The 60283-nt window shown below is 42.1% G+C and overlaps 1 protein-coding gene, 1 long non-coding RNA gene and 2 other non-coding genes across 6 annotated transcripts; 1 reads left to right on the top strand and 3 right to left on the bottom strand.

Annotated features, from left to right (window-relative positions):
* Nucleotides 1-29883: 29883 nt before the first annotated feature.
* Nucleotides 29884-42407, bottom strand: PABIR2 (PABIR family member 2). Of its 3 annotated transcripts, none has more exons than XM_048513931.1 (10): nt 41908-42405; nt 40241-40319; nt 38216-38272; nt 37515-37558; nt 37381-37435; nt 37076-37177; nt 36451-36539; nt 34722-34783; nt 32313-32409; nt 29884-31941 (listed from the first exon to the last, which is right to left on the bottom strand). In XM_048513931.1, the coding sequence occupies exons 1-10, from the start codon at nt 42012-42014 to the stop codon at nt 31791-31793; spliced, it is 843 nt and encodes a 280-aa protein (XP_048369888.1). In that variant the 5' UTR covers nt 42015-42405; the 3' UTR covers nt 29884-31790. The 3 variants fall into 3 exon arrangements, with proteins under 3 accessions (XP_048369888.1, XP_048369887.1, XP_048369889.1); XM_048513930.1 differs by having other exon boundaries at nt 34722-34786; nt 41908-42403; XM_048513932.1 differs by having other exon boundaries at nt 31801-31941; nt 32307-32409; nt 34722-34786; nt 41908-42407.
* On the bottom strand, nt 32688-32821 carry LOC125443199. Its single transcript, XR_007246098.1, has one exon. It is a non-coding gene; the product is annotated as a small nucleolar RNA U109 (small nucleolar RNA).
* LOC125443200 lies at nt 38558-38687 on the bottom strand. Its single transcript, XR_007246099.1, has one exon. It is a non-coding gene; the product is annotated as a small nucleolar RNA U109 (small nucleolar RNA).
* A 265-nt stretch (nt 42408-42672) lies between the features above and the next one.
* LOC125442541 lies at nt 42673-48088 on the top strand. Its single transcript, XR_007246011.1, has 3 exons — nt 42673-42852; nt 46154-46209; nt 47833-48088. It is a non-coding gene; the product is annotated as an uncharacterized LOC125442541 (long non-coding RNA).
* The last annotated feature ends 12195 nt before the right edge of the window (nt 48089-60283 follow it).

Genomic DNA, 60283 nt, shown 5'->3' with positions numbered 1-60283 from the left:
CTTGCGCTAAAATATAACATTTTTAATTGTATTTTGATATTTTCACCTAAAAATAAGTTTGAACAAAACACATAATTGAAGCAATTTTAAAACATGAACATAAAGACATGGCAACTTTAAATAGCATTCTATTTTTAAAATATAGATAAATATATGTTTTAAAATTAATTATAATCACAAATGGTATTTTAAATTAAAATAACTTTAAAAAATAATTATAAATTGGGTTTCATAGTATAAGCCACTTTTTTAAAATCAGTCTAATTATCCTTTGCAAAAAATCATGCTGTGTTTTCAGTCAAAATACCAAAAATAACTTTCATCCGTGACTGATTTTCAAAAGCACTTTCACAGCACCTGTAAAATAATTTTTATATAAATTTTGGGAAAAAATTTTTTACTCTATTTATATATATATATATTGATATATGTGTGTGTATTTATAAAACTGTACATACACAGTGTAGTAAGCTTTCACAATTTTCACAGGACTTCTTCCTACCTTCCTCAAAATTACATAAAAACTCAATTTCACTTTTTAAAATGGTCTTTTGGTGCGTTGATGAAATACCTTTAAAATGTAGCCATACAAATAAAATGTAATATTAGTGTTATATATATATATATATATTGTTTTAAAGTTCACTGCCAAATTAATCCCCCCCCCCACACACACACACACATACACTAGTCATGACTGCAAAGTAGTTACTTCGCCTTCTCGGTTTCACTCCAATATGACCCTGCAATTGAAGTGACAACCGTCCAGACTAGGATCAAACTTTTTAAGTTTCCAGCAGAGGGGTTTTGAGGGGGGGGGGATGAGAAAACATTCTGGTGCAATTCCATTTCTCTCGCGAACGAATTTAATTGTGCATCTTTTTAACTCTTTCTCAGTCTCTCCGCTGGCCAATGTTGTAACGGTTTGTAACCTCGGCAGTCCCCTCCTTTTTTGGGGTGGGGGGGGGAAGGCAATGGAAAACAGGCGGGGTGGCTTTGGATTTCTCCGCTTGTTGCAAAGTGTCCCCCTTCTCGCTTCGCAAACGCATCATTCATTCGCAACCCCACACCCTACCAAGGGCAGAGTTGTGCGTGCGTGCGTGTGTGTGTGAAGGGGGGAAAAATGGGAATGGGAAAAAAATGCGGGACTGAAGGGAGAGGCTGCAAAGAAGAAGTCAGAGGTATAACCGGACTTAAAATGGGCTTTAAAAAGAGAGAAAATGTAAAACCAAAAAAAAGTAAGAGGGGCAAAAACTAAAGTTGGAAGCGTAAAGAATTTTTATTTCCCCATCCAACTTAAAACCGTAAAGGAAGCGACTAGTATAAGCTGAAACGTAAGCAAGACACTGTTGGCCCCCCTCAACCCTTCTGGCACTCCTCGCAGATATTCCCGAATCGATATATTTGAACTGCCATTCACTCTATCCATATTTAGTTAAAATGTAACAGGAAGAAAAAAGAAGGGGCGGAGGAGCAAAGGCAGTTTTTTTGTTACATTTCAGACCCTTTTTTCCTCACCCCCCTTCCACCTTCCAGGGACCCCAAAATTGCTGCCTCAACTCCAACCTCCACCAACTTCTCAGACTGGGGGAGCTGGTCCAGCCCCCTCCCCAACTGCCAGGGCTATTTTCCACTCTGGCCTCCCCCACGCCCCGTAGCGCGACTCTCCCTGCTTTAAAAAGAAAAAAAAACTTCGACATTTGGGAGGGAAGATGCGGCCCGACCCACCACCCTGTTTTCTACTTTTTCTTTTTTAATATCTTTTTTTCAAAAGTTTCCCCCACCCTTTCCCTTCCCCCGCCTTTGATGTATCCTCATATCCCCCAAAGTCCCAATGGGTGTTGCAAAAAAAAAGTTGCACCGGGGGGTGCCCGAAGCCCCCCCCCCGCACCGCCTCCTCCGCCCGCCTCGGCGCTCCCCCCTCCTGCCCAGGCGGCTCCCCACTCTGCCAGGCCTTCCCCCGGTCACCCCAGCACCGCCCCGGCTCGGGGGGATTTTTAGGGATTTTTTGGTGATTTTTGGGGCGCCCCCCGTGGCCCCCCCGGCGGCGGGTGCCCTTTTTTTCCCCGCCCTCCCTCCTCACCTCCGAGTCCACTCGAAAATGGCGCCGAAACCGAAAAAACTTTGCAAATTTCATTGTAGCGAGTGCAAAGGCTGCTGGGAGGGGGGGGCCGGAGGGAGGGGGGGCAGGCACCGCCCAGAGCCCGGGGAGGGCTGGGCTGGGCTGGGCTGGGTCGGCGCGCGCGCGCTCCCTGTCCCTCCTCTCTGGCGCTACGAGGGACTCCCGGGGACGGGGCTTTGCGGGGGGGGGGGGGCAGTTATGGGGATGTTGCAAAAGGGCCGGGGGGTGCATCGCGCGATGTGCTGCTTTGGAAGTGCCTGGGGCGGGTGGGGAGGAGAGCGCTTTGCATGGTGTGGTGCGGGGAAAGTTGGCCTGGCGCGGCAGCCTGGGACGCTGACATCGGGGCTTGGGGAGGAAGTGCTTGTCTCCGGGAGCGCCCCGTGTTCTGTTTCGGAAGGCGTCTGCTGTCCATGGCCCCTTCCGCACATGCAGGATAATGCACTTTCAATCCACTTTCACAAGTGTTTGCAAGTGGATTTTGCTATTCCGTACAGTAAAATCCAGCTGCAAAGTGGATTGACAGAGCATTATTCTGTATGTGCGGGCCCGTGGGACAGGCCTTCGCTTTTTATTTTTAAGGGGAGGATAGAATATTCATTAAGAGGGGGTTAAAAGCTGTGTTTCGGGTACACTGCAGTAGAAGAAGGAGTTGATGGCTCTTCTTTTTCAGTCGCAGGGAAAAGAGCTGTCCGTGGGACAGGGCTTCATTTTTTATTTTTAAGGGGAGGATAGAATATTCACTAAGTGGCAGTAAAAAGCGCTTTCTGAGGTACGCTGCATTAGAAGGAGGAGTTGATGCTTTTTAAAAGTCTATTAAGAGGATGTTGTGGGTGGGCAAAAAATGTGACAAGGAATTTCTGTGTTGTGTTTAATTTGCATTGTAAAGGGGGGCCGGAAAGCAGGGCAGGGATCAGGCTGTGCATTACTTCGGTTTTGTTAAAAAGGAGAAGTGCTTTTAATAAGGTGTCCTTAATTCCTGGCATGGTGTGAAGCATGATTCTCACAGACAGGTTCAGTCACTCATTTATAGGAGCATCAGTGATGAGGTGAGTGAGTGAAAGGCTGGTGGCATCGATTGTATATTGCGAAAACAACATAATGTTTGACCAGCACAGTTCAGATGTTGCGCTGAGTCATCAAAAAGCTCACATCAGAACAGGTGGGTGGAGGCATTTTTCAGATGGGTAAGGGCCAACAGACTGAAAAGCCCAACAAAATGGAGGAGGTGGGTGGGGGGAGGAGAAGGTCTGACCCAGGAAATAAGATGTCTCCTGCTCTGAATGGGTTGCATTTACCATAAACTAACTGCTTCATAATCTGGAGCTGCTGCTAGACCTGGGTCTCCTGTTGGATAAACAGGTGGCAGCAGTGATCAGGTGTGCCTTTCAAAAGGCACCAGAGACCCTTCCTGGGTGGAAAGATCTTGCCATTGTTGTGTATGCTCAGGTAACATCTACCTTAAATTGCTGCAGTGTGCTCTGCGTGGGGCTGCCTTTGAAGACCTGGTCAAATCTTTGACATTTCCTCCCCATGGAGTCATCAGTTTTCCTCCATTATTATCTTCTCCATCCAAGACTTTTTGGTTTTGCTTGGCATTCTCCCATTAACTGTTGTTATGTTATGTGTGCGTTTATATGTTTTATTGAATTGTTTACATATTTTATCTATACGATCTCAAATGTTTTAGTGATGTTTTAATACCTCAGGGACAGACTGAGCCCTGTGGCGCAGAGCGGGAAGCTGTAGTCCTGCAGTCAAAAGCCATGTTGACAACCTGAGTTCGATCCCAAGAGAAGTTGGTTTCAGGTAGCCAGCTCAAGCTTGCCGGGAGTAAAGTATAGATGACTGGGGAAGGCAATGGCAAACCACTCCATAAATATAGTTTCATCATCCAGTCAGCTTCTGGACCCTTATCTGTCCACTGACGTCAGGATTGACCTTTCTGAATAGTTGCTGACTTGCACATTTGTATTTGACAGTTCCTGATCACCTCACTCTTAGATCAGAATATGTCATTTACTGTACTGTTTAGCTCAGGGGTAGGGAACCTGCGGCTCTCCAGATGTTCAGGAACTACAATTCCCATCAGCCCCTACCAGCATGGCCAATTGGCCATGCTGATAGAGGCTGATGGGAATTGTAGTTCCTGAACATCTGGAGAGCCGCAGGTTCCCTACCCCTGGTTTAGCTCAACAAAATATAGTCTGCCTAGTAAATGTTGCAATGTGGCATCACCCCGTGGGTTAGTACTGGCCTACCTTTACTTATTTTAGGGACCCATTTGGATGAAAAGGTAGAATACTGTGAGTGTGTGTGAGAGAGAGAGGACCGTGGAAAGAATGCTGTTAACCTGGAGGTGTGGATAGACTCATTCATGGGACCTACTCTAACATGCAATCAGATATTCACTGGAGGGTAGAGTCGTCTGTGGACAAACAGCAAGATTGTATGTTGAACTTTCATTATTGCTGCTGTTTTGTCCTTTATACCATACTTCAATCCTTGGCTGAGTTAGGAGTGCCAAAACAAAAAAGCTTAAATATGCTAATTCTGTGAAGGATTGTGCCCTTAATCTGCATTTCAAGGCATAAGCCTGTCTTTTTGTAATGTTCTGAAGAAATAGCAATAACAAAACTACTCAGATTGAAAAAAGTCTAAAATGGCCTTTAATAAATGCTGGAGGGATGTTGCATACATTTGAAAATATTTCAGATTCCACAAATTGATAAGAATATTTGGGAGAATGGGTGTTTTTTAAGTGTGAGATTTTAAACTCTAAATCAGCGATTCCCAACCAGGGTTTCGTGGCACCCTGGGGTGCCGTGAGCATGTCCCAGTGTTACCGCGGCAATGCTACCGGCCCCCCTCACCTTTTTCGGTGCCTCCCATCGGCACCAGCAAGGATATGGAGCTGGCCCAGGGGGCAGGGCCTGCCGCAAGGTCTGCAGCCACTTCCCACCCCCTGTGCTTCCTTTCACCCTGGGAGGGGAAGGTGGGGAGTGGCAAGCAGGGGAAGGTGGGGGGAGGATAGCAGGGGTACCGTGAGATATGAAGAGTGAGGTCAAGGGTACCGTGACGTCAAAAAGGTTGGAAAACACTGCTCTAAACCATGAAGAACAGCAGAAAATGTTGGATGGCACCATGCCAGCATATTGGGTGACCTTAAGCCAGTCATACACTCTCGGCTTAACCTACCTCACAGGGTAGTTGTGTGGATAAAATGGAGAACATTGTGAGCCACTTTGGAACACTGTTGGGGACTAAGGTGGGTATAAATGCAGTAAATAAATAAATAGCAGAATTGAATTTCCCACCTTCTTTCTCATTCAGAAGTCCATAGAACAACTCAAAACTCTTCCTTAAGTGACAGAAGTCTCTCAGCAACAATGTGGAGAGCAAATTAGAAGTTTGCAGTAAGAGGAGAGAATTGGTCAAAGTGTTCCCCTCTTCTTCTGCTGGTTGCAAATGACTTTTGGGTTCAACTGTCTGTTTCTCCCAAGAGGCAACCAGATGTCTGTAGAATGCTGGCAGGTCTAGAACAATGTCCCCGCTCTGCCCAGTACCAGCAACTGGAACTGAGGTATAGTACTTTTGCACAATGAGGTTCTGTTGTTACCTGTCATGGTTAATAGTTGTTCCTAGTCATGTGCATCATGAATATATTTAATCCTTTGAAGGAACATAAGAAGAGAGATGCTGAACCTAGCATGTTTCCCTCCAGGTATCTCTTGAACAATCACAAGTCTCATGATGACCATTCCTCTTGCCTGATAGTTTATATCCAGCTTTTGATACCCAGAGATGCACTTCCTCTGAACATGGAGGTTCTATGGAGCAATCTAATGAACCTACATCAGAGCCACCACCTTGAACTTGTATGGGAGGAGGTCAGGCAAAAAAGCCCTGCTTGGTCCGTGTCACAGCCTAACCTACCTTGCAGGACTGTTGTAAAGGTGATTGGAGGAACAACAAAATATGCCACACTGAGGTTCTTGGCAGAAGAACAGGGTACACATATAATACATTAATTCAGGCAGAAATTTGATAGATAAATTTGTAGAATTGTCTGATCCAAGTTCACCATCCTGAACTCTGTGGTAATAAGAACTAGACACTGGTCTCTGACATGCAAGATCACAACATGTATAATATTTATATTTTAGAAATTATTTTAGAATTGTTCAAGAAAAATTGGATATATGTATTAGTATGTATTTGTTAGGGTTTTTATTGTCAATACTATCGTAAACCACCCTGAGCCCTTCAAGGGGAGGGCAGCCTACAAGTCAAATTATAAAATAAAAATAAAGGGTTTATTTATAGTTATCTTTGTGATGGCTATTCTGTTGTTTATGCTATCATGTGTTTCATAAAAGTATACTGTGTCTGAATATAGAAGTTCCTTTTAATTGTCAGCTTATTGGTGGACTTCTACGAATTTTTGGATCTGCTTTAAAAACCTGCAAAGATACCAGCTGTGTACTCTGATACCTTTGTACTGAGTACTCTGATATCTGTATACTCTGAAGACTTCATGAGGCTCCAATTGTGGCAATTGTGTGGCCCCTTTCCCCAAACTTTCCCCAAATTCATTCAGATCACAAGGCATCACTGTCTTTCTCAAAAGACAAAAAGTAATGTGTTTTTTCTCTCCTCAAGTTTGTGAACAATTCAGTACACTTATAGTTGACCAGCAGGAGCATGCAAATACTCTCCAAATCACAGAAGGGTAGAGCAGGCTGTAGTTGCGATGGATCAACATTTGTGGACAGGCTTGTCTGTGCCCACTTTTGTGTCTGAGTGCCTTCAGATCGTGTGCAGCGTATGGGTTGGAGGGCCTCACTGGAATGTCCAATATAAATGCCAATGTTGCAGTTGTAACGGTGCCTTGGGAGGCAGCTGAGCGTTCAGTCGGCTGGTTGCACCATCTATATCATGACTACAAAGCTGTTTGGAGAACCACGAAAGAAGCTGGCTGAAGCCCAGCCCAAGTGTTTGCCAAGGTTGGATTATGTCACCGTTTTATGACCATGCTCTGTAACAGAAGAAGGCTCCCGGGGAAGCCTGAACGCAGCAATGAAGTGCCTGTTGCTGGAACCGCGCAGGGGTGGGGGTGGGGTTTAACTGGGAATAAGAGGACAGTCCGCAAATGGATGTGTTGGGAGTGATGACCAGAATGGAGAAGTGTGGCAGCGTGTGCTAGAAAAACCAGCAGTTGTAAAAGATCAATCATCCCACTCCCACCACCCTTGCGGTGCCGACGTCTGCACTTTCCAACCTGTTCTGGCCTCTGGCTTTGGGACAGATTTGACTCTTCCAAAGACAATAAAAAGTTTGAGCTGCTTTTCCCGGCCTGTAGGCTGTTAGAGGAGGTCTTTGGCTGATAGCACAAAGTTATAAGTGCTCCCATTAAGCATTTATATAGTGTTTCCAATGCTCCAAACTTCATAGACGTTATCTTCCAATAGTTACAACAGCTGCATAAGGTGGGGCAGAATATGAGAAACTGACTTGCCTGAGGCAAACAGCAGATATGACATTTGAGTCCAGCACCTCCCACCGCACAGTTCCATTATGCTGCACTTGCACTAATAGTAATAATACTTTAGATTTATACATTTTCTGCAAGTGTTCAGAATTCATTATATAATATACATGCTTTCTGAGTGTCTCTCCTTCCACTCTAAAAAAAAAAAATTAAAATATGTAACTAAGCCAACAGTTGCAATGAAATACAAAATATTTTAAATGCACATTACAAAGCAATTTAAACAAAAGAAATGAGAACAAGAAAATGTAGCAATAAACTACTGGAAGAAGCATTCTAATGCAGTCTGCAGCGGAGTTATACTCTTCTATAAACTCAATGAATGTACTGGACTTAAAAGGAGTAACTGTTTAGGACGGCACCATAAATCCTTGGACTGTCCGACAGAGGCATTAGAAATCATCAAAGTAGCCAGCAACATGCTCAGATACACTTTGTGACATTTTCATATGGTGGTATAACCAAAGACAGCAACTCTTTCAAGAAAGATTTTTCTCTGCAAATAAACACAAACTCTTTTTGCTTGGGCAACAAATGGTCGAAATACTTTCACACTGATAACATTTCATGTGTTACAAATACTTCTGATAATCTGTCAGTTTTTTTTCATCCCTAGAAACTTCAGCCTGGATGCAGATGATGGCTCAGTGTTTTCCTGCAGAAGTCCCAGGTTCAAACTCCCACCTCACTCAAGCATCTCAAGGACAGCTGCTAGTGGAAAAACTTATCTGATTGAGGCCACCCCCAGACCCAGTGCAATCCTAGGCATAATCCAGTAGCCCTATACAGCTGCATGCACATATAAAACAGGCAGTGAAACAGCATCCGCTCAGCCCCACCTACGTCAGCACAGGGGCTCCATATTCACATGCAAACTCTGTCCAGTTTTATGTACTTAACATTGAGTGCAAGGGTGAGACTCCTTGTGCATTTTTCTGTGCACAGGATAACAGTGAAGCTGTTTTGTACACTCACAGTGGTGAGTTGCACACAAGAAGACCCCAGTGTGTTGATCTTGTTTTATAAAAGAAAGGTTGGTGCTGTAGGAGAGTCAAAACCACCAGAGTGAAACTGCAGTGATGCCGATCCCTGTTGCCCCATACTGTTTCCTTGGTTGACCACAGAGTTAGGGAATACCTTTCCAGCAGATGTGAAGAAGACCTAAGTTATGCTATGTTTTCAGGGGAAACACGAAGGCAGTCCTTTTCCGGCAAGCATTTGGCTGTTAATTTATACTTTCTCTCTTCTTTGTCTGTTTAGTCGTGTCTGACTCTTGGATACTCTGTAAACCAGTCCCCTCCGTGTTTCCCTGTTTGCCACAACTTCTTTCGATTGATTGATGTTCATGCCCATGTCCCTCTTAATGGTTTCCAGCCGAGTCATTGGCCTACCCCGTTCCCGTTTACCACTGACCATTCCGAGTAGCATCTCTTTTTCCAGTGAATTTGCCCTCATCACATGGCCAAAATAGATCAGCTTCTGTCTAATTTATACATATATGGCATTATATATAGGGGAAGTTCTGAAGTTGGTCACTTGTCTATTATCTGCTGCCAGTAGCTCAGGGTTTTCTTATGTTTGTTTTTGCAAGCTGGCCTGAGCTGCCATGGTCAGCAGGAAAGGTGACATAGAAATATCTTCATTCATTAATCATCCTGTTATATTGCCTACCAATAAGGAACTTTGTGGTCTTCATTTTATTATATTAATTGTTTCTGCAAAAAAAATATTTAAATAATGTTCTTGTTCATGACCAGCTTCTAATTGGTTGCTTCCTGATTTGTGCCCTTTTATTGCTACATATTAGTTTTTACTGTTTTTAATGACTTTTTCCCTTTTTATGGTTGCCCCTTTGAAAATACTACTTTGAAAAGCAGCCTAATATATATCCTAAGTCAGTGGCAGACACTCAGTGGCTCTGTGTCATGGTGCAAGGGTCTGCAACCTGCGGCTCTTCAGATGTTCATGGACTACAATTCCCATCAGCCCCTGCCAGCATGGCCAATTGGACATGCTGGTAGGGGCTGATGGGAATTGTCCCTCAGGCTATCTGGCTTCCCGCGATGCAGACCCCATAGTGGTTAAGAGTGGTGGACTTAATCTGGAGAACCAGGTTTGATTCCACACTCCTCCACCTGAGTGGTGGACTCTGGTGAACTGTATTTGTTTCCCTGCTGCTACACACGAAGCCTGCTGGGTGACCTTGGGCTAGTCAGTTTTTCAGAACTCTCTCAGCCCCACCAACCTCAAAGGTATCTGTTGTAGAGAGAGAAAGGAATTTGTAAGCCACCTTGAGTCTCCTTATGGGAGAGGATGGTGGGGTATAAATCTAAAGATTTATCTTCTTCATGCCACCCACTGGCTCTTCTGAGCACCCTTCCTCACAGTATTCACTCCATGTTCCAGGAAAGTGGACAATTCCTTTAGAAAATTAGATTTCCTAATTATTATGGGCCCAAGATAAAACTAACGGCTTTATTTTAAAACCACAATACAACTTTCCCATGATATATCAAGGACCAGATTTGCTGTGCAGAGAAAGGCACACTATTGTTACCATTATTATTGACATGCAGGAGTTCTATGTATGAGGCTGAGTCAACATAGGCTCATTCCGCACATGCAGAATAATACACTTTCAAACTGCTTTCAATGCTCTTTGAAGCTGTGCGGAATGGCAAAATCCACTTGCAAACAGTTGTGAAAGTGGTTTGAAAATGCACTATTTTGCGTGTGCGGAAGGGGCCATACACAGTTGAATTAGGTACTGGAATGGGACATACAACTGTTACCAAACAATTGGAGCTCTAACCACCCTTCTCCTGCAGAACTAGAGTAAAACTTGGAAGGAAACATTTAACTTACAAAACCATTTAATTTTTAACATCCAGACCAATAAAAAGCTATTCTGTTCCCCAGAAATAAATCCTTTGCATGTAGAAAATCAGATGTCAAGGAAAAACATTCTAGCCTAGTCATCCTGACATGTTCATGTTCTATATTCAGAGATTTCTTTAATGGGGATGAACTCAACCTTCTTACAACCACCCCCAATCCAGTATTCAGATCTATTTGAAGTGCCAGCATCTAAACAAAGAAATACAACTCACCTGCCTGAACAATGCACCCACCAGCTAGCCTGAATAATGCCTGGGTTTTCACACATGGTTACTCGTGGTAAACTTCCTCTTGAATGTGAAAAATGGGTGTGGTCAACTTTGTGCAATGTTTCTTGGCTATGTTTTTTTGCATGGAGCTGTTCTGAGCATCAGAGCCATGAGGCTGTCTGGACAGGGTTTTCATTACATGGATGCAGGGCCTGCCAGCAGAAACCTTGTCATTGCAATTGGTCACACATAGTTGGCCTTGCACTCGCTTTCTCACTCCTGGACACAAGGCGATGTCTGCTACAGAGATCGTCGCGTTATTGTACACCTCTGGACTCCGCCAACATTTCTCCTTTCACAGCGCTTCATCCCACAAGCTCTCGACAATCTAGTTTCTCAACTGGATCTCAGAAGTTCTGCTTGGCTTGACTGAAACTCTGCACTAGGGATGTAACAGGCCAAAAGCAGCTATTCTCCCTCCCAGAATAGCTTTTCAGTGCATGGTTGCAGGGTTTGTATTCTAGGAATCATATTTAGATATCATAAATGTATATGTTTTTACAGTCACACAATAATATGGAGAGGGGCTCAGAAGGTTAAAGGTCAAATCTCCAGCATCTCCTGTTAAAAGGACTGAATAGATGAGATCCAAGAGACATTGCCCATCAGAGCAAACAATGTTAACTTTGATAAGCCAATGATCTAACTCAATATAAAGCAGCTTTAAGTGTTCAATTTAACATTTTGTACTACTGAGTTCTCAGTTCAGTACATCTAAGGACTGCTGGTAGACAACAGGAATGGCTTTTCATGGGGAGTAAGAATAGACAACTGGATGGGAATGGGGGATTTGTGGAACCGTGGTGGAAAGTGTATGCCACCCTGAGGATCCATTGCTAAATAATGACAACAGTTTTAACAGGCTTTAAATACAACCTATACATGATGAATCCCCAGTTATTATTTTAAAATGAGTAACCTCAGGAGGCAATTTGCTTGTTGGATCTCAAAATCACACACACCCCTCCAAACTGCTTTTTCTTACCATGTGGCTGCTGATGTATATTTTGAGTTGGGGAGGGGGACTTGGTGGGAATAAACAGCTCTTCTCTTACATATCCATTCAAATAGCATCATCCTGAGGTGGCTCATAAAACGATGCTATAGGTATGGTGGTTAATGTGTTGAATTAGAGAGACTTGAGTTCAAAATCCCACTTGCACTGATGGTAATCCTGGACTGGGAGTATTTGCAGCCTAGCTTATTGCATAAGGTTGATGTGAATATGAGATGAAATAACTACCACCCTGAGTCCTGTGGAAGATGAATGAGAGATACTATTTTAACAAAAAGAGCTTCTGGGGTTCCATTACAAGCATTTGCACTTACTTTAGCTTGCCTCTTAAAGGACTTACCTTTTCCTGGTTCATTCCCGGGGTGTGTGTGTGTGTGTGTGTGTGTGTGTGTGTGTGTGTGTGTGTGTTTTAAAATACTTTAAGGGGCAAGGGTCTCCTGGGATCCTCTCTAGCAAAATAAACATTTCAATACCCATCAATGCCTGTTCCATTCCATGTATTTGCAGAAGTTTTTGCCTGTAGGAATCTGATGCCATGTGCTCATTTCATTTTGGTGGATTGCACCATGTTCAAGGGTTATTGTTACACACTGTGCAATATTTTGGAATACTGGACATTTCGTGATCATTTCCCTAACCAGAGAATCTTCACAACCCTGGTGTGATAGATGTTTTAAAGAGATGGAAGAGAGGGATAACAAAGGAGATGGCTGGAGTGGCAAGTGTTCTTGTCGTGTATATAGCATAAGGAAAGCTCCCAGCGTCAACCCTGAAGGCCTCTTTACCTTCCTGCTATTAACTGAAAAGGGCGGCGGGGGTGGACGGGGGAGAGAATGGGGACACAAGAGCAGAAATCAGATTATCATCAGCAAAGTAAGATTCTCCAGCATGGATTTCAGAGCCCTATTACAGGCAGATTACCAAGAGAGAAAAATAAAGTTATTCTTAAACTCCTGTCTGTTCATATAATTTGCACTTTGTCAAAACAGAAGGAGTAAATTGAGCCAACGATCTAGGCAATGTGTTTCTGAAATTACTAGTACAGGAAACCTACTAATATTTCAAGCACACAGGAGCAAATGAGTGTCAATTGATAACAGGAATTTAGGAAGGATATGCAGCTATACAACTATGCACTACTGATAGACTTACAAAACAATCCTACTCAAATGTTCAGTTGAACTTATTCGCAGGAAATGTTGCACTGTGTGTTTAGTAGCTCCTAACTAAAATCTTATGTTTATGCCTGAACACCTAGCAGATGCTTCCTTTTAAAATCAGTTTAGTCCAGTTGTTTTATTTTGAAAGCCAGTGTGGTTAAGAGCAGTGGACTCTAATCTGGAGAGCTGGGTTTGATTCCTTACTCCACTCCACAATTTGAGTGGTGGCCTCTAATCTGGTTAACTGGGTTTATTTTTTCCTTTACATGAAGCCTGCTGGGTGACCTTGGGTTAGCCATGGTTTTCTCAAGAATTCTCTCAGCCCCACCTAAGCTCACAGGTTGTCTGTTGTGGGGAGAGGAAGGGAAGGAGTTTGTAAACTGCTTTGAGATTCCTTACAGTTGAGAAAAGTGGGGTATAAAGCCAAACTCCTCCTCTTCTTCAATAAAAAACAGACGGAAGAAACTACACAGCATACAAATGGAGCCATCTCTTCATTCCCCATCAGGCAATTACCCTTTTCAGAGGAATTCAGGTTTTGCCTTCTGGAGATTATTGTTAAGATTAAAGGAAATTTCTGTGCTACTCCAGCTGGTAATTTTCCTTTGAAACTGTGTTTCTTTTTCCAAATGGCATAATCTGCTTGTTGGACTGTACGCCATTGGCTTGCTTCGGCTAAACCTCCCTAATATTTTTAAAAGGTTTTCACACACAGAGAAAGAATTTTCCCCTCCCTTTTGGAAAGAGTGGTGGTGATCACTGTTTTAGTTGTCTAAACAAATGGTAGGTGTAGTCAATGGTGTTGCTTGCTCTAGTTGGGAGAATGCGTTTACAAAAACAACTGAAAAAAATGTGTTTTTGACAACTTGGTGGACCTTTCCCCATTAAATAATGTTGGAATATGTTCTGACCAATTCAGAGGTCAAAAAACCCTGCTTGGTGTAGACTGGAAAAATGCAGATTGAAAAGGATCAATGCAAATTATCTGGAGCAAATATACACACAGTGGCTGGTAATCATGACTGCAGAACCCCCACATTCAAAAGCAGGATAACTCTGAATATCAGATGCTGGTCATAAATCCCAGAACTTCTGCCTCAGCATTGTGCCCTGTTTGTCAGTTTGCCAAAGCTATCAGACTGGATTGTGCCAGAGGCCAGATGTGTTGAACATGATGGATGTTTGGTCTGTTGCAAAAAGACAGCAAGTAACTAAGGGGGAAGAACCAGAGTCAGGACAAGGAAATTATTTGGAAGGGAATGTGTTCTTCCTCAACCTGACGGCAGCCTGATTTATAAAGGAAAAACACTTATCAGAAAACAAAGGTTCCCCTGTACCACCATTAAGTGCTCAATGTGTTAATTAGATTTCAATGTCATTGTTAGATCTTAACTTTTCCCTTGAGAGCTAAATTTACTTCTGAGCTCTCCAGTGCCTCTGTATTGTGGACACTGCCAGCAAGCCCATAGAAATCTATATTTATTATGAATGCAAACCTCTAGAGAGAGAAAAGAGTGCATTGCAGCCAAAAATACTGTGTGCTTTTTCTAGAGTGGCTAAACTTTTAACCTGTACCCAAGAGTGGTGGTGAGCAATAAAGCAAACAAAAAAAGTTTCCATACTTCCAACGGTCCCTATTTAATAGACCAGGACTTGTTTTTAAAGTGACTGGAATTATGTTAACGTGATTATACAGAACCCAACCAACCAATATCCCTGTGTTCGAACAGCTTTGATATGACCAGTGACTGGACACAGCTCTAGAAAAGTGATCAAACTACCGGTAGATAAATTTCGGCCAAATAACAACCTCTAGGCAAAAATCATTCTGAGGTGTTATAACCAGAGTGGGCTGACGAAAAGTTTTATTTGAAAACCCTTTTCTGTGGAGAACTGGTGTCAAATTAGCTACGTCAGGGCAAAGGAATACCAGAGGTCAGCTTTTATTATATGGAGCATCTTTTCAAAGGGTTCCAGCTGAGTTTTATGAGTCGTTTACATTATTCCCACTTGTGGCATCACAAACGGCTGTTATGGAATCAGAGAATCAGTTCTGTCCAGTCAAATTTTATTGTTTGACCAAAGTAAACTTTACAAACTTATTAAAAAACCACCATTAAAACACACAATTAATAAGACAGAGAAATAGCATGTGGCTCACTCAGGGAAGTCCTGACAGAATAGCCATTATTTCACATGGATTCTGAAGCCATTTAGTTGAACATACAATTGTGGGTTTGCTGCGTGATAGTGAATGGATTGGTTGGAATGCAGGCCTAAAATGGAATGATTGGATGTTCTTCTCTAGGTGCTATTTGGTAGGAAATGGTCTCTTGTTCGCTGTGCTCTTGTTAGTTCTGTTCAAGTATCCTTTAGAAGTGGAGATGACTCTTCCAACTGAGAGGAACAGTGAGCTTAGAACAGACAAAACTCCTATGGTCCATTTTTCGACTGCTGCCACTTTCCCTCAGTGCAACAGGCTCTCCTTGTGTTAGTGAAAGGCTCCAGATGAAAAGACTGTCACTGGCACGACAAATCCGCAGGATCCAACAAAGAACAGGCACCAGCTGTGAGATGGATGGAAGAGAAGTACCTCCAGGAAACTGGTTCTTTTACAGGGAAAGTAATGTAAAGGTGTCCTGACCTGGATACCTGGGAAAGCCCAATCTCATCAATCTTGGAAGCTAAGCAGGATTGGGCCTAAATAATATTTGGATGGGAGAACACCAAGAAATACCAAGTCTGTTGCACGGAGACAAGCAATGGCAAGCCATCTCAATGTCTCTCCCCTTTAAAATCCCGCAGGCTTTTTAATTGCAAATAATAATAATAAAGTAAAAGTAACAGATCTGCTGCCTCTTAGGAGTTCCTTAGACATCATAAATGCTCTATGTATAGATTTGTCAATAAACCATATATTAGACATCTTTTTTCCTTCTAGTGCTGTCTCATCCAAAGCAAACTAATCCAGTGGCTGTCAGGCCATGGAACTTATGTATTTATTATCCACCTTTCTCATTGAGACTCAAAGTGAATTACCCAGTGCAAATTAATGCAATCAGTAGGCCAAGGAGACATCTAATAAGCAATGCAACAGGACTAGGATTACAGAACTCTGAAACAAAATGGCAGAAGGTGGAAGGAATTGTGCTTTTTTCTCAGAACTGCCTGGAACTGATTTCTCTTTGTTAAACAAAAGAGACCTTATTTTAAACAGTCTGCATCTGTCACCACCATTAACCAATTAGCTATGCATTTCCTCTTTGGTTTGAAATTATGGGATGTTGTAGCACAACAAACTTTGAACTAATCATGCTCCAAGAGACAATATGTTCAGTGGTTCAGTCAGAAATACGACAATACTACTAAAAGCGTGCTTGGCACTCTCTGACTGTGCCCTGCCTTGTCCATTAAGATGTAGTCAAGCTGTATGCTTTCTCACAAGCTTTCTTGGTGTCTGCTTCAATTTCATGGAACAGCCTCCCCTGAAGAGAAGATGAAGGCTCCAACTCAATGGCATTTCAAGGAGTAGCAAAACTTAGCTCGGCAAAATGGGATTAAGAGCATTTTCAATACTAGATAGTATTTGCTTGAATTGGTATTATGGGTTTTAACCTGTGTTTTCCACCTTGGGTCCCAATTGTGGGAGGGAAGTGCTCTATAAATATTTTAGATAATAAAATCAATATTGTCCTAGGGGGAGGCAGGGCACGATATTGTTTTAAACCTTAGTGCTAATAGGGCATTGTGACTGGAAAATAACGTTCTCCTTCATGTTTTTTCAATAACCTCTGGATCAATTCAAAACTTACCAGGTTGTACTTTGTGTTTCTTGTCCAGACTCCAAAGAGTAGTCCCTAACCCCTAAAGCCTGTGAGCATCTTTGGAAGGCTGACACAAAGTGCTGGGTGCAATCTAAAAACAGCTGCTGCAGGAGACCCAAGTACAAGGAAGAATATACTGGGAAGCGGAAGCGAAAGGCAGAATAGAACCAACATTGTGGTGGCAAAAGCAACTTTGTTTTAATCTGCCCAGCCAATCAGATCTTTAATGGCCTATCAGTAGCCATGCTGGGAAGGAGCTCCAGCTGGCTCCACTCGCTGTCTGGAAATACTTGGTAGGCACCAGGGAAGGAGCCGGCAGGCACCATGTTGGGGATCCAAATTTCATTTGCACGTAGGCCATTCTGATTTTTATTTCTCCTTCACTTAAGAAAGCCATTGGTTGTCAAATGCTGCATCTTGCAAGGATAAAAGAAGATTTTTGTGCTTCTCTTTGTTGAGAGAACAGCTGGTTGCTTCTCTCCACCTCCCTCCCACCCACCCACCCACCCACCCACCCAACTCTGAGGCAGGATAAACTAAAAGATGGCAATTGGCCCCAAATCTGCTGTGCAGTTTTGCGGCATACCAGGGATTTGAACTCAGGCCTCCCCAGTCCTGGTCTGAAATTCTAACCACTGTCCTTCGCTGGCATTCTCTCTCTGGCACGTCAGAGGGTGTTGTCTGGATTTCCCATAATTTTAACCTAGCTGGCTGTTTCGTTTTGTAAATAAGTGACATGAGGGCAGCCTCAAACGAGTACTTGCATAATAGGAGACTCAATTCAGTTCTAGCTATCTTTAGTTTGTGGTTAGCGGCTGGCTGTTCAGCCTGGGTTACCAAGGACTGAAAGAAACATGGAAACCCGTCTTATTTGTCCAGGCCTCTCTTCCATGCTGAAATGCCTCTCTCTCTCTCTGCAGAAAGTAAAAACCAAGTTTAAAATAGAGAAGAAAAAGTAGATGAATTCATGAACTGCCAGGATAAATCTTGTGTTAAGCACCTACCAGAAAACTCCAACTGATTCACCTGTGGAGTTTTGCTGGCTGTAAAACTGCAAACATCATGCCATCTTTTTTAAAAGCAACAATCTGCCCCCGCCCCCTATCTAATCATACTGTGTTCTTGAAGTGTGAAACTTAGTTTATTGGAATGTATAGCACTCTTGATTTCATTGATCTCTAATTGTGTGATCCAGTTTTATAACACTGTTATACGTATTATGTACTTCTTTATTGCATTGTTCTGTAATTTTGCAATTCATGTTGAGTCTCAACCAGAAGGGAGGGTGAAAAATGATGTAAATACTGTGCAGTTCCACAAATTTATGATCAGGACATTGGCATTTTCGCCTGCTCAACACTCTGCCTCACCCATGGAACTCCCACCCAGTGGCTCCTTGCCTGGCACACGGCCTTCTTTTTTTCTCTGTAAAGAGAAACTTTTGTTTGGTTAGTCTACTGCTCGATTTGCTGGTTATTAATTTAATTGTCAGATGTGCTATTAGTCACCACAAGTAGTTGCAAATTAGAGCTTATATTGTTTTGATATACTTTAATTATTTCTGTGATCTTGTGTTACCTGTTATAGCCATGTACTAAAAGTTTTTTTGGGGAGAGAGATAAACCTTATAAACAAAATGAATACATAAATGCACAACTTGTCACAAGAACTGCACTACAGAGGAATGACACTCTAGCATTGCGTAAAAAAGGGGGGTGGGCTAGGGAAGGTGGCTTGTTCTGCCTTTTAAAAACAAGTTTGAAATGTTTGGCTAATTTGCTAGACCAGGGGTAGGGAACCTGCGGCTCTCCAGATGTTCAGGAACTACAATTCCCATCAGCCCCTACCAGCATGGCCAATTGGCCATGCTGACAGAGGCTGATGGGAATTGTAGTTCCTGAACATCTGGAGAGCTGCAGGTTCCCTACCCCTGTGCTAGACCATGTGAAATGCATGATTCCACACTTTCTCTTGGGTATCCCAAAATGATGCTTTAGCCTCATCAAATACCTGCACTTGATTCCCACACTCTTCCATATTGACTATAAATTTCTGGTGTTTTAAAGCACTCTGGAGTCTTGTCCCCATCCTCGTCCTATTTCCTGAAATGAATCTTACTCATCCAGCTCTGCTCCACACCTCCCATCCTTTCAAGCCTGTTTTCTTCTTAAATGCTTCTGTCCAACTTTCCCAACTAGCCTTTACGACTGGAATCTCTACCCTACTCGCAGATGCCATTACTATTCCTTCCTTTTTAATTCTCCCTCAAAATAATTTCCCATTCATCTCTTAACACATTAGTCCGTATCTGAAATTATATGTAATTGTCATTAGCTGCTTAGGTATTTTTATTAACAGCCGAATTAACATTAGCGGGTGTTTAGTTTTTGTATTTAACTACAAACAACAGCTCACTCAATAAATGATTTCTCTCTCTCTCTTCTGTTTGGTTTCTCCACCCCTGTCCAAATTTTCTACTTTGTTTAGAAATTATCAAGTCAAATCTCGCAGCATTACATGGCCTTCCAGTAATGGGCATATTGCAGAATGAAACCACTAGAGGGAGAAGGGGAGCAGAAAAGATACCCCTTCCAATTCCTCCCTGCTGCCAGGGAACACGTAACTCCGGTCTTACTGTCTCATACATAACATTATGAACTTTCCCTGAAGGGAAGAATCCTGAACAAACAGACCTGTGTCTGCAGAAAGGGGGAGAGGGAAGGCAAAGCTGGAAAATGAATGAATCATATTTGGGTTTGACATCCAAGATAAAACTGCTGACACAGGAAAGCTGAGGGCCTTAGTTCCTGTGCTGTGGTAGCTCCCTATTTAGAAGCAGGCCTGCTGTGGGTAACTTTGTATGGAGATGATTTCTGGGCAGAGCAACCTGGAGAATATGGCTCATTTCCTGAAATACACAGACAACAGACTTCACCTGGACATAACACCCTGAGCAAAAAATGCTCTTGATTAGAGGTGGGTTTACAATGATCTGGGACAGGGGTAGGGAACCTGTGGCTCGAGAGCCGCATGTGGCTCTTCTGCCCTTGCACCGTGGCTCCACAAGCCGAGCCGCCGGCCCCATCCTTGCCCGCCCTGCAGGTAGCAGGGCGGCTGCACCAACTGCCCTTGGTCGGCTGGGCTGCGCCGCGGGCTTCCCCTCTCACCCGCCCCATTGGAGCGGGGCAGGCGCTTTCCCAGTGGCCGGTGAGGCCGAGCCACCGGCTTCATCCTTGCCCGCCCTGCAGGCAGCAGGGCGGGCGCATCCATGCGCTTCTCAGAATGAGCAGAGTAAAAGGTAAAAAAAACCCCAATATATATAGTGTTATCTTTATTTTAAATGTCAAAAATTATTTGCGGCTCCAAGTGTTTTCTTTTCTCGTGGAAAAACGGGTCCAAATGGCTCTTTGAGTGTTAAAGGTTCCCTATCCCTAATCTAGGAACCTTAGCAGATGGGATATTGAAGGAATAAGGCACAGTTCAGGGATCCATGGAATGAACGAATCCCAATGTGCACAGTGGTATATACTGTGTTCCCTCCTCCTAACCTGGTGTATCATTCCCTCTTCACCCTGCATTTTATTTTATTGCATTTCTTGTTATGGGATTAAAGGTAACATCCAGGAGTTTACCAGGAAGCCCCCTGCACCTACTTAGATTCTGAAAGATTAGTATAGTATTCGCCCCCTAATCTGGGGCCTGCAGTGGCCACATGGGGATCAATACTGATGGAAACCAGTCATTTCAGTGTGGTGGGTGACCAGAGCCAGCTCAAGCAAAGGCCTGTGAATACGGCAGATCCTCCAAACAAAGTTCAACTTCACTACCTTTTACTAACTGCAAGTATTCCTCATTACCACAATCACTTTGCAAACCAAACTAGGTCAGATTTTCATTTTGTTGTTAAAATCCAGATGTCAACTTTGCCAGTACTTGTGTGGCCTAGGACTTTTCTGGGAGAACAGAGTGAACTCCAGAGTGGGGTGCTGGCCAGTGAGCTGCATTCGTCAAAATAAATAAATCAAAGAAAAATAGATAAGAGCGCTCTTGCCTCCCTCCAGCAAACTGGGGCAATTTGGCTGTGAAAGCATAGGGAGTAGGAGTATCCAGCTTCATACAGAAATCACCAGCCACAGGAAGAGACGTTACTGGCCGCTATCTGGCGTCTTGTGGGAGATGTGTCTGCTCCGCAGTTCTCAGACCCAAGATAAAAGTCAGAGACATACCCTTGGCTCCCATCAGGAAGTTATGGTGGCACTGCTAACCAGGCTTTAGGGAAGGTCAATGACTCATTTCTCAAGTGAGGAACAGAGACAATGCTGTGCAAGGAACAACTCTGTACAAATGCATGTCAGTGTAGCTTGCACAGTATAGCAACTGCTACAGAATAGGCAGCTCCTGGTTCAAATCTCACCTCTGCCATCAACTTATTAGGCAGCCTTAAGCAGGCCATTCCCTCAACCTCAGCATTCATCTCACCATCTTATGCAAGATGAAGGTAATTATAACAGCGACCTACTTTCCAGATTCGTTGTAAGGGTGACAAGATCCTCAGAAGCACCCTTTTCAAACAGCTATATACTGCACATACCACCACACCTCTTAAGGCTTTATATAATTGGTTTTACCCAGGTCTCTTTCCTCCACACAGGGCCCAGGGCTGACCAGGCTCCTGTACCTTCAACAGCAGTCCAACAGACTGGGGTCTTTCTTGGCCCAGAGACCACTAATGCAAAAAGCTTCACATGCATCATTCCTGTTTATCAGGCTGCTGGTAGAAATGTAAATAGTGCTTTTTAAAATTGAGTAAAAAACAAAGTGTACATCTTAGAAGTAGGAGCTGGCTTGCATGGAGGGAGAAAGGAACCAGTAAGACCCTGTTGCTGATGGTCTGTGTCTTTCCCCCACCCACCCTCCCTCCCTCCCTCCCTGGCAGTGAGGATACCAGAAAGTGAAGCTTACTTGTAAGTCATAACTTCCATCCCAGGTGGCCTTCCTCCAACTGCTGATTGAGACTAATCAGTGGTAATGAAAAGGCAGTTTCGCACATGGGTATCATTGTTCATCTTATTACTACCTGCTTCCTGTACTCATCAGCAACCCAGAGGGGCTCCTGGCTTTGTGCATCCCTGGTTAAAGTCAGAAATGAAAGGGGGGGGGGAGATCTACACAACGATGATGTAACGATGTAATTCTGCATCAAGAAAAGCTGAACTGAGATGCAGCCATGAATAGGGACACACAGGTGTGTGAAATTGCTAAAGATTACATTACACTGCTGGTTTAACTAGCCTAATGTTGACCACGGTCTGCCACAGAAGTCCTGCTACATAATAGTCTTGTACGTAACTGCAATGCTGCCTGAAAGCCAATCTGTCCTCAGCATCCCACTGGAACAGAAAAAACATGAGCTCCTTCTTCCTGATGAGCACAAATTTCAATAATTGCCATAAAAGAGAAAGCTGATGTACTGACAGCAGATCCTTTGTGTAACCAGAGTTTCTTCAAATTTAGATTCATTAGCAGAAGATTTCCAATATTGTATAGTGATTGGCAAGTTCGTCTCATGTATCCAGCTGGCCTCTACTACAGCCAGGGCCTTTTTTGGCCCTGGCTCTGGCCTGGTGCAATGCTCTGTCAAATAAGAGTGAGACTTATCCCAATTCCACAGGGCTCACAAGAAAGAGCTATTCTGCCTAACCTACAGTGGAGGGCAGCAGCAGGGAGTAATAGATCCATCTTGGCTGGCCTCCCTTCTTCTTTTATTAAACCAGGAGAGTTTCTGTGAGGTAAGCAGTTCCACCCTTGGTTAGGCTTTTAGGGCCAGCTATACATTGCTTTTTAGATCATCTATTTTAAATTACTGTTTTATATCTATCTTTTATGTAATTGTATTATGTAACCATGTTGTGAGCTGTTCCAAGTCTGCTTTGGAGGAAGAGAGCAGGGAATTGAATAAAATTAATAATAATAATAAAATGTATCTTTTCCAAGGCTAAAAGTGACCTGACTTGCACCTAGAACTGAATACAAGAACTGCTCAGTGCAAAGCAAGTACTCTATCACAAAGCAGTTTCCTACTTCTCTTTAAAAAACCCGTGCCACTGGACAAAATGTTGACCTAATACACGAAATTACCCAAAGATGGATTTGAAAAATTGCTTACCAGTCTGTTTTTACTCTGTTGTGCAACTTGCTGCAGCCTGAGGTTCAGAGGCGGGGGGGGGGGGGGGGGGGGGAGTATTTTAAGGCACATTTTCAGCTTTTAGACCAAGATGAAAGTAGACAGAGAAGGGTATTTTATGTATGCAGCCACTTGCTCAAGTCCTAAGCAGGTCATGTGAGATCTATATAAGACATACAACTAAGAGGAGTAAAACTCGGCTCCCTCCCATCCTGCTGCACTTGACTGTGTTTAGACCAGGGGTCTGCAACCTGTGGCTCTCCAGATGTTCATGGACTACAATTCCCATTAGCTATGCTGGCAGGGGCTGATGAGAATTGTAGTCCATGAACATCTGTAAAGCCCTGGATGCACACTCCTGGTTTAGACCTTTCTAACCAGCCTTGCTGACTTTTTCCACTGGAGCTAGGCTGGGAGAAAAATGCTTGAAGCAACAGGATGTAGCAGGACAACATTTTAACTTATCAACGATATCTTTATGGTACAGGGATGACAGGGGCTGGATTCCATGTGATAGGCTGTAATGATTATTAATGAGTTATAGATAAAATAATTGCTCCATTCTTGGCTAAAGTACCAGGCCACTCAGCTGAATAGCTAATTAAAACCCTTCTTACTGGGGAGAAGGTACATGACACTGAAAACTGGCTCTCTTTGGGAATGCAGCCATTTAGACTAAATCCTGTATGTTGAAAGGCCTTTGTTAAACATGTACAATTCCGATATTTTGTTTTAATGAATGTATTATTGAAAGGATGATGAAACAAAGCTGTCTATTGTCAAAATGTAGTAAGGTAAAATGAGGTTTTGCTCTTCACTTGCATGCATCATTTTGGTTGACAGAAGACACTCACATCCCCTGCTTCAGAGGCAAGCATATGGACATGTGTGCAAATACATGTGAATCCTTGCTGTCATTACTCATTTGGCATTCATAGTGGCAAGTTTGTCCAACAGTACACCATACAGACAGAACATGCTGTGCCTTTATAATAAAACAGTGAAGGGCTTGTTTCTTTTTAATTGGTGCACATCTTATTTTTCAAACACACTTCAGGCTAGAGAATGATTTGTATAAAAAATAAGAGCAATTAATTTCAGTAAAAGACACACAAAATACAAGGAATTAGCTTTCAAAAGCTGTGGCAGAATCTGCCTCAAGTTATAAATTTTTTGTTATGCTGAACATACAACAAAGGAAAAAATATATTAAAATTTGGTACAACAGTATCACAAAAACAAAACTGGAGCTGGAAAAGAACCCATGCTTGGAACAGAGTTAAAAACCAATAGAGGACTTTTTGTTGGACAGAGTGTCCAAGGCATGTCCAGCAACTAATAACAAGGCCAAATTAACAGAGTAATGCTTTAAAACTTTGGGTTGCTGGTACCCAGCTCATGTCAGAGCTTAGGATATGGGAAATTAGGGTTTTGCAACTTGCTGGAGATTTGAGAGTGATAGCATGTTTTCTCTCCTGGCAGCTCTGCCCAAAGAGTCTGGATGAAGTTGCTCTCTCCTTGAATGAACCAATTCCATAGTTGGAGGGTCCTCTTGGACTTGGGTCTAATGCTGCATAAGGAGGTGGTAGCTGTGGCTTTTCCTGGATTGAGAGGATCTTGCATTTTGGTGCTTGCTCCAGTTATGTCTAGATCCAATTGCTATAATGCATGCTGTGTAGCTGCCATTGAAAAGTGTTCTAGAACTTCAATGGGTGCAGAATGCTTCAGTCAGGATGCTGACTAGTGTAGGTTGTAAGAACCGTATTACTCCACTCCAGGCCAATCTACACTGTCTCCAAATGTTTCCATGCACAATTCATGGGGCTGGTGTTGACTTTTAAAATCTTACATTGCTTGGGATCAGCATACACAAATGACGGTCAACTTGCTTACAAATCTGCTCAACATTTATGGTCAACATCTGAGGCCCTTCTTCAGGTGTTTCCACTTTCTGAGAAAAGGCAGGCGGCAGAGGGCTTCTCAGCCATAGCACCAAAACTGCACAACTCTCCTCCCAGTGAGATTTGTCTGTCCCCTTCTGTTGTCTTCAGCTAGTGGGAAAAGACTTTTTGGTTTTGTGCAGGATTCCCTCAGTGATCCCTCCTTCCTGCCTTGTTTTAATGATTATTTATGTGTTTGTATGTATTTTAGCTTTGGTTTCAATTGTTTAAATTTTTGTTTGCATTTAATAATTTTTAAGATATGTTTTTATTGTTGAGTGTTTTTAACCTTTAGCTGCCTCGGCAGCCCTGATGAAATTAAATGAATTCTGGGTAAGAAATTGTCAAGAAATCAGATATTTATATAAGAGATGTCTATTAACATGCAAAATACAGCGATTAAAGCAAGTAAACTCAGTAAACAATAGAACAGAAAACCCAACCATATTTTAAAACAGCAACTGTTAAAATTACCACTATAAAAACCAGCAGAAAACTAATGTAGAAGTAGACAGCAAATAGGTCTAGGAGATTAAATTCCATTAAATGCTTTGCTAGGTGTTTAAAAACCAGTAATGTAGGCACTAGATGAGCTTGAAGGGGGAGAACTTTCCACACACAGGAATCACCATAGAAAGGTCTCCAACTCTAGTTCTCAATCACCTCATTTTTTAGACAGGGAGATCCAGGAGTAGAGATTGAGATAGCAACTGGTTTTCCTAGGCCATGTTCTCTAGTACTCTGTATCCACTTCACGTTTTAGATGCAACAGCACAATATACCATCCATAGGGAAGTGAGTGAATTCAAATCAATGAAAAACAGGCACTATTTAAATTAAAAAATCAATGGGCAAACCCCTCCAGAAAAAAAAAAGGCTGGCAGGGTTTGGATTGCAACACTTATGGACAAGATCACAACCTGAAGTAATGAAAAAATATGAAAACATGATATGAAGGCTTGGTTTCCTTTTGTAAAGTTAGAATTTTTTATGACAGCTTTTGTGTTTCTTTCCACCCCACTTTGAATATTATTCAGCTATATATGTTTACCAGCAGAATTTTCTATGGATGTATGCAATGGGAAATAACTTAATTATAATGAGCAAATTTTTACTGGATTGGATCTTATGATTTCCTTCCACTAAATGATGGAGAAAGTCAGCTATGGGTATTAATCAGTTTTAAAAAACTCTTATTGGTATAAGTTAAATACTGTACAAAGTGAACAAAAAATAAAAGATTGAATCAAATGTATTAAACTTGGAATTAATATAAATAATTTAAAAAGCTCATAAAACACTGTACAGATTGGGATGGGATGTACAATTGTCCTTCACTTTATGACTGACACTTTATGACCGCTTTATGACTTAGCTATAGCTAAAGTGACATCTGAGTCCTAGTCAGACATCAAAACCAGTTAAAGTTTTCCTTGATTATGATTATAGGTCTTAATAATCTGTTCCTTAATTCATCATAAAGTGACAGTCCAGAAGAATGTGCCTTACTGAGTCAGGAATTTTGTTTCTGCATGTGCAGTGTCTTTGAGTAAGAAATTAATTGGAATCTGCCAGATAGGATGGATTGGGGGGTAGGTGGGGGGGCGGGGGATGCTTTGGCTCTACTCCTGGATCTCCCTTGCATAAAAGCTTCATGAAGACAAGGTGTGTCTAAAGTAGATAGATACTATAGTATCTCGCCAAACTATACTGAGCCCTTTGGGGATAGGGCGGGATATAAACCCAATAAAATAATAAATAAATAAAAGATCCAGAAATTGGGGGGAGAATATTTTTGGTTTGGTTGGGTGCAATATTTGTTTCTTGTGATGTTTCAGTCTTTGCTTAACTATCCTCAGGATGAAGCTCATGTCTGAGAGAGCCCAGGAATCAAGATCTATTCCTATATGTTTGATCGTATAATGTATTTTCTTGGACCAACTAAAAAAATGGTTATTTTCTAACAAGTTGTGGGGGTTTTGGTGTAAAGGAGCTGGTGTAAAGGGCATCCAACCCAGCACTCAATATTGGTAGAAATGATGATCAAGTCATTTAATACCGGTAGAAATGATGATTTTACTTATCTTCATATCTTGCCTTCATTTTACTTACAGAAAACTGTGCAGCTTCTTGGGAATATTTCAGGACAATATAGCTCCATCCAATATTAATCTATTTTTTTATCTTTCCACGGCTGCGAGACTACAGGTAGTGAGAAAGTGGAAAAATACCAAAAGCCCAAGATGCAAAGACTGGTTGGACACTGTACTAGAATTAAGAAATACGGACAGATTATCTTCCATCCTAAAAGGAATAACCAGGAAAAAATATGACTCGACATGGAAACCTCTGGATCAATACTTGTCAAAGAGAAGATAAAACAATTATTTTTTTATTTTGTTAATATCAGAAATGGTTACACTGCTGTCTCTTGCTTTCATTTGCTAATAGCATAATATAACTACAGGTGTTGGATTATACAAGATATGGACCATTAGACATTATATCAGAACTTTATAAGCTAGTTAAATTGTATTGTTAGAACCATATGTTAAACGGTTGCCGAACCTAAGTTTTTTCAGCAACCCTTATGCAAGAGCTTTACTGGGTTATTACACCAAATGTCATCCTGATTTAAAAGGTGACACAATAGTATACGAGACCCAGTTAAGTCCATAGGACTTAATATGAACATGGTGAACATACATGAAAAAATATGTAAAATCTCATAAAGACCAGGAAGCCAAGCTGGAATTAAATTATCTGGTTAAAGCACTTAACTGGCGTGAGTTTTATGAAAGTTTTAACAGTTAAAGCTTAAGCTTAACTTTTTTTTTTACTATTTTTTTTCTTGGATTTTAGTTACTAATATTAATTTGTATTAAACTCTCTTTTTCTTCTTTCTCTTATTCCATCCTAATCTTCCCTTTAAGCTTCTTCTTTTATTTTAGGCTTCTTTCTTTGGTATGATGTTATGATTTTATGCAAATTCTCTCACTCTTATCCCTTTCTTCCCCCTTCCTTAACTTCCTTTTCCCAAACAACAGAGCCTTAAGACCTCGGACCAATATAGAAAATATTATGTACATGGCATTCTATGTTGTTTGCTAGAACTCTGTATAACACTCCTTTTAAATCTCCAATAAAAATATATATATATAAAAAAAGAAAACTGTGCAGCTATCTCCAGATCTAAGCAAGCCAGCAAAAAGAGCCTCTTCTTTCTGTAGTTGCTGGCTGCTGATGAGATGAGACATGGGAGGAGTTAGAAAGCAGCTCGTCTAAGTAGGTCTTCGGACTATTTGCACGAACCAAACAAATTCGCCTGGCTGGTTTGGTCCCTGCTCGCAAGGTATACCAAAGCTCCTGATAAACCCCATCTATTTATTCACGGTAAAAGTTTTGTTACTTGGCACCTGGCAATCCAGAATGTTCAGTTTACTGGTATCACCCAGACAGCAAGCTCCTCACCTCAACCATCAAACCACTCCATATTTGGGCACACCTACGCCCCATTTCTGCCTATCCCGTTGGGCAATTTGATAGCTTTGGTCATTGCTCAGCTTGTGACAGCACTGCCAGTTGATGTCATGGCCATGTAACCCCTCCCTTTCAGTCTGCACCAAGCTGCCAGGAGCAGTTCTACTTCTTGTCTGCCTGCTACCTTGGGCAGATCTGTGGGTCATGGGGAAGGTTCCCAACAGGTACAGGGCCATGATACTCCCAGCAGCAGGGAGTTTGTTCCTTTATATGAAGTGTACTTTATCCTTACCTTGAGCAGTTTGGGTCTCTGGGTTCTCATGTCAATGCTATTTCTCCAGGGGATATCCATTTTATTACTTCTGTATTTAAAAACAACAAGAAAACATACTTAAACGCTAAATTCTGCCAAAAACAAAGTAACCAAACTAACTGACCACATACTTTCCTTAATTTATTCTGTTAGTCATGAGAAAAGGTATTACAGTCCAATCCAGAGCCAAGCTTTCCCTATGAGATCGTCTCCTACAATCAGATTCCACCCCATTGTTCTCTTGGTCTAAACAAACACAATGTTATACTACCAGCAAGGGGCAGGGGAAATAACACTGCTTTGATGGTGAGCAAACTGGAGACGAAGGACATCCTTCAATTTGACAAAGAGGTTGCTCTGTGCATCATTTGCCTTCTTGTGGCCACAGAAATTAAGTTAATGGACAGAGGAATGAGATAGGGCAAACCGGAGTCTGATCTGTTATCACTTCGGCCAATGATCACTCACAGCTCAGTGTGCTGTGGGACACATGCAAAAAAACCTCACAATTCACTTTCATAATGCAGTCTGGAACCAAGACTTGTGTAACAATCAAACCTTCATTTTTGAACCATGAATGAACTATTAATTCCTGGCTGGCAAGAGATTACAGATCTTCAAAGACTGGTCAAGGAAAAGAGTTTAAGATAAATTACAGTGTAATAAAATACAACTGAACAAAACTAGGTTGCTGTGTGTTTTGCTTTATGAATCTTCCACATTTTGAAGTGTACAAAGGCCAAAGTTTTACACAAGACTCTACACTTCTAAAAAACAGACAAAGGTTCTAAATATATCTCTCAAACAAGTCCACAGGGAAAATAAAAGCAAAAGCTTTCCCGCTACAAGGGAGCATGCAAAAAAGTTTTATTTTACTGCTACCTGTCAAGTGGATTTTGATGTTATAATTCTTAAGTGCATGGAGAAGGGTTTACAAATTGTACTTCATCACAGAGTTATTTTGCAAACATAAAAACAGACTTTATGTAGCTGAAGAAAGCAAAAAAAAAAGGCAAGGACAAAAATCTCTCTTAAGTTAAAGCAGTCTATGCAGCAGCCAATATGCAAGAAACAGCACTGAGCATATCCGAATACAATTCACACACTGATCAGTTATCTTTTTTTAAAAAAAAAAAATGGCACCACTGGGTGATAATTTACAATATGCAAATTTATTGGAGATGGGGGAAACTAACTCTCCACAGATGAATATAGTAATACAGATAACAGAAGCACCACTGGCCCAACTCTGGTGCTTGTTACAACTGCAAAGAACCCCCCCAACCCATACTTAAAAGCAAATCTACATATGAAAAACCAAGTGTCCCCCTTCTAACCAGAATACTCTAAATTTCTCCCCATCCCCTACTTAGCCAGGCAAGTATTACCCCAGATGGTGCTCTTTACAGCTTAGCACTTCCTTATTTCAATTTCAGTGCTAGAATCTTTGAAACAAAACAAAAAAATCGTAAATTGTACTTTGACAACAAGAGCATGTGAATTACTTACAAACATTCAGAACTGGAAGCGTACATTTCTGGCAGACAGTGTTGCCTATTAAATACAGACCAGCCAGCACTCACAGAACATAAAAAAGATTTTCAATCATAAAAAAATACTATAATTCATCACCAGACTTTTTTACAGTTATAAATAATAAATAGCATAACACAGTAGATTACAAATCGATCTTTTTTTAAGCCCAGTTCACTCTTTCGGTAAGAAGTCATTTGCTGTACCCCCACACTTAAACCAGAGTATTGGCAGCAGGTTTACTTCTCATAGCTCACACAAGTTCTTTAAAAGCCCAACTATATGCAGAGCCAACGTCCAAACAAAAGTGTAAAAAAAAACCCCTTTCCTCTAAAATTAACACTTGCCTATCGGCCTGCCCTTCCCAGAAAGGAGAGCCCAAGGGTTGCTCCAATTACATAGAAGGTGATGCAGCCACAGAACAGTTACGGCTGCTCACAGAACTCCTTCTCCCACTGGATCAAGCATGTCACAAAACAACTGAGGAAAAACAGCACTGGGCTATAGCACCTGATACAAGTACTCTTTTCAAGACAACAAACAAACAGAAAGTCCTTTCCCCCACCCAACCTCTCAGTTTACATTCCTCCTTTTTGAAACCACATCCCCCTAAGGCACAAATATATCTCGATGCCATAGGAGACACCAAGGGCCCAGCCTATTCAACCCAGTGACCCTAAGCCCTTGTGGCAGCTCCCACTATACTTTTTTGCATCCTCAAGACCAAAAAGGGGAGTTAATTAGCTGTGCACAAGAAGTTTCCCCTCTCCCCTTCCCATTGGGAATATCAAGGAGCTATAGTAGAATTTTGTAGTTTTTTTTTAAATTGGAGCATTATTGGCTCCTAGCACTGTAAAAGCAGCTGAACCAAAGCATAAGGGACAGTCTAAAATTCTTTTCCTTTCTTTGGGAAAGATAGCAAAGGAGAGGCTGCAACAGGAAAATGAGGAACAATTCTATAGTTTGATTTGATTCTTTTTAGGGGTGGGGGAAGTGTAGTCCAAAATATGCCTAATCAGGAGTACTCTACTCTTCCTAGACAAATATCAAGAGCAATCTACTTTATTAAAAAATTAAAATGCATCTCAAAGATTACATAACAACTCTGTAACCACTATTCTTACCTCCAGAATAAGTAATCATGATAGCAACAGTGGACAGTTTTTTTCCTCTACAGTTTTAGTACTAATATAACTTAGGTGCTTGTTTGGGATTTTTTTTTAAAAAAAAAGTGTATGCAGTTTTCGTGAAAGCAAGTTAGTACAATCTGAGAAAATATCTGTAAAAAAAAAATTTAAAAAAAATCAGTAAACCCAGTCTTCAGTAGCATATGTCCATTAAGAAGGATAATGAAAATCACTTGTAGAAGATACCAAGGAATAAGGTTATGTTAATATACCCAAAGTACTTAAATCCTCATGTCCTCAATGATTTAATTGCATGGGTATTTCTGAATGATGTACAGTACGGTAACAGCTCAGGCAGACATCGGTGACTGGGTAAGTCACTTGGGTGAAAGGTCATCCATTAAGATGAATGAAGAACATGAGTTTGAACATGCGACTGGAGATTCTGTAGTAGTGCTGCCTTTGGCCAGTGAATCGGATGATGAGCTCACGCTGCTTGTGCTCCCATCCAGAATATCTGAAGACAAGCTGGGAATAAGAAAGAAAAAACATTTGCTTTGTCAAGTCGAAGAGTCAAAGAAACACTGCATGCAACAGTTTTTTAAAAAATCACTAGAAATGTACAGTCAAATTTGACTCAGAACTCAGAGGGGTTCAGCCAACCGAACCCCTCTGTTTCAGAGCAGGTAGGTCATGCCAGGTCCAAGGAGAACCAGGAAACACAAAAATAGCGCACCTGATAATCACAAAACCTTAATTTTGAATGTAGCAACAGGCTGATTATAGTATTTAACATTCTGCAATATTATGAAATAAAACAAGTTGTTTCTGGGACAGAGTGAGGAAAAAGCAACAACTATTTTGGTCATTCATGATGGACTAATTCATATTACTTTTACCAGGAACTGAGGTCTGTCAAATGTGTCACATCAGGAGACAGCATATTGGTGGTTCCTTGGAAGAGTCTCTTTGGCTGGCTTTCAGTTTCCATCTCACCTACAGAAATTAAATCAATCCTGTCAGATTGAAGAAAGAGCCATTCTAGGTTAGTAGTACTGAAATTTACTTCATAGGGTGCCCTGGGAGACATTAACATATTTGTTCAACAAAATTTAAGTATCTAAAAGTTTTCACAAGTCTATCAACATATTGTAACTTCAGCAACAAATCAATGTTTGAAGAGAGGTGGCCCTCATTTTTCCACCTGTTTATTTTATAGCCACACTGGGATCTTCCAAGGACTATCAAATATGCATATTCTGGTCCGTCCGCTTATATGTAGAAGAAATATACTACCACTCAGCCTCTGCTCCAAGGCTGGTGGCCCTGAAAACTCCTTATCTTTATAGCATTGAAGGAATATTCATTCTCCTTGAAAGAAAGAAGAATGACAGCTCCCACCATGCAGAGGTCCCAGGGGAAGCATTATTCTTTGCATCAGGTATGGTAAGCATATAACAACAATTTGTGCTCAGGCATTCCACATAAATCACCCTTTTACTGTATGAAAATTGTAATTTCTTCAAGAGGAGAAAAGCAAGTGAGAAGACAAGTCTGCCACATATTTATCCCACCCCTCCTCCAAAGAACAACAGATGGCACACATCATTCTTCCCTCTTCCATTTTCAACCCCACAAAAACTTGTTTAGGCTGGGAAAAAGGAATGGGTTCAATGCAAGTAATGTCTGATCTCAAGTTTAACACCCCTCTTCATAACACCATGGGCAAATCTGCAGCAAACTGTGTATGCCATCCATGCACACCAGCATCTACAGTATGACTATACCAACATGGCTGATGAAACTCAGGCCCATGTCCAGACTGGAATGGCAGCTGCCCTACCCCCTCATCCCAGAGTGGCCCAGGTCATATTGCTGCATCCCTACTGACTCATGGTGGGCCTCCCCAGGGAAGTGTGCTCGTTCTCAGCCTCCATGCCCTTCCCTTATATTTATGTAGGGCACAACCAAGTTTGGTCTCATCCTTCCCAGCAGCTTCCATTCCATCCCTTTGGAGGCAGATGTCCACACTTCTCCTAGTACTTGAGACACCAGCCATGCCTGAGTCTATGGCAGACGCCCTGGAGTGGTGTAGTCTGGCCTGAACTGGACCCCCCTCCCCTTTTCCAATCACCTTCCTCACAGTCGGCTTAGTGAAGTCCACATGGGGCACTGTCAGTCAGCAGGACAGTGCCAGTCCCCTTCCTCTTGTCCAGAGAAGGGCAGTTTCTTTTAGTTATTTATAATTCTACAAAGGCTCTTAGAGCAAATGCCACTTTCCCACATTAAGCTGACAAGTCAGGTCAAGCTTTGTCTGAGTAAAAATATTTTAAAAACATTTTTACAATTTCGATTTATCTGGATTAATCATGTAAAATATTTGTATCCCACTGTGCTCTTCCAAATCAAGGTGGCTAACAAATCAGCTACAACAGCTACAAGACGCTGAAAAAAACCCAAAACAAAAGAACAAACATATTCAGTAACAGGATTAAAGTTTTAAAAATACAGTTAAACACAGCCAACTTTGCCAGAAAAGGATACCATCGATCTTTCTCATTATATTAGCAAAATACTAACTCTGAGCTCATGGGCGAAATAAATACCAAAATTGTGATAGCTACTGATAAGCTATGCGAAACCTTCATTCTTAGAAACAGCATGCCCCTGAACATCAATTGTGGAGGGAATAAGCCCCGCTTGTGGGCTTCCTGGACCCATCTTGTTGACCACTGAGAGAAACAGAATGTTGGTCTAGTCAGGGGTAGGGAACCTGCGGCTCTCCAGATGTTCAGGAACTACAATTCCCATCAGCCTCTGTCAGCATGGCCAATTGGCCATGCTGGTAGGGGCTGATGGGAATTGTAGTTCCCGAATATCTGGAGAGCCGCAGGTTCCCTACCCCTGGTCTAGATAAATCCTGTTTGATCCAGAACGGTTATTCATTTTGTACGACTCCCATTATCACTGCTGTGCAAAAACCACTAAAAAAGGATCTAAGGCACCCTATAGCAAGAAACTGCAACGGCAGGTATGCCCTTAAAAAGGATTAAGGAAGTTGACCCTAACTGGATCCAGCCTGACAGGTCTCACAATCATCACATCCTATAGCCCTTCGGGGATAAGGCGGCCTATAAGTTCAGTAAAATAATAATAATAATAATAATAATAATAATAATAATAATAATAATAATAATAATAATAATAATAATAATAATAATAATAATAATAATGATGTATATTGACTAGCATCTGCTTTACAGTGTAAGAATCAGGCCTATTTACTTCATAGCATCTCTGACACATACCTTTTCTTTTAATGGGACCAAGAACACTGGGCCTGATGCAGTTGATTGGACTCTGGCTTCTCCTACTAAAACAGACTGAATTAGTATATTCTGATGATGCAAAGTTTTCAAAATCATAATGAAGAATGTGCTTGAAATACTTCATTGTATAGGATTTTAAAAGCACATTAGACCTAAAGAAAGTCCCAAAAGAGAACAAATCTATGTCCAAAAGAAAGTATCAAAATATTAATAACCAGGAAATATCAATTTTGGCCTAGTATGTATGTCATCATTTAGGAATAAGATGTTAATTTGCTTATGAAAGTGGTCTCAGTAGCAACTGAAAGTGTGACAATACTATGGTCTTAGTCTTTATGGGAATCCCAGTATCTTTTTAATAAAGAAGCCCTAGAAAGAAAGAATCAGGTCTCTGCCTGAAATGGACATTGCAGTTTGCATCTCAGACATCCAATGGGTGCCTGAAGGCCAGTATGGTGGTGGAATGGTAGGCTCTAATCTGGAGAACCAGGTATCTTTCCCCACTCCTCCACATAAGCCTACTGGATGACCTTGAGCTAGACACAGTTCTCTCAGAACTCTCATACCCCACCTATCTCACAAAGTGTCTGTTGTGGGGAGGGGAGGGGAAGGTGACTGTAAAACACTTTGAGACTCTTTAAAGGTTGAGAAAAGCAGGGTATGAAATTGATTCACATTCTAATTAAGAGTTTATTTCAAAGAAACAAAGCCATAATAAGACAGCCTTTTCTTTCCTGATTCTATATTTTTTCCATCATAGGGAGACATTGCAGGCAGTTTTCACTTTTTGCCAAATCACCTATTTTTTATCATGCTTTCTTTTTCTAGCTTACAAGCCACTAGCATTTAGCGGCTGCAAGTAACCATTACACCACCTGCCAGATTAACAGCAAAAGTGCCACTGCTTACCATATTTGCAACATTTTCTGCAGAAAATCCCTTTATAAATATATATGTGTGTGTGTGTGTGTGTTAAATCTGCGTTCCTTATTGAAATGCAAGTACAGGATGAACTTCCAGCAATAGCAGTGACTTCAACAGCTTGTTGAAGACAGTAATAGTTCTTGCATCCTTAAAGAGCAGCTATCATTTCCTCTCCCTAACACTGGAACCATCCCCATTCAGAAGAGCCCTTGAACTTGCACACTCCACCCACATTCAGATGCTTCTAGGGAGTATAAGATGAAGTGGAAAATGTATTCCATCTCATCATGTCATTAATCCATGAAACAGACAGCCTTGTTCAAAGCTCTGTGGAACAGACATCAATGGGCAATTCTTGAGAGACTAGCACTGAACATAAGAGAGCTACAGTTCTCCATAGGGCATTGTTTCATTATACTATTAATGGAAAGTTTGCTGTCATTCATTTCAGAGAGTTTTATCCCAGACGGTCCTTCTCATCTCTATTACAAGGCTTAGCAGCTATATGCCTGAACCAATTTAGACTGTCTAAAAAACTCTCCTGAAGCCATGCAGACATTGCATGCCATGCCCACATAACGAAGACCTGCAACTGTGAGCACATAACAGGAATATCTGCACAAGCTTCACTGAGACGTACTTGCAACTAAAATGAAATAGAAATAGCTTGTGCATAAGAAGCCTTTGATGCTGAACCAACTTTGGTCTCCTGCCCAGGCCACATATCGGTGCACATTACAGCAGTCCAACTGCTTCCTATTAAGTTTAAGACATATCAACTTACTTTGAAAATCTCCTTGTGGGACTGGGAATGGGGCTTGGAGGCAATCCATTACTACTCACGAACATTTGCAAGGATGGTGAAAAACATTGCTAGGAAACACAATCATATTCACAATCTTTGAAGACATTTGGAACTCAACACTTCAGCCCCTAAAAATTCAAGGTTTTACAGAAACCAGTAAAATTTTATGTTTCTTTCATCTCACTTAGCAAAGTGATGCCATAACCCAGGAGAATTAAAAAAAAAATCTGTGCCAAAGGGTATGTCCATTCATTTCACTGTTACACCATGGGTTGTCAATAAAGCTTTAACAGAATTAGAAATAGACAAGCAGAGCTCTTCTGAGCACTATCCATGTGTAAGGGCTAGAACCTATCAATTCTGTTGAACTCAATGAGATGTTCTCCTCTTACATATAAACATACGTACGATCAGGCTGTCACATCAACAAAGATCACTCTATTTCTTTCATATCACTTTTCACATGAGATACAATGTGAAACTTGCAAATTTCTTATGATCCCAATTGTAGTTTAAGCTCAGTCAGAGAATAGTTAAACTAAGATAAAGCAAAAAGGTTATTCCAGAAAGCATTCAACATTCTTACATCTTTTTGCATACATACCTTTCCTATTCCCCTTGTAGGTGAAGGTGCTGGAGAAACGGGAATGAAATCTATCCTCTTTGGAGATGAAGATTTCTCAGATTTGTCCAAGTCGTTGTCACTCTGAGAATACAACATGCCATGTTTACAGTCCCACAGTACACAATAGCTCTGGACACTGAGCCCCAACAATTTGAAAAACAGGATGGTTGAACAGTGGAGCCTGAAGTACTCTCCACTTGAGCTATTGCACTTTTTCCCCACTTAAGCTCACTAGTTAAGTGAAAGAGTGGAATTAAAATATTAAACATCTTTAAAGAGATTACCAGGCTCAAGCTTTCCTCCCATGACTGGCTTATCTGCATTGCTGTTTGCACTTCCCTAAAACACAAAAAGGTTCATCAGTGGCTACAAGATGACAGGGCTGGCTGCTTTCTTAGAGCACAGCAATTACACCTACCTTTCATGTGCGGTTTCTCTGTTCATCAAATCCACTCCTTCCTCCTGTAGAAATAAAAGAAATGTATCTCTTAGATCTTGATAACTTTCGGTCCAGCAAAATATTACTTCCTGTAACAATCATTGCTTTTAGAACTAGAGCTGAGATGCGCAAATCCGCCCAGCTGCATGGTGCAGCTGTACTATCCCACCTCAGATGGGGGATTGTAGATCTGAATGCTTCCCATACTAAAGAGGAGTACACTCAGGAAGTAAACCTGTCAGGAAGAAGTCTTCACCCTACCTATTTTCTAGTTATAAAGGAAGAATTCAAATCCACAACCCTCCATCTACACTCTGAAGTGGTACAATCACAGAATATACAATTCTGCTGACCATATAATTCTGCTTTATAATGTAAACAAGTACATTCTAGATAGTTAATACAGTCAAATATAATACTTACCTTCCTTCTTCTGTCATGCAAACTAGGAATCCCAGAATTTGCACTGAATATATTAATACATGTTCATCTGCCTATGTGCAACATTTGTGCTTCTGAATTCTAGAACTAGTGGGTGCGCAAGGTTTGGAATTGGTGTCACAGTTGTATCAAGGCCATAATTATACCAAGAATATTTGAGGAAGTAACAAAATACATTTTATAGAAGAAATCAGATCCAATCAAAAGGTGGTACCCCCAAGAAGCAGACTGTTCCTTACCCTTCTGATCTGATGGAGCCGGCTGCTAGGGATACGTATTGGGGATGATGACACCAGCTGAAGTGAGGAGGAAAAAAGCATAAATTTCAGAAATTACAACCTAGATTTTGTTTAAAGCTCAACTTTATCTAAGAACCAAGCACTCATTGAAATGACCTGCTGCTAATATGATTCATGTTCGCAGTAACTTCTGAGCACTGCCTGCAGTATGTATGCATACTTTCTATTAATCAACAGAGAACAAAAGCTTCAGCTGTATAACAGAAATACCAACAACCTCTGTATCTTCCACCTTCAGTGACTGTAGACTATTTACGCACTCAAATTCCATCTTGTCCACTTTAGTGTAGGAGAAATATACTACCACTCAGCCTCTGCTCCAAAGCTGTTGGCCCTGAAAACTCCTCACTGATATAGCACTGAAGGAATATTCACTCTCCTTGAAAAAAGTATGAAAGCTTCCATCATGCAAAAGAAACTATTGCCTAATTGTACTGCAAACTATGATGAACAGCTGTGTATATATTAACCCACTATAACAATACACAAACTCACTAAATAGCATTAGACAACCAACTATGTATTTGAACTTCAGATGTGGAACTTCTTTTTTTCAACAACATATGGTCTTTCGCTCTCAAGACTGATCTGCTATTTACAAAATGTTTTTCTGTGCAGATGAAAGGCGGTAATAGTTGGAGAAATATTTATTTCTTATCTTAATTAACGTACTAACACCGCAATTCATAGCATACAGAGAAATATACTGACTTAGCTATTGTGAATTGGAATTACTACAAATTTACATCCCCATCAAAAGCAATTGAGGCTGCTGTGTTGTCACCCTGGTGCCTCCAGGAGGCTTTTTGGCAGAATGGGGAGGCAAAGAAAACTTTTTTAAAACTTTGCCACCGGAAAGCCCTCCACAGTGCTAAATGTAGCGTAAATCTGAGGGCCCGAGCGCTGTGCACTTGGCCCTAAACCCTGGGTGGAAGCCAACTAATATTGGCTCCACACCCAGGAATATTCCATCCCACCCTGGTATCTGATTGGACACCAGCATTGTTCCATGCTCCTGTCTTTTACAATCACTTTTTAAAAGTGTCAAGAAAACAGAGGTTTGTATTTTGATGCAATGGACTTTAAAACTGGCTTTGACTTTTTTGTGCTTCACAAAACACTTTGTCAAGGTAATTGTGAAGTGCAGTCAACAAAGAACAGACTGCATTTTGCTTTGGAAAGTTTTGAGCAGTCACAATATATAGATATTTCTCTCCCCTGATCTCCCTCCAGCCCACATCCCTTCTACTTTGTTTTTGCTGAACCACTCACAGAACAAAACATCTCCAAGTTCCTTGTTTAGGAAATTACTTAGGACTTCTAATAACTAAGGATATTTTTATGTATTAAACCTGAAGGTTTACTTTTAGAGTAAAAAGCATAAGCTGAACATATAATAAATACTCAAACTCAGAAGTTTAGCTGTTGTCTCTACATTAGTCACTATTCTAAGGGCAAGTTATAACATATAGCCACTGCGCAGTGTCCTGTTAGTGGGTACATTCAGTTCAAAGGCATTTTTAAAGCTTTCTCAACACACTAGTGTACTTGAACAAAAAGTCTGAAAATTACTGCTGTAACTCACTAGTCGTTAGCTGAGGTACACTAGAGTCAGGGCCTGATAACTTTATCCTCAGAACACCTCCCCACAAATGACTGTGAACAATTAACACTCCTTGGGGAGCCCCTGATTATAGCTACATCTAGCTAGATAAATATACACAGAGATAAACATTATTTCCACATGATCAAAGTCCTGCTGCTTTTCACTGAGAGATCCAACAACAATAATATTACTGCAATAAGGCTTTAACTACAGACCCATCTCAAATACCTCCTCTTCTAGACTATCCCAAGTCTCTCTATCCTCAAACTAGCACAAGCATTCTGCATCATTACATACACAGCATTACAGGTCGTTGCTTGTTAGTATCACAGTAATTGGTCTCCAGTGAAGGCACTTACCATGCTGTGCCGGTTCATAACTGTTGTGCTGTTTCTGCGGGTTCGCAAGACGTAAGGCTGAAAAACCTGTGAATTATCACTGAAAGAAACAACATCTGTTACATTTCCGCACATTCTGTCATTTCTGTTCCTACTGAAGCAAGTTGGTATTGTAACATTTTCTACATTCCACTAAACCATATGACTAAACATGGAAAACTGACTCAAATTCATGAAAAAGGACAAATGGACTGCTAGAATGTACAAATCACACAACATGGTCTCCATTTACAGCATATGAAATAGTTCTTCCAATATTTGCTGTTGAAAAGTTGCCTTTTGCCTCACAAACATAACATTTGCTTTTGGGGGGGGGAGATATTCCATACATTACTTCATGTGCTTAATCCAAGTCACAAAGATGCCCACACTATTATTTCACTAAAACCTGACCCAAAGCATATGGACTAAAAAGACCTTGTCAGGCTTATTCACTACCCTTTCCCTCATGCTGCCAAGATCCCGATTGTGAATTCCTTGGGGCATGCCCCTGATTTTCTGAATTTGCACCATTGGCTGTTGTGGATTTTCTGGGCTGTGTGACTATGGTCTGGTGGTTTTAGCTCCTAACATTTCACCCACATCTGTGGCTGGCACCTTTGGGTGGCCAAACATTAAAAGCTAAAACCACCAGACCACAGCCAACAGCCTGGAAAACCCACAACAGCCAGTTGATTCCAGCGGTGAAAGCCTTCAACAATACTTTGTAAAATTTACTTATATGCTGTTTTTCTTGTGGATTGGGATGCAAAATGGCTCCTCATATCAGCTTTCCTTCCTCCACTTAATCCTGACAACAAGTTGCGAGGGTAAGTTAGGCTGAAAGACTGTGACAGGCCCAAAGTCTGGTGAGGTTCTGTGACAAAGAAGCAATTTGACTCTGGTCATCTCAGTTTCTAGTCTTACACTATATCACACCAGCCCTAATCATGCCGTGTATAAGAGATCACAATAAGACAGAGTCTGAGATCCAATCATATTGCCCTCCACAAGTGGTACAAGTACTTTTCATCCAAAGGGAGAATATTTTCTTCCCTTTTGTATATCTTTTCAGAAGGGCAGCACTGGATAAGAGGAACTGAGGGGTCAGAATGCTGATTTTAACCCCAGCCATACTAATGACACAAGGACATACAGAGATCCAATGATGAATCTGGAAGACCTGGTTTTAAATAACAGTTCTGCTAAGAAATAAGGCTGTAATCCTAGACACACTCATTTGAGAGTCAATCTGATTGTTCTAGTGTTAGTGTAACACTGACAACAGTAATGTTACTTATTAATAACAACATTAGGAAATTGTTCCTAATAATAGCAACATTATATATCAGTAATCTAGATAAAGGAAATACTTTAACGCTGTTATCACGAATTAAAGCACCTGATCATTGCAACATTAGCCAAACTGTCAGGTGCATAAGGATAGGATGTGGCCTTCCAAAATTCCTGGTAACAGCAATAGGACTTAACAGATTGATGTTACACTAACAAATTATCGCGCTCTTAATAAAAGCAAACTCAAACTGAGCCACCGCTGTTTCCGATGCAATTCAAACGTGCAAAGGGGAGGAGGGAAGCGAACTCAAGGAAAGCCTCAGGTTTCTTCCCCTTCCACCTCCGGCCCTCACCTAAGTCCATGGATGAGGGGGGCGCTATTGGAGCGCCTCAGGCCACCCCCGTCGCTCCCGGCCGGCGGCAGCTCCAGATCCAGCTCCATTTTCTCGGCCTGAGCCATGGCGACAGCGGCAGCAGTGGCGGTCACTGAAGGCGGGAGTTTCTCCTCATGACCAGGGGCTGAGAGAGGGGGGGCAGGTGGAGCATGGGGGGGTGTCTCGTGGTCTCCCTTCGGCCTCTCCCCCTACAGGCCCTGCAGAGGCGAGCGGGTTTCAGGGAGAGCCCGGCCAGCGAGGGAGGGGCCGCCGCCGCCGCAGCAGCGTCCCATGCCGGGGCGGGAGAAGGGGGCCCCGGTCGGAACGGCGAGCTCGGAGGGAGGGAAATTTCTGACGCGCGTGCGCCTCCCCTTCCTCCTCCTCCTCCTCGCGCGCACGGTACCTTCGCAGGTGGAGGCCAAGCAGCCCGCCACGCTGCGCACGCGCGGCAAAGGATGGTCGGGAGGGCGGAAGGAGGAGGCAAGGGTCCGGAGCCATCGCAGCGCGCATGCTCGCCTGTATACTCAATATTGAACATGCGCGCGAAAGTCCAAGTCCCTTGGTTTCGTCGCACTGAGCTCCTTTTCGCGACCTCCGTAACCCCGCCCCTCCGTCGCCCGGAAAGCTGATTCGGGCAAAGAGATTGGCTAGTCTGCTTTCAGGTCCTTTTTAAAAAGGGAACCAATCGGTGAAGGGAGGGTGTGTGCGATGAATGAGTCCAGTTTCTTTCTGCCAGCTTTCTTAACTGTCCAGTTTTCACCCCCATACATCGTTATAAAGAAGAATGTAGTACGGGAGAAATCTATTGCCCCAGTGGCCCAGATCAACCCAACTCCAATCAAATCTTTTTATAACATCAACATTACAATTTTATCCTACAAATCTTCCTGGCTACATGTATATTTTAATTTTATGCCGGCAAAGGTATTTGTACTTGAATATAGTACGCGCAGTCTTGATTTGGGTTGCCAGTGACCCATCCTTAGGGATCTTTTCTAGCTCTCACAGTTTTCCTTCATAGTCATAATCTCGTTTGTATTTAATATATTATTAATACTTTTTTCATATTTATTTCTTGGTTGCAGTCTCCCTTTTGGTTGATGGTTGAGTCAAGGAATAGATCATTTTCAGCAATTTCAGGATTTTTATTGTCAACCTTAAAGCTGTGTTATTCCTCAGTAGTCACTTTAGAGTACTTCTGGACTCCAATTTTGTTCAGCTTGTACAGAGTAATGTGGCTGTCCACCTGAAAAAAACTTTATATATAGTTGGTTGTTTGTAAAAATGAACTTTCCTGCATTATGGCATTTTTAAAAATTCAGGTACTTAATTATTGTTGCTTATTTCTTGTTTTTAATAAGCCTTTTTGTTCACGAGTATTTAAATATATTGCTACATCTGTATATTGGTATGTATCTACCTGAGGCTGGAGGAACTATCTCTAGCCTAAGGAGCCTTCATCCAACTTAAGTGGGTGAAGGAAAAACTGCTTCAGTGGGAGGGCTGGAGTGTTAAGATGCCTTTGCACACCTTCTGGAATTACACTGAAGTTCGAAAGTATGCCTCTTTTCAAATGGGCACTAGTAATCTAAGCAGAATAGATAATTCCAGAGGGTTGCCATGTTAGTTGGTTGCAGCAAAAATAAGCACAAGTCTTGGGACACCTTAAAATGAGCGTGTTTTTTATTCTAGCATAAGTTTTCACGAACTGGAGCCTACTTATATGAGGGCAAAATTTTTAAAGTAAAAGAAAATCTCTATTAAAGCAGATATACTTTAGCACCATTATTACATTGGGCACAGAGTTGCTTCCATCATATATCTGATCAGATTATTGTGATCAGTCTTGTCTTTTCTCTCTTTCTCTCTTAAATCAAGTGAGAATCTTATTTTGTTAAAGCTAAAGTTAACTTATCTGTTAAAGTGAGGGCAATCCTTCTTTAAGGTGAGAACACTGGCTTTGAATTGCAAAATATTTTATTTCAGTTGGCCTAAGCCCTAGAAGCAAAATAAAGTGTCTGTGGGAAAAGCTGGATTCTTTAAAGGTGCAATGGGGTTTACAAAGGTGCTTGAATAATGGATTTTGCAGAAAAGGAGTGATCCGCGTTAACAGTGGTGTGCCTTAGACCTCTTCTGTACATGCAGGATAATGCATATTCAATCCACTTTCACAATTGTTTGAAAGTAGATTTTGCTATTCCACACAGTGAAATCCAGCTTCAAAGTGCATTATTCTGCATGTGTGGAAGGGGCCTTAGTCTTTGCAAGAGAAATATTCAAGAGGTATCTGAAAGACATTAGAGACTTCCCCGGAACAAGGGTTGGATCAGTGATAGGCAAGGAATGGCTCTATAGCCTAAAGTTATCCTGCCAATGATTAATATTGATTTCTTACTTTTGCTTCCATAATTGGCTGGAGAAACTGGAAATAATATGTGAGAGGTTGTGCTATGAACTGTGTTTTTCACTCGTTACCTCCCTCTCTTCTGCTGCTACACAGATGTCAAGCAGTTTGAGGAAACTGGCAAAGCAAGGGGATAGATGCATAAGAACCTACTTGCCATGGCTTGTGTGGGACAGTGAAAGAAAGAATATTTGAACTGAGCCCCTGGCCCTTGGTTGTACCTAGTTAATGACACTTGTCCTAGATCAGTGGTTCCAAGAGTGTTTGGGGGCACCAGATTGTGGGCACATGAAAAAATTTTTGTAATAGGTTTGCTAATATGGGGGGAGGGGCAATTTTAGGGAAATGGGTTGCCAAGGGGTACGTGAGTGAAAAAAGGTTGGGAACCACTGTCCTAGATCTTTGGATTTTGCACTATGTTTCAGGGATTCCTCATTGGCAATGTAATGGTTGCTGGTTTCCCTAAAAGACATTTGTTCTGACCAGCCTTCCCCCAACTGTGGGAGATTGCTGGATTATGATCTAAGTCATACTCTCAGGATGGAGACTGACAAACATTCTCAAGTGTGGTAGAAGTTTGGGCACAGGCTGTCCACTGAAAATAAATGCATTTTAGGTTAATTCAAACCACATCCTCCATCCTTGAGACTATCTTGTTGTCTTCACCCTGAGCTCATGAAGAGCAGAGTTTAGGCCAAACAAGCTAAATTAGTGCCCAACATGAATTAAACATGACTTGAACACACTAGAATCTCTTCTAATATGCTGGGGTTCAATGGCCGATGCACTTTTCAAAAGTCAAATAAATATTGAAAGGATATTTCCTGTTGACAGATTAAAAAAACAACGATATTCTACATCTGAAAATCATGGGTTCATTGTCCAATTTCAGCTGTGCACTATTCCATATCTTGAGATAGTCACATAATGGCTGATCACATGCATGACGCTCAGTTCCACTTGACTCTTTGCATGGTGCTGGGAGCGCTTCATTTTCTCTAAAGCAAGAAACATGATGAGTTGCATGCATACTACTATGGTTTACTTTGGTGCAGAGACTACGTTGGTGCAGAGACTATAATTATGATCTTTATGCTGGACATAAACAGGATTATGACAATGGTCCCTCAGTTTTGTAGACAACCCTAAATATATCTGTGGGAGACATCAAGCAATAATTTCTGAAGGCAATCAATGCAGAGAATCACTAATGGGGAAAGAAGAGTTGCAAAAAGGCGCTGGAGCCCCATTGAAAAGCTCCCATTGTAAGGATTGTAGAGTAAATATAGGTTAAGAGGCTTAAACCCCAAAGTTAAATACATTAACAGATTGAGACAGACTATTGGTCACTTTTGGGCAGTTTGGTCCACTCAGACTGCTTCTTGCTCTGCAAAGTCTTAGGCAGAGAATGGTCTTTCTTAACTCTGCTCCCTGAAACACTTTTTAGTTAGAGATGCCAGAATTTCAACCCTGTCCCTCCGGCATGCCAGGGACACATTTCTCCAATGAGTTATGGCTCCAAATAACTTAAGCACAGCAAGGAGGCTTAGAACTTGTTTCCCCTGTGTCCAGGCACTACACTATGCTTAAAATACGCAGTTGTATTTCCTCAGGCAATGCTGATTATTACTGCCCAGACTATAATGTTAATTTATTGTAACTATTACAGACTGTAATAGAGATCAAAGAACATGTATATTTGCCAAGAGTTAAAGTATATCCGACATAATTACATGAGTTCTTGCTATTTTTTACAATAATCTAAAACATTTCATTTTTACAATGTGCTAAAACATTTTGCTGCTTTTTTGTGCATTGTAGAAATTCTACAATCCTTATCTGTTTGAGAATGAGATCATCTGTGAGGAAGAGCACAGGTAAACAGTTTAACTGAATCAAGGAACATTCAGTTCTTCAGCGTACCTCACTTTGTTTATGCCCTCCATTGCTGTCCCTATTACCAGCAACCCTTCAACAAATCAAGCAAGTAAGGCATTGTTAGCTGTAATTACTTTTGTTTAATCTCTTGTTTTTATTCAAATAATGATTTCATTTGGAGTTCAACATCGTTAATTTTTTCTCTGAGGGCCTTTCCCTCCCAACCCCCTCCAAAAAAGTTAGAGGCAAAATCCTAACCCTGTTATTCAGAAAATCAAAGGTTCTTTTATACTAAATGGCCATTCTGAATGGGGAAAAAATCAGGTAACTTTGAAAAAGTGCAATTTTTAAATGTGTTATTCTTTCATTTCCAAGCAATTATATTTAGAACAGCATTCCCCCAATCGGTTTTCCTCAAAGACAAAAGCACTGAAAAACTACCATGTTGTCCTGGGCAACTACCTATGCATATACCAGAAAATAATTTTACATAATGGCATTTAATTTTTAAAATTACATAATTAAATCTCATTCTGCGCTACCTACATTTCTTGGCCCTTGGAACATTACTGCATTTCTCTTCCTAACTTTGTCTAGAAGGGACCATCTGCATGCAGATGATGAAGTAGGCTCCAGAGTCTAGTCCATGAAAGTTTATGCTAGAATGAAAACTTGTTCTTCTTTAAGCTGCCACAAGACACCAGTTTCAGCAAAGAAGGAATGAAAAGAATTTGTAGTCCACCCTTCTCATTGAGACTCAAGGGGGCTGTTAAAAAATTCAGTCAGATGGCATAAAACATCTAGTAAACAATGTAGTAGGACTGGTGCTGCAGAATAAGAAAATAAATACAAGAAACTTGTAATGCGTGGCTAGTATTTTCAACTTCAGACTGGGGGATTCCTGAAGGTTTGGAGGTGAAGCATGGGGAGCAGTGATGTAGGTATATATATGTTTTTATGGGGTGGGTTTGGGGGGCAGGGCTCATGGGGCGTGGCCACATCCTCACCTGCCCCTGGGGGCGTGGCCACACACCCCAGCCAGGGACAGCAGTCTCTTCTGCCCCTGCCACCCCCTCCAGCAGGGCTTGCAGCCGTCCTGGCCTCGGAGAGCTGCTCTTATGAGCACTGAGGCCAGGGGTGGGCCTTGGAAAGGCATGGCCATGCCCCCTGAGCCCGGCCCCCCAGCCTCAGTGCTTATAAAAGGTGGAGGCCAGCAGGGGCAGAGCCCCGCCCTGCCCACAGGTGGGGAGTTTCGGGCATGCAATTGGGGGGTTGAACCCAAGAACCCCCCTTACCTATGTCCTTGATGGGGAGGAACATCAATGGGGTATAATGCCATAGAGTCCACTTTCCAAAGTAGTCCTTTTTCTTCAGGATAACTGTAGTCTGGAGATCAGCTGTAATTCCAGGGGATCACCATGTACCATAAGGCAGCCTTACCATAATGCAGACAGTGGGGTACAAAAATAGAAGATAATGTAGTAAAAAGCCACAGTTGTACATACAATAGACTACAATCCTGTTCCTTTATATAAGTGAGCCCCTATTATGCTGTAGTTCTAATCTTTTTATTAAAATTTCCTCTTGAACATTTCTTTTTTGCTCATTCTGTGAAATGATAGAAGTGTAGGACCCTTCCTGATCTTCTCCACAAGATGGGAGCCACAGCAGAGAATGCACATGAATGGACCATTGCCACCCGCAAGACTGAATTGGTTAAACACCCGTAATCCCACCAACTAAGAGCACACCAGCATGCTCCCCAGTAGCATACTGCTTGAATGTCTGATATTAAATGAAAAGCTGCCAGTGGTGAGGATTTCCTATTAATTGTGAAATCATTGTATACCTTAACACCGTCCATTCAACTGAATTATATCCTGGAAGTGCCAAGAGGCAATGCAGCGGGACTTTTCTCCCTTGGGCCACCCTTGCTCACCTCTCCTTGTAGCACTGGAAACAGATTGTCCCCCAGAGGTATTTTTCTAGCACTGAGATTCATTACCCCTGCACACACCCTTTTTGGCTGGGAAATCCTGACACTGCTTCAGCTGGCAGTGTTGCTAAGGCTTGCAATGCAGTGTCTTGCTTAATTAATTTTAATGATTCCCATTACCCAGCAACACTCCCCCCGAACAGAGCACACCATCACAAAGCGAACAATGGTGCTCCTGATCAGCAACTGAATAACAAGCGTGCAATTACTGTGCTTAAATATTAATCATTGTAATCTGGAAACCCTGTCCCTGCTCATTTGCTCACATTTTCCAGGAAGAAGAAATTGGTCTGGTGAACAGGGAAGCCATGCACCACCAGCAGTAAGAGCATGAATCTTCTGTGACTGGTGACCTGAAGGGAGTGTTTTCATATGTGAGGCTTCAATACACTTATTTCCCCTTACAGAAGAGTGTAAGCAGTCATGGAGATGGGGAGGGACTGTGGATCAATGGTAGAGTATCTGCTTGGCATATAGAAGATCCCAGGTTCAGTCCCTGCCATCTTCTATTGAAGATCAAGTATATAGTAGGTGATGTGAGAGACATCTGTTTGAGACCCTGAACAGCTGCTGCCTATCTCAGTTGAAAATACTGACAATACTGAAGGACCAAGGGTTTGTTTCAGTACATGACAGCTTCATGTGTTCTCACATGAGCCGGACATTGGAAGAAGGTTTCATCCTGGTAGTACGTTCATGCTTCATTGAACTTGTATTCTATAGAAGCAAATGCAATCCTGGCTGCCATAACAGCTCATCCAGACCCACACTGAGTTTGATTTTAAGTTAAGTCTGTGGTAGGGGATCTTCCCTACGTCTAAACAAATGTAGGGTCTTTCCTATTTTGGTCATTGCTCCTGGCTGCCACATCTGTTGCTTCATCCTTGAATTTGTCTGGAGAAAGAAGGTTGGGTCAGGGTTGTTGCAAATTAATCGAATGGTTTATTTTTAATTGTATCTTAGTTGTTTAAATGTTTTTATGTTCCCCGCCTTGTGGACTGATTGGATGAAAAGACAGCATTAAAAAGACAGCAAAAAAAATAAAATAAAGACAACCAGGCTCTTTAGAAATTGTCATGAAATATGTGTGTGTGTGGGGGGGGGGGGGCGGAATCCACTTACCTGTAACTATTGTATTGTTAAGTATCTCCTGTGCAGGCACACATTTCCTCCCTCCTGTCCTGCTGTGAGTCTTTTCGCACATTTGCCTTCCACACTCTGGAAGCTCAGGAGAACTGAAAGAAAATAACACCTCAATGTGCAGTGCTTTCAGCAAAAAAAATATTGTCTTGTGGGACTGTGGGGAAAAGATGCATCTTCGGTTCCTTAAAGCTAGAAGGTTCTACTTAGCTGGCCTGCACCAGTGCAGTCTTAGAGTCTGCCTGCATGGAAGATACTCAACGTTTAACAGTTACAGGTAAGTACAACCCTTCCTGTTTTTCCAAGCCACAGGCGAGACTATAGAGGAAACAGCATATGTGAATGTTCCACGGCGTAAAAGCCTTCCTGCATATAGAAAACTAGCTTGTCATGAGAAAACTGTTCTAGAACCTTTCTCTCTAATAAACTAGCTTTCCATGGGCAAGGTGTTTATGATGCTATGAAACATGCTCCCCGCACTTGTGGTGGTACAAGCTAGAATGCACACTTCCAGGTGGCTTTATGAATGGGTAGTTCAGTCTCACTAAACAGAGCCTGTTATAAGAACTAAAGTGTCCTTTCAGGGAACAGTTATTGGCTTAAGCTATTTAATATAAATGCAAATTGAAATGCTCATTGACTGGTGCACAACATTTGCATTTTAATATCAGCTTGGTAAATTTTTTATTTTCCCAGCTCATCAATAGTGCCACTGTCTGTCAATAAAAGCAACAGCAGTTCTTCCCACAGTGTAGTAGCTGACACTCTCGCCATGGAGATTTCACACTCAGATTCTGGTTGTGATATTGACAGTCTACAAGAAAGTGACCTCAATAATACTGGAAAAAACCCTAGCAGCAAGCAAAGTTTACAAGCGAGAAATCAATACATGCGCAATTACATATGTGACAATGTTGGTCTACCTGAAATAATCTACATTTTCATATGAGAGGGTCGATTTAAAAAATAATAGGATTTCAAGTTGTAAAATGTATACATTCTGCAAGAACCATAGAGCCCCCCACCCCACCCCCGGCTGGCTAATGGTACTAAGGCCTAGCTCAGGGTCCTAACAAGGTGTCCACTTGCTCCTTAAAATGTCTCTTCCCCACAGCAAAGAGCCAATCCTGATTTTCCACCACCTACGGTAATCGGAGCAGCAAATGGTTCAGAAGAGCTCAGGAAGGAACACCAAGTCAGACATCACAAGATACTTGGAACCTTCCAATATTTTGTTATTGACCCCATCCACTATGGCAGCAATTTTGTGGTTAGTTGCACTCCCCCACTCCACTCTGCCTCGGCAGCCTTTTTGTGATTATAACCTGCTCTCAACATTTTAATCACATCTGCAAGCTCAGCAGCGTTGGGGACTCTAGCCATTTGTTTGGCGGAGGAGATAGCTGTTACAAAATGAAAAGTCAATTTACTTCACAAGGATGCTTCCGTAGACAAATATCGTATTCACACAATAATTTCCTGGCAGGGGATAACCAGCACAGCATGCAAAGGGCTGAGCTGCAATGTATATGCTCAGTTTTTATTTGCAGGGATTTTTTTACATAGAGGAAGCACTAAACATCTGACTCTCCCTACCTGCAGTGTGAACTGGTGCAGGCTGTTCAATCACCTCAGCATGCTACCACCTCATTCTGCGACACCTGAAGACCAGGTCTGCCACTGCAAAGAAGGCAAGGACAGGGACTTCCTATCTTTCCAGGGCAAAGGGAATGTCACAAATTGGAGAGACTATCCAGAATGTCCTGCTTCTATTGGATGTCGGTAAAACAGTGTGGTTTCCAAGGGCCTGTTAAGGACAGTTAGTTCTAGCAGTATTTCGCTTGATGCTTTTGCCTGCATCTGTGGCTGGCATCTTCAGAGGATCTATTTCAGATGCCAGCCAGAGATGCAGGCAAAACGTCAGGAGAGAATGCTGCTAGAACACGGCCATACAGCCCGGAAACCACACAGCACCCAAGTGATTCCGGCCGTGAAAGCCTTCGACGATGTCAGTATTGTTTCCACAAAAGATAGTGCTCCACCCCAGGCTAGGGCTTCACCGATAGATATGGCAGGGGTGTTGTATGGGCCAGTATGCCTTGAGAAACCTAACAGATTCCATAAATGAGCCCTGGCATTAAAGTCTTGTGACTATGCCCCAACCTGGCTTAAATAACGCTGAAATTCTACAAGCTTAGCAAAGTGCAGGAAAGTTGAAATGCAGTTACAGAAAAGCCTTCTTACATATTTATTTGTTTACATTATTTATGGTCTGCCTTTCTCACTTGGACTCAAGGCAGCTTACCCAGAGTGAGTCAATACAGTCAAGGGATGAGACATTCAGTACACAATGCAATAGGATTAGATTGTAGAATCCACCAGAAGTAGGGGGCTTCCAGCGGAATAACACTTCACTTCAGTTGAGCCTCTGGCTGCTCCTAACCATTCTTGCTGAAAAGAGCTTCTTGAACAGTTGGGATGGCTGTGAGCCAGCTGATGCTACAAGTAGCTGAATAGTAACATTTCTTTGTCTCCATTACCACCATTTCATAGGTCTTTCAAAGGGTCTACAGTGCAATCTAGCAGATTGGCTTCAGGTTCACCACCATTATTCCAGATGTCTCACAGCCTTCTTCAGGTCACCCAGTTCCATAGCAAAGCAGGGGTTTACACTCCATGGGGAGGAGTGATCTTAGAGGCGCAACCTTGTTGATAGTTTCGAGGAGCTTCACAGTTCACAATCCCACTGAAGCCATACTTGAGCATGTGTTTGGAATCCTAAAATCCCCCAGAGTGTCCTGAAATCCATTAGGATTCACAAGCTTCTGTGGGTAGCCCATTTTATCTGGACCCCTCTCATAAGAGGTGTTGGAGCCACATTTACTATGGCTTTAAGCAGGCAGTGATCAGACCATGTTTTGGGTTGAATCTCTAATCTTGAAACCGGGCCATCCTTCTCCTAATCAATGCAAAAATTAAAGCCAGTGTGGGCCTCTTCCATATGTTGGACCCAACACAATTTGATAAAGGCCCAAACAGTCAAAGAGACTATAAAATCCTGGGCTGGTCTTGGTCAGTCATCTTCAGCATGGATGTTGAAGTCCCTCAGAATGCTCAGTCCAGTGTCACATCCAACAGTAATTCTGCTAACTCATAGTGTGCCCACTAGGGAACTAGATGGCTAGTAGACAAGAGGAATTCCTAATATGTCTTTAGTCCCTAGCGTAAGGAGCATACAGTGACTACCAGTGATCGTTTACGTTGGAAGTCTGTGGAGGTTGAAGGACTCACAGAGAATTATAGCCACACCTCCCACTTGTTCAATTGTACAGAGTTGGTGGGAGGAAGAATAACCAGTGGGCATTGGTTGGGACAAACATACTACATCATTTCTTTCCAGCCATGTTTCTGTTATGCAAGCCAGGTCAATTTCTTCTTCCAGTAATATCTCGTGGTGGGCAGTTTTGTGTTTCACTGAATTTGTGTTGCACAATATTAGTATAGACATAGGGGGAAAGGGATCTTGTATCATCAACTCTTGGAATGCTATGGAAGTTAAACAGTTAGCAAGCATCCTTGTCAAACATTGATCATTTTTTTATAAATCCCAGCCCCATCCCTACCAGTTCCCATTTGCACTGAAATAGTGCACCCCTCAAACATCCTGTTTCAGATAAAGATTACATCCAACTGCTAGTAATAAATCTCCCCAGCAACCCACAATCAACATTCTAGTATCCACAGAGAAAGCCACACAACAATCGGGGTATAATCATGTGTTGGGGGTAGAGTTCTCCAACAGGTATTTTTCTCTGTTGGTACAGTTTCTGGTTTCCGGTAAGTACCTGGTGTAGCTCTCCCTCTTCATTTTGGGACCTTCTTCCACTTAGTGCCTCAGGTGAATAGCACTTGTGCTTGTGCCTTTCAGCTTGCACCTCTGGCACAAGGCCTCCTGCTTAAATGCATACCTAGAATGAGAATGGTAGAGGCAGGAGAAGTCCCTCTGAGATCTTCTGGAGGCTTGATGGGCTATGAATGGCAGACAGCTTATATTTCCACAGTGCTTGAGCCTTTTGTCTGCTCTGCTGAGAGGCCTTCAGAGGCATAGCCATCAGTTTGGTTTAAGAGTCTGGTATAATAGCATAGAAAATTATCTTTCTGTTTTCCACACTGTGGTAAAATAGCCTCAACAGGCTTTCCCCCTTCACATGGGCGAGGCACTTGCCTAAATTGGCAAAGGCGCCAAAGTAACAGAGCTCAGTGAGATTCCCTTTCCATTCTATAATTTGTTTATCTAACTGCTTTCCCCACTGGCACCACTATAGGCCAGTAGAGAGCTGATTATATAGAAAGTTACTCTCCCTCAGTACATTAAATATGCTTGTGTTCGTTGCCTCATTTTCAGTGTAAGATGCTCCTAGGAGCCAATCCTGTCTTTGCAGTTATAGTCAGACAGGGGTTTTCTTGCCTCCTCTTAATACCCTGATTAGGAAAGCCAATGAGGGATGAATTTAAAAGTGCAAATCCATACTGATTGATTTAAAACATAGATTTTGCTCAGTGGTGTATGGCACTTAAGTCCCCACCCAATTTGCCCCACTCTGCTGAACTCCCCCCCCCCCCACTGCGTTACCACCCTGGGAAAAATCACCACTGGTGGGCAGGCTTGCTAGAGTCTGGGCTCAGAAGCAACTGGGTGAGCCTCCAGGGCACTGGGACTCCCCTGGCTGGCTGACTGCCGGGGGCTCTGAGTCTATAGAGCACACTTTCTCTTCCTGGGCCTGGCTTGGCTCTGGCATGATACAAGGCTTCTCCTGTCACTTAATGGTCAGGCTTTAAATTGCAAACAGCTGCTTACTAACTGAGCCAGAACCCATTCTCTCCACTGACTGGCCTGTCGGAAGGTCTTTTGGCTTCCAGGGCAGACAGGAATCCAGAGTTCTCACCATGGAAGCTGTGTGAACTAAAGCAGCGCGAAGGTTCCAACTGCAAACAGACCGAGTCAGCACCTTTCTCCCACTCATTCCCGCTGTGGCCATCTAATAAAAGTCTCCACTTGGCAGCGTTTAATGCAATGCTGGCCAGACAAGTGGGGGATGATTCCCAGAGTCCCAAGGAAGTGAACAGGTGAGGCATGTGTGTGAGAGAGCTTGAGCCCCAGAGCTCATCATCTCTTGAGCCATCATATTTTGAGCCATCAATTTTGAGCGCCAGTCTCTGCTCTTAGCAGTCAGCATCTCTGGAGTGGAAGAGAGATGCTATTACCATCCCTCCCTCCAACAGTACCTCTTGGAGCTCCTGTGGCTGGCAACACACTGGGAGAGGGACCTTATTCCCACTCCCAGTGTATTGCTGGCTGGCACCGTTCAAACAGAGGAAAAGGGGTTGTTGTTTTTTTGCAGTTGTGAGGGTGACAGTGAGGGGGAATGGCAGAGGAATTTGGCCAGGAGCTGGGCAGGCGGGGCGGGGGGGGGGGATGTGCCTTCAAATGACCCAGTCTGGGTCAAATGACCCCCGTCCCCCCACAGATACACCAGTGCTTTTACTTAACACATAAAAGATGATTACCAAAAAAAGGGAAGTGGATAGCTATTTATAATGGATAGCTATTTACAATAGTTTAGCAAGTGGATAGCTATTTACAATGCTGAATTTAAAAAAATGAAAGTAGGAGATAAATATTTATTTTTTCACTAATTTGAAATGTAGGTACACAAAGACACTTGAAATTACTGGAATATGAGGTCCAATTTTCTTGTTGCTAGGAGAGACACAAGTCCCTGCACCTATGTTCCTTGTTCTAGGCCTGCTCCATTTTCTTTCCTCATCAAGTTGAGAAGACTCTTTGGACCTCACCAGCAGTTTATTCTCCAAGTCTACCACCCGATTTACCGTTCCTTCCCCCCTAACTTTGAAGCAAAGAGATTGTGGGAGGGGGGCATTCAAAAAAGGCTGTCTGTGTGACAGAATTGGCTCCCTAGGATTGAATTTATTACAATATTTGTTCTGGGGAAAATGAGAGATCAGGCTGTTGTAATGTGTGTTTAAATAGGCACCAGAATAGACTTGCCTCAATGTTGGATGCAGAACACATGGTTCTGAAAGAGAGAGGTGATGCAATGGACTCCCCCCTGCACTAAATCATCAGGCTGTGATATCCGACGTGTATTCTAGCTGAAGATTGCTATCCATAGTCGCTGAAGTACATAAGAGTTTCAGCAACTTCAGTAGGAGCAGGAGGGAACAAACAACAGGCACAAAATGTCCCTGATTTTTTGCAACTGTCGGCTTGTTCCATATATAGACATGTATAGGAACTTCTCAGAATCAAAAAAGCTCTTGCTCACATTTGTGGAACAGAAGCTATGTAGATATTGGCGGCCACTAGAAAAAAAGGAAGTATGTCACTAATTTAATTCAGGCCCACAGTTCTGAATTATAGCAGCAGTGGCATAGTGGCTAAGAGCAGTGGCTAAGAGCAGGTGCACTCTGATCTGGAGGAACCAGGTTTGATTCCCAGCTCTGCCACTTAAGTTGTGAAGGATTATCTGGGGACTTCAGATTAGCCTTGCACTCCCACACATGCCAGCTGGGTGACTTTGGGCTAGTCACAGCTTTTTGGAGCTCTCTCAGCCCCACCCACCTCACAGGGTGTTTGTTGTGAAGGGGAAGGGCAAGGAGATTGTAACTGGGTAGCCATAAGCAAGCTCAGCCTCAGCATTCTCTCAACAACAGACATGGTAATGTTGCACATGCAGAAACATTGTGCACATAACAGCACACTTTAAACCAACAGAGAAGTTGGGCATGCACAAGATGATACTGGTACATCCTTTCTGCTCACCAAGATCACATTTAAATCAGGCCTAAGGCTTGATCTATGTAGACAATGTATTGAAGTGGTAGAATGGATTTTGCTTCTCCAAATGGTAGATATCATGAGTTTGACATTTTTAATGTGGAAGGCAGGCAGGAACAACAAAGATCCCCCAGCAAGTAAAACATCCAGCCCTATCACCTTCTCCCTACTGTGCCAGTTTTCTGCTTACAAAGTCATTTATGTAGAATTGCCCACCTGACGAAGTACAAGTCATTCTGCTGTACGACCAGTCGTACCATTAGTCAAGTGTAGATCCTTGGCACAAATCAGATTAATTTTTTGCACCATTTCCTGAGAAGCACTTGGTCTTGTTCTGCCGTGGCCATCCCCTCCTCCTCCATTTTGAATAAAAAGCCATTCATTTTCACACTGGACATCTATAATCACACCAGTAGTTTCTTCTTTGGAATGATTGCATTTTAACCTTTCTGCTTTCAGCCTCCCATGCCTAAGATGCCAAGATAATGTTTTTATCTCTAGTCTTTTGGAATGTAATCCCTCAATGTGAAATTTTGCTTGCCTTGAGAGCCTGTAATTAAACTCAGATCCTAATCACCTTGAAGCAGTGTGCAAAGCGCTCTGCCCACATAGTTTGTGCCTAGATGAATAAAGGGGGCATGTTAAGCATGCTCAGTCACACCAAGACATTGCTAAGCACTTAAGTCCCATTAATGTCAATGGGAGATAGTTATACCGGTGGAATTCAATGGGACTTCAAAGCACTTGCAGCTCCTTCCTACTGCCAAACATACCTAACATCGTTTTTCCTTTATCTGGGCACAGTGTGTGTGCTGACCTCAGTAGTGGTTTTGAGGCAGTTAGGGTTAAAAAAAAAATTAGCAGTGAAAATTTAAATACAAAATCTTAAATATGAATTCTTGATCATTTATATTTTACAGTTGTCTCTGTATAAAGAAACCAATTAAATTAAGTCAGGTCTCAGTCCAAATGCATTTGCCATTTCCACGCCTGTAAGTTTAATCCTGTTTGCCAAGTGGAAATACTTTCCCAACCTCCCCCACTTTTTTGTAAATGTTACATGCAAATGTTTTAGGACTCACAGACATGTAATTCAACAATATTGTTTCTGTGCAAAACAGTCACAGTGAACTGCCCATATATACAATTTTGCCTTTGGCTGGATCCACAAACTTTGGTATAGCATTTGGGACACTTTGTGTGTGACTATACTATAATACTTGCTCTGCTCAGGTACAGAAATTTACATGTTTTAAAACCATAGGTTATCACTTCTCAGTAAAGATTGTGAGGGCAAATCATCAGTTTTTAATTTGCAAAGAGTGTAAAAAGCATTAATTCACCTCTGACTTCTAAATGTTTTGCCATATAACCATCTCTCTCTCTTCCTCCATCTTCCTGCATTTTCTAATAATGATGATGTAACCCAATATAGTTTGCAACATGACCCTGTTGAAATCAACCCAATCCACTAGAATCATAGAGTTGGAGGAGACCACAAGGGCTATCAACACCAACCCCCTGTCATGCAGGAACACACAATCAAAGCCCTCCTGGCAGATGGCCATCCAGCCTGTTTACCCCCCCCCCCTTCCAAGGCAGTGAATTCAACTGTCAAACAGCCCTTACCATCAACAATTTCTTCCTAATGTTTAGGTGGAATCTCTTTTCCTGCACCTTGAATTGCAGTGCCCACAACGGAACACAGTATTCTAGGTGAGTAGAGTACTCTCCAATGCAGAGTAGAGTGGTACAATTACTTCCCCCCCATCTAGACACTATGCTCTTGTCAATGCATCCCAGAATTGCATTGGCTTTCTTGGCTGTCATATCACACTGCTGACTCATGTTTGTGGTCTACTAAGACTCCCAGATCCCTTTCATATGTACTGTTGTCAAGCCAGGTGTCACCCATCCTATATCTGTGCATTTTTTTTTTTTTGCTGAAGTGTAGAATCTTACATTTATCTCTGTTGAAATCCATTTTGTTAGTTTTGGCCCAGCTCTCTAATCTGTCCAGATCATTTTGAATCTTGCCCCTGACCTCCAGGGTATTAGCTAACCCTAATTTGGTATCATCTGCACATTTGATTAACATGTCCTCTATTTCATTATCCAAGCCATTGACAAAAATATTGAATAGCACTAGGCTCAGGACAGAATCTTGTGGCACTACATTGTGGTGTAGAGGTTAAGAGCAGGTGCACCCTAATCTGGAAGACCGGGTTTGATTCCCCGCTCGGCCACTTGAGCTGTGGAGGCTTATCTGGTGAACTAGATTAGTTTGTGCACTCCGACACATGCCAGCTGGGTGACCTTGGGCTAGTCACAGTTCTTTGGAGCTCTCTTGGCCCCACCTACCTCACAGGGTGTTTGTTGTGAGGGGGGAAGGGAAAGGAGTTTGTAAGCCCTTTGAGTCTTCTTACAGGAGAGAAAGGGGGAATATAAATCCAACTCTTCTTCCACTACTCCCTTCTCTCCAGAATGAAAATGAGCCATTGATGAGCACTCTGTGTTCGACCAGTTAACCAATTACAAATCCATCTAACAGTTGCATTGTCTAGTCCACATCTTTCCAGCTTACTTGCAAGAATATCATGGGGCACCTTGTCAAAGGCCTTACTAAAATCAAGGTATGGTACGTCCACAGCATTCCCTTCATCTACCAAGTTTGTCACTCTATTAAAAAATGAAATAAGACTAATCTGGCATGACTTGTTTTTGAGAAACCCATGTTGATTTTCAGTGATCACATTATTCCTTTCCAAGTGCTTACAGACAGTCTCCTTAGTGATTTGTTCTAGAATCTTTCCTGGTATTGATGTCAGACTGACTGGGCGGAAGTTTGGGTCTTTTTGAAGATGGGGAGAACATTAGCTCTCCTCCAGTCTGCTGGGACTCCTCCTGTTCTCTAGGAGTTCTCAAGGATTATAGAAAGCAGTTCTGAGATTACTTCTGCCAGTTCTTTTAATACCCTGAGATGTGGGGAGAAGAACGGAAAGGAGTTTGCAAGCCCCTTTGAGTCTCCTTTCAGGAGAGAAAAGGGGGGTATAGATCCAGACTTTTCTGCTTTTTATACAAAGGACTGTGATTTTCCTACTTTCCACAACCACTGCAGCCTAAAAATTTCTCTCCCACTGCTCCTGGAGGAACTTCAGGAGCTACACACGATTCCGTATGCTGGCTGATAATTTCCTTGCTTGTATTCTATTTGTATTTGAACATATTCTTAAAATCACATCCAGTGCCAATATTTCAGTTGAGTTTCTTTTAGGATGACTTGTCCCTAGAAAGATGTTGAATAGGCTGAACGTTGTAAAGTAGGTGAGGCTGAGAGAGTTCTGAAAGAGCTGTGATTAGCCCAAAGGCACCCAGCAGGCTTCATGTGAATAAGCGTGGAAACAAATCTGGTTCACCAGATAAGACTTCGCCACTCATGTGCAGAAGTGGGGAATCAAACTGGTTCTCCAGACTAGAGTCCACCTGCTCTTAACCACTATACCATGCTGGCTCTCCACTCTTTCAGTGAGGAAATTTCAGATGCAATCCAACTCATGGCCTTTATAAAAGAAAACACAGAGTGTATCTGAAGCAGCAAAATGATAAAATCTGTGTTTCAGGTTTCCTTGAGACAAACAGTTTCCCAGCATAGTAGCTACAAAACACCCAGGGCCAAGCAACTTCCAGCCTGTTTTTCTCCACTAGGGATGATACCATTGTAAACAACCTTACAGAACCAGTTGCATGACATGTTATTTCATCACTTGGCAAATAAGACTCATTGAGCAACCTGTATGCAAGCACCAGATGAGGTATTTCTGGCTGGTGCGATGCATGTTCGTGGCTGGTCAAACATTACAGCTGTCTGTCAAGATCTCAGGAGTAGCATTTTATATTGCTTTTAAATATTTACCACAAAAATAGTCACACTCCAGCTGATATTTGCGAACAGCCATTTACAAACGAGTAAAATACTATGATGTACATGATGACCCCATCTGGTAAGCTGGTTGTCCAAATAATTGTGCTGAGTGGTGACCAGCATTCTACCACATTTTGGTACCTGACGCGTTCAGTT

This window comes from Sphaerodactylus townsendi, linkage group LG13, assembly GCF_021028975.2.
Source record: "Sphaerodactylus townsendi isolate TG3544 linkage group LG13, MPM_Stown_v2.3, whole genome shotgun sequence".
In the NCBI taxonomy this organism is placed as follows: Eukaryota; Metazoa; Chordata; class Lepidosauria; order Squamata; family Sphaerodactylidae; genus Sphaerodactylus; species Sphaerodactylus townsendi.
This window is presented reverse-complemented; position numbering and strand designations above follow the sequence as displayed.

What these genes read in the sequence shown, in the direction of transcription:
- PABIR2 (XM_048513930.1), bottom strand. Translation starts at nt 42,014, where the DNA reads ATGGCTCAGGCCGAGAAAATGGAGCTGGATCTGGAGCTGCCGCCGGCC. An exon ending in CCCCTCATCCATGGACTTAG is followed by an intron (nt 40,320 to 41,907) that starts GTGAGGGCCGGA and finishes TGTTTCTTTCAG; the next exon opens with TGATAATTCACAGGTTTTTC. An exon ending in AGAGAAACCGCACATGAAAG is followed by an intron (nt 37,436 to 37,514) that starts GTAGGTGTAATT and finishes TTTGTGTTTTAG; the next exon opens with GGAAGTGCAAACAGCAATGC.